Raw genomic sequence first — 71,251 nt, forward strand, 5'->3', positions numbered from 1 at the left:
CTTATCCACTCTCTTCTCCCACCAGCTCACATTCTTTTGTCCTCTCAAGATAACCTTTTCACCTCCCTCCCATCACCACCACCATCCTCTTTCTCTCTTGCTTGTGGCCCTTTCCCGCCATGTCCCACAGACCACAGCTCTCCCAGTATTCACAGCCTTTCTGTAATCACATCACCTCCAAGATGTCTCCCCTGATGAATTTTTATCTTCCCATCTTATTTCCCCAACTTCTATTTCAACCTTTTTGCTCCAACTAAGCACTTAATCATTCATTCATTTATTCAGTCATATTTATTGAGCCCTTACAGTGTGCAGAGCACTGTACTAAGCATTTGGGAGAGCAAAGTACAACAGAATTAGCAGATATGTTCCTTGCATATAATGAGTTTGCAGCTTTAAGTGCTCCCATGCATCCCCTTACCACTTATGTACACATCTTTTATAATCTATTACTTCTTTTCTGCAATTTATTTTAATGTCTATATCCCTCACTAGATTGCAAGCTCCTTCAGGGCAGGGATCATGTATATTAATTTGTTGTACTGACTCAGAATAGATACTCAATAAATCCTATTGATTGGAAGCAGTGTGGCTTAGTGGAAAGAGTATGGGCCTGGGAATCAGAGCACCTGGGTTCTAATCCCAGTTCCTCAACTTCTCTGTTGTGTGACCTCGGACAAGTCACTTAACTTCTTTGTGCCTCAGTTCCTTCCTCTGCAAAATGGGGATTAAATTTCTGTTCTCCCTCCTACTTAGACTCTGAGTCCCTTGTGGGACCTGATTATCTTATATCTTCCCCAGCACTTAGTACGGTGCTAGGCACATAGTAAATGCTTAATAAATACCACAGTTATTAAAAACTAAGCACCTAAGAGTGTTGGCAGAAAGCTCGTTTTACAGATGAGGAAACGGAGCCCCAGGGACGTTAAGGGACTTGCTCAAGATCTCGCAGCAGACAAGTGACAGAGGCAGGATTAGAACCCAGGTCCTCTGACTCCCAGGTCCATCGTGTCTCGTTGGAGTGAAGGTTGCTTGTCCTTGAACGTTCTTCTGGGCTATGCACCTGCCCCTACTAGTCTTGCCCCTGGTTTGGACGGCCTACTGCTCTGATTTATGAAAAGGCTTTTCAGTTCGATTCCTGCCTCCTGGGCTATTGGCAAGCCCACTCAATTCTCAAGTCCCTCATCCAAGCCCCTCATAAAAATGTGAAAGACTTCTGGTCCCCAGACTAACCATTCCTCACTGCCCCCTCTGTCACCCCCAAGCCTGTGCCCCGCCCCCCGACCCCGACGCTGATATTGAGACTTTAAGACTACCTTGGTGGACAGTGGAGAGGGAGTCTGGGGCTAACCCAGACCATGTGTCTTCCTGATTTATTGGTGAGAACATCTTCTGTTGTGGAAAAGTCCTCGCTGCTATCTGCAATTCTGGCTTCCCTTGTTTCCCCCTTGCCTCACAGGCCCATGACTGTGACCTAGAAGGAAATCCTACTGGCTTAAAGGGACTTCCTTTTTCCAAGTTGATTCCTCCTGGGACCTGGGTCTCTCGGTGTCCCACGCAGCCCCCCATGTCCTGGGAAGGAAAGGCCATGGCCTCCGCAACCACCAGCTCCCTGACTCACACCCCTCTCAGTTCGGAAGTTCTTTTTGAGGTATAATCTCCATCCCTCATGCTGGAGGACCAGCCCAGTGGTAGGTGCATTCTGTTCCTACCACTCAGGTTTGGTCGACTGTTTCACCTGGCTCACTGGGCTGGCCCGGTTAGCCCCACTGGCATCCATCTGACCCTCTTCCTGTTGCCCCATTTCAGGTCAGGACTCCAGCTCTCCCTTCCCAGCTTCCAGCATCCAGGTGGCCCCAAATAACCCCAGCAGGCACATCAAAACTTGTTGGGTGGAGTTGGGGGTGGGAGGAAGGAAGTGATGGAGAAACTCCCATTCCTCACCCTCTCAGGGCAGGGCCCCCAAGCTCCAAGCCTCAGGCCCCTTGGACATTCCTCTCATCCCAAGCCCTCTAGGCAAATGAGTGACTGTGGCAATTACCGCTAATGAGTGGCCACTGATTAAGCTCTAATCACTGCATTTCTCCAAAGGGCTAGGAAGTCTGGGATGCCCAGATGCAGCTGGCTCTGGGGTGGGGAAAAACAGATGTGCAGAAAACAGCCTGACTGTTATTGAGAAACAGTGTGGTCTAGTGGATAGAACACGGGCCTGGAAGTCCAAAGGACCTAGGTTCTAATCCTGTCTCCACCACTTGGCTGCTGGGTGACCTTGGACAAGTCACTTAACTTCTCTATGCCTCAGTTACTTCATCCATAAAATGGGAATTACTGTGAGGCCCGAGTGGGATATGGGCTGCCTCCAACCTGATTAGCTTGAATCTACCCCAGGGCTTAGTACAGTGCCTGGCACATAGTAAGTGCTTAAGAAATACCATTAAAAAAACAACAACCCACATCTCAAGTATTTACTGTGGCCAGGCTTTGAGCTAGAAAGAACAAGACAGAACAGATCTAGGTGCCTCTAAACACATACATGTAAATAATAATAATAATAATATTGGTATTTGTTAAGCGCTTACTATGTGCCAAGCACTGTTCTAAGCACTGTTTGGCGGGGGTGGGGGATACGACGTAATCAGGTTGTCCCACGTGGGGCTCACAGTCTTAATCCCCATTTTACAGATGAGGTAACTGAGGCACAGAGAAGTTAAATTACCTGCCCAAAGTCACACAGTTGACAAGTGGCAGAGCCGGGATTAGGACCCATGACCTCAGATTCCCAAATCAGAGCTCTTCCCCTAGGCCATGCTACTTCTCAAATAAGGGATCCCAGGGGCTGGGGAGGAGGAAGTGTAGCGGATAGAGCACAGGTCTGGGAGTGAGAAGGTCATGGGTTCTAATCCCAGTTCTGCCACTTGTCTGCTGTGTGACCTTGAGCAAGTCGCTTCACTTCTCTGGGCCTTAGTTACCTCATCTAGAAAATGGGGATTGAGACTGTGAGCCTCACATGGGACAGGGACTGGGTCCAACCCGATGTGCTTGTATCCACCCTAGCGCTTAATACAGTGGCTGGCACATAGTAAGCGCTTAACAAACACCATAATAATTATTATTAATTATTAAGAGATGGGGGACCATGTCCCAGGAATGATGTCTGCCAGCTCTGTTGCACTATACTTTCCCAAGCTCTTACCACAGTGCTCTGCACAAAGTAAGCGCTCAATAAATACCATCCGTGGCTCAGTGGAAAGAGCCCGGGCTTGGGAGTCAGAGGTCATGGGTTTGAATCCCGGCTCTGCCACTTGTCAGCTGTGTGACTTCACTTCTCTGTGCCTCAGTGACCTCCTCTGTAAAATGGGGATGAAGACTGTGAGCTTCAGGTGGGACAACCTGATGACCCTGGATCTCCCCCAGCGCTTAGAACAGTGCTCGGCACATAGTAAGCGCTTAACGAATACGAAGATTTTTATTTATTATTATGATGGGAAGCTGGCTGCGTGTTAGACCCTTCAAGTCCAGGCCGACGAAAGGAAGTTTATCAGTTCGGGGTTATTCCACTGGGTGACCAGCAGGGGGCGCAGAGTGTAGGGTCCCAGGAATAGCGCAACGATGAATCCCAAAAAAGGGGGAATTCCAGAAGGTGGGAAAGACCCGCTGGATTCTGAAGGTTCCCATTTTTATTTATTCATCGCCAAGCCCACAGGGCGATGCTGCCGGCTCTGGGGTGTGGACTGGGGGCTCAACTGAGTAGTAAAGCAGCGTGGCTCAGGGAAAGAGCCCGGGCTTGGGAGACAGAGGTCACAGGTTCCCCCATTAATAATAATGTTGGTATGTGTTAAGCGCTTACTATGTGCCGAGCACTGTTCTAAGCACTGGGGGAGATACAGGGTAATCAGGTTGTCCCACGTGAGGCTCACAGTCTTCATCCCCATTTTACAGATGAGGGACTGAGGCACCGAGAAGTGACGTGGCTTGCCCAAAGTCACACAGCTGACAAGTGGCGGAGCCGGAATTAGAACCCATGACCTCTGACTCGACTGTAAACCCGTCAATGGGCATGGATGGTCTCCATCTGTTGCCAAATTGTACATTCCAAGCACTTAGTACAGTCCTCTGCACATAGGAAGCGCTCAATAAATACTATTGAAAGTAATCCCCGCTCCGCCGCTTGTCAGCTGTGTAACTGTGGGCAAGTCACTTCACTTCTCTGGGCCTCAGTCACCTCCTCTGGAAAATGGGGATGAAGACTGTGAGCTCCACGTGGGACAATCTGATTTCCTTGTATCCCCCCCGGCGCTTAGAACAGTTCTCGGCACATAGGAAAGGGCTTAACAAATGCCATTATTATTATAGGAAGCAGCGTGGCTCAGTGGAAAGAGCACGGGCTTGGGAGTCAGAGGTCACGGGTTCTAATCCCGGCTCTGCCACTTGTCAGCTGTGTGACTGTGGGCAAGTCACTTCACTTCTCTGGGCCTCAGTTACCTCATCTGTAAAATGGGGATGAAGACTGTGCGCCTCATGTGGGACAATCTGGTTACCCTGCCCCAGTGCTTAGAACAGTGCTCTGCACATAGTAGGCACTTAACAAATAACAACATTATTATTATTATTAGTAGTACAGGGATGCTTGGCCAGCTGGGGGGTGGGGAGCACCAGGCAGCCAACTCAGGGGTGGAACAGCTGGCAAATACACACAGGGAAATGCACATTCCCTCCCTTCCACCTGAGCCTGGCTCTAGTCCACGGGTAATTCAAGCCAGCTGTTCCTGTGCCAGATGAGTGTAACTTGGAGATACAACTAGCAGGACTCTGTGTATGGGATGCATACACCATCAATCAATCAATCAGTCTTATTTTTTGAACTCTTTCTGTGTGCAGAGCACTGGAGTAAGCATTTGGGAGAATACAGTAAAACAGAGACGGTAGACACGAGGAAGACATTCATATACATAAATAAATTATGGATTTGTACCTAAGTGCTGTGGGGCTGAGGGAGGAGTGAACGACACACATACAAACACACACCTCTTTCCTATTCAGGTGCATCTGGCTGTGGAGTGAAACGGCAGTACAATAGAGGGATGTGGTGAGTGACTCATAGAGGGAACCGCACAGCCAGAAAATAACACGAGATTCAGCTGGCTCTGGGGTTTAGCACACGGCTGAGTAGAACACCAACATGCAGTTTTAGGGGGCATGATTGCATCTGAATAGGGCCCTGCTGTCTCTAGGGTGAATCACCCAGGCCGTGCGCCCCCGTCTCCGCCGGCAGACTTGGGCCCGGGGACCCACCCCGGTCAGGGCCAGGGTACTGGGGGAACTCTACTTTAGCCCCAGAGGTCGAAGCTGATGTCTGAGCTTGGCTCAGGACTCTTGAAACCTACTGCCATGCAGGTATGACTCAGGGAGAGGAAATGTCTACTCGGTGTTCGGCCACCCTATTCCGGCCTGGCCCATGATACGGAAAAAAATCGACTAATTACCGGATGATTAATTAGCCTCGATGAATTAATGATAACAACATGTTTTTTTGTTTCCTATTGGAAATGCGATCTCTGAGATATGGCCACTTCCGGGGTGGAACACCTGGACCTGGCCCAAGGGTTGTTCAATCCTCCCTGGGCTTATATAGAGCTGGGAGCGGATCCTGGTTGGCCATAGGGAAGCGACCCTGGGACAGCTGCTGCAGGTCCCCGGGGCCCCGTCCCTTCTGGTGTGGCCTGCTACGGAGCAGGTCAATGCAGGGCAGAGGCTGAAGGATGGAAGGCAAGGCTGGACAATTTACAATGGCCTGGGCATTCTTAGTCAGGAGTCCCAGAAGGCCTGGAATCAGGGGCCGGGAATGATTTGAGGAGAGGGCCCCTTTTTCCTTCCACGGTCCTGCTCTCCTACCCGGCTCCAAGGTGCTCTGAGCAAATCAGGAGCCACTCGGTGCCCCTTAGAGCGGTGGGTGGAAGTAAAGGGATTCCATGAGCTCCTCCATGCTGGTCGCAGATTGCCCACTCTTGTCCTTGGGGACACTGACCAAATAGGATTTTCTCAGCATCCCATGGGGCTGCTCTAACTTTGCTGGGAGCAGTTTCACACTGATCATCTGGGGTGGCAGATAATCATCCTCAGTCAATGACCCCATTTGCCAGTGTGCCTTAAAGTCTTACTGTCAGAAGGGGTGATGCCCCCTAGAGCAAGAAGCCTAAGAAATCCCCTGGGAGGGGCAAGGAGGAAGGAGCATTCATTCAATCATATTTATTGAGCACTTATTGTGTGCAGAGCACTGTACTAAGCACTTGGGAGAGTGCAATACATCAATAAACAGTCAATAAATAGAGACATTCCCTGCCCACAGTGAACTTACACTCTGGAGAAGAGGAGACAGACATCAATATAAATAAAATTACAGATATGTAAATAAGTGCTGGGGGGCTGGAATGGGGGAAGAGCAAAGGGAGCAATTCAGGGTGATGAAGAGGGGAGTGGGAGATGAGGAAAAGTGGGGCTTAGTCTGAAAAGGCCTCTCGGAGGAGGTGTGACTTCGGGGGAGAATGATTGACTGTCGGATTTGAGGAGGGAGGGTGTTCCAGGCCAGAGGCAGGATGTGGGCTAGGGGTAGGTGGTGAGCCAGGTGAGATCATGGCACTGTGAGAAGTTAGCACTAGAGGAGTGAAGTGTGCTGGCTGGATTGTAGAAGGAGAGAAGCAAAGTGAGGTAGTTTTTAGAGGAGTAGGGTGACATGTCCTGAACATTTTTGTAGTAAAATGATCCGGACAGCAGAGTGAATTATGGACTGGAGTGGGGAGAGACAGGAGGCTGGGAAGTCAGCAAGGAGGCTGCAGTAATCCAGGCAGGATAGGATGAGTGATTGTATTGAAGTGGCAGTAGTTTGGATGGAGAGGGAAGGGAGGATGTTAGCGATGTCGTGAAGGTGGGACCAGAGGATTTAGTGATGGATTGAATATGTGAGTTGAATGACAGGGAGGATTCAAGGATAATGCCAAGGTTATGGGTTTGTGAGACAGGAAGGATGGAGGTGCCGCCTATAATGATGGGAAAGTCAGGGGCAGGACAGGGTTTGGGTGGAAAGATAAGGAGTTCTGTTTTGGGCATGTTTTGGACCGTATGAGGTGAGGGGAGGACATCCAAGTAGAGATATCTCGAAGGCAGGAGGAGATACGAGACCGGAGAGAGGGAAAGAGAGATGGGGCAGAGGTCGGGGAGAAACAAGGAGACTACGAGTCCTGTGTGGGACAAGGACTGCATCTGATCTGCTTATATTGTATCAACTCCAGTGCTTGATGAATATTATGATTATTATTATATTATTAAATTACTAAAACACCACTTCAACTACCAATACCGCCATCACAAGCTATTTGCCCCAGCCTTTGACCTTGCATCTTCATAAGGAAGCTACTGATGGGTGAAAAGCCCTCAGTGTAACAGGCAATAGCAGCTCGCTCCAGGGAGGCAAGCAGAAGCTGAGATTAACAGGGAAGTACAGCTTTAGGAGAAGGGACACGGTTCTTTGATGAAACTGGGATGCAGCAGGCTCTGGGATGTGAAGAAGGAAGTAACATAGGGGAGGTACGCATATGCGACAGCTTTGCATCTTGCAATGGTGGTCAATTAGCCAGATTGGACTATTGCTTTCAAGAAAGTTGGCTCAACTGTCACGGTGTCCTGAGGAGAACAGGTTAGTATGCTCAAATGTGGGGACAGTTGGCTCTGGGACTTAACCATGCCCAGGCTGAAGCTAAATTTTTCAGGGAAGTTTGAGGGTACCCTGGTTTAATAATAATAATAATAATAATGTTGGTATTGTTAAAGCACTTACTATGTGCAGAGCACTGTTCTAAGCGCTGGGGTAGATACAGGATCATCAGGTTGTCCCACTTGAAGCTCACAGTTAATCCCCATTTTACAGTGTGGCTTAGTGGATAGAGCACAGGCCTGGGAGTCAGAAAGACCTGAGTTCTAATTCTGGCTCAATCACTTGTCTGCTATGTGACCTTGGTTGGGCAAGTCACTTAACTTCTCTGGGCCTCAGTTACCTCATCTGTAAAATGAGGATTAAGCTTGTGAGCCCCATGTGGGACAGGGACAATACCCTACCTGATTAACTTGTATCTACCGCAGCGCTTAGAACAGTATTTGGCACAGAGAAAGCACTTAGCAAGTACAGCGTGGCGCAGTGGAAAGAGCACGGGCTTTGGAGTCAGGGCTCATGAGTTCAAATCCCAGCTCTGCCACTTGTCAGCTGTGTGACTGTGGGCAAGTCACTTAACTTCTCTGTGCCTCAGTTCCCTCATCTGTAAAATGGGGATTAAGACTGTGAGCCCCACGTGGGACAACCTGATTCCCCTGTGTTTACCCCAGCGCTTAGAACAGTGCTCTGCACATAGTAAGCGCTTAACAAATACCAACATTATTATTATTATTATTAAGTACTGTAATTATTATTAATATAAGGGGGGGGCTTTCTGAACAGGAATGTGCTGAGGGTGGGGGCTGCTGGGAGCTTGGCTGCAGTCCCAGAGCCCTCCACTCCATTAGGAGGGGCAGAGGAAAGCAGAGAGATGATTGCTTCCTTCAGGTGCAGGGTCCTCCCTACACCCCGTAAATCACTCTGAATGGTCCATCGATCGATCGATTGACAACCACTCTCTTCTCCAAGTTGGAATCTTGGTCGGTCTGTTGGTCCATCAGCGCGGTGTACCTCTCTGGATTGTTCGGCCCACCTATCTAGGTGGCTTGGAGAAATCTGAGGCTGGCAGGCAACCCAGAGGCCAAGTTCATCCCCCTGCCTCCAGGTAGGGCAGTTCTAGCCAAAGGTGGGACCTGCACACTTGGCCCCACCCAATCCCGCCCTCCACCCGCGATGCCCCTCCCTCCAGTTCCCTGCCTCCTGCCTCAGAGCACCAGGGCTCAGAGAACGCTCAAGGCTCCTTGGAGAACGAACTCCAGGAAGCTCCAGAGACAGAAGAGAAGGGAAGAACAAGGCACCAGTCCAGGGAAAAGCCTGGAGAATTTGAATGAGGAGAAAAGGCAGAAGACACTGGGCGGACAACCTGGAGAAGTTTCTCTTTATTTGATAGTACTAAAATCCTGCTTTTAAAACAGTTCGTGCCAACAAAGGTACATTAAAAACTTTTACTCCCTTATATGTTTCCTACCTTTTTTTTCCATTTAACTACTGTCCTCTTCATTGCTTCAGTTCATCCTTGGGTCTGCTTTGGGTGACCTTGTGGAAAGAGCACGGGCCTGGGAGTCAGAGGACCTGGTTTCTAATCCTGGCTTCGCCACTTGCCTGCTGGGTGACCTTGGGCAAGTCACTTCATTTCTCTGTACCTCACTTTCCTTATCTGTCTAATTGGGATCCAATTCTTGTTCTTCCTCCCACTTAGATCGCTAGCCCCATGTAGGACGGGGGCTTGTGTCCGACCTATCACTTAACAAATGTCACAATTATTATTGAGTACATCTTCCTTCCAACATTAAGCCACTAAGCAAGGTTTAACTGCAATTCTCAATAGAGCCTGGAGAAGGGGAGAGTAATCAAAGCCTAGACACTGTCACTGAGCCTCAGAAGGATGAATAATCAGGGCATTCATTAAGCACTTAGTGTGCCGCAAGCGCTGGGGTAGATTTAAAATTATGGGATTGGACGCAGGGCTCACAATCTATTTTATCCCCATTTTACAGATGAGGAAGCTGAGGTTAAGTGATTTGCCCAAGGTCACACAGCAGGCCAGTGACAGACCTGGGGCCCAATCCACTAGGCTACAGAGTGTCATGCTCAAGACCTGCATGCCTCAATCCTCTCATTCATTCATTCATTCATTCATTCATTCATTCATTCATTCATTATTTATTGAGCGCTTACCATGTGCAGAGCACTGCACTAAGCATTTGGAATGTACAATTAGACAACAGAGACAATCCCTGCTCAATGACGGGCTCTCAGGAGTGGGGTGCTGGGGTAGTCCTTCGATCATGGAAGGGATCCCCGGGGGAGGGGGAGCAGGTGACCCAGAAAGGAAAGCTGAAATAGATTAGGCATCAGTAAGTTCAAATAGAAAACAACCCCTGTGGGTAGGGAATGTCTCTATCAACTCGGTGGTACAGTACTCTCCCAAGCGCTTAGCACAGTGCGCTACACACAGTAAGTGCTCAAGAAACAGATTGATTAAAAACCCTAAAGTGGCACAGCGGATATTGCCAGCAAACGGATTGACTCCTCCCTCCCTTAAGGAAGCAGCGTGGCTCAGTGGAAAGAGCCCGGGCTGGGGAGTCAGAGGTCATGGGTTCCAATCCCGGCTCTGCCACTTGTCAGCTGTGTGACTGTGGGCAAGTCACTTCACTTCTCTGGGCCTCAGTGACCTCATCTGTAAAATAGGGATTAAGACTGTGAGCCTCACGTGGGACAATATGATTACCCTGCCCCAGTTCTTGGAACAGTGCTCTGCATACAGTAAGCGCTTAACAAATACCAACATTATTATTATTATTAAGAAAACCAATATTCCAGGGGTTATGGATGGGTTTAGGCTGAAGACCCCCGGATGGGTTTGGAGGGAGACCCACAGTTTGAGAAACCAGAACTCTAGGAGAGTGGTCTCCTCGGGGCCCAGTCCAACCTTGCAGCAGAAAGGATGGAGGTCAGACCTCAGAAGGAACTTCCCAATTGCCCGGGTGAGGCATAAAGGCGGGAATGGACTCGTGAGAAGGAAGGGCGAAGAGGGGAAGGGACAGTAGTAGGAGGTGAGAGAGCGGGATGGGAAAGCGAGGAGGCGGAGTCCAGCCTAGGGGTTAGAGCGGGCTGAGCCCGGCCCCACCTGCCCCCACCTCCACCCCCACCCCCGACCCGGCCACCAGGGGGCGCTGCCTTCCCTTGGAGAGCGGACCCTGGCCTCAGGGAAGAGCGGGAAGAGCGGGAATTCCATTCCTTCAGTGGAAATAAGATCTGGACCCGGCTCTTGGGGTGCATCCTCATCGTGTCTGCCCAGGCCCCACGCCCCTCTCGGGCCCACGCAACCGAGGCCACCCACCCCCTCCATCCCAAGAATCTCGCTTCCCACGCTGCCTCGCAACCGTAAGCTCATAGTGGAGTTTACCCACTCTGTTTCGCTGTGCTCTCCCAAGCTCTTAGTACAGTGCCCTGCATTCAGTAAGCACTAAGTAAATATGATGGATTGATTAATTGATTGATTGATTCTTTCTCAAACCCCAGTCCCTCCTCAGAAGGGAACCCCAGGCATCTCCACCTCTTTATCCTGCTTTCGCTCCTCTTTCGGCCCCCCGCCTGACCCTTTCAGTTCTTCCAGAAGCAGCATGGCCCAGTGGCTAAGGCATGGGCCCGAGAGTCAGAAGGTTCTTATGGGTTCTTGTCCCGGCTCCACCATTTGACTGCTGTGTGACTTTGGGGAAGTCACTTCACTTCTCTGGACCTCAGTTACTTCATCTGTAAAATGGGGATTGAGACCGTGAGCCCCACATTGGATAGGGACCGTGTCCAACGTAATTTGCTTGTGTTCACCCCGGTACTTAGTACAGTGCTTGGCACATAGTAAGCGCTTAACGAATACTGTCATTATTATTATTATTATAAATCCCTGCTCAGAACCCGGGGGCTCTGAGCGGCCCTGCGAATCCCATTTATTGCACAGAACCGAGGCCCTCTGCTTCCCGGTCCACATTCTAGGACTCTGGTTGTTTCCAGAGCTGGGGTGACTGATTCCCTTCCCCCATCCCCCAGCCTCCAGCCTCCCCCCCAAGACTGAGTAGGGCAACAGATCCTGGGAGTAGGGGAGAAAGCAGGGGGTGGAAGAGGTTACCTGGGGTATATTTGTGTGGAGACAGCTAGGAGTGAGGTGGCTCTGGCACCTGGGTCCTAGTCGGGATCAAGGGCTGAGGGGACCCAAAGTGGGGAGGGAGGCAAGAAGGGGCCAGGGACTCAGAGAAGAGGAGTTGAGTTCTTCCCGTGAGCTGGGCCCCGGGGATTAGAGGAAGCAAAGGAGTCGCCTGCCCCAACCGGTGTCTCCCGTTCTGACGTCAATCTCATTCCCCAAATAACTTCCTCCCCGGAGCCAGCTGCTTCCTCCTGCTGCCCCTCATGTCCCTGGACTCTGATGGGGGGTGGCTTCCCACCTCCCTAGAGGAATGGTGAGCCGATGACCAAATTTTCCCAGTACCCGGCTGCCCCCCAACCTGGCCTTATTCTCTGCTCTCCCCTCCAAGACCCCGGCTCCTTCCAAGATCCATGCATCCTGTCTCCACCCCCAGCTCTGCTTCTCTCCCCCAGAACTCTGCTCCTTTCCCAGAAACCAGGTGTCCGGCCTTCCCAAAAGACAGTCAAGAGAAGATAGGTGAGATCCACTGCCCCTTTCACTAGGGAGGGACAGAGCTTCATGAGAGGGAGGGAAAGGGAGAGAGGGAGAGTCATGAGAGGGAAGGTGTCAGACTCCTTGGGATTATGGGGGCTTCGGTGGAGCATCTCGTTCCCCTATTCCTGAGTTCAGGGGGTTCGGGAGAGACGGGGTCATTGTGGTGTCAGCTCTGCTTTGGGAGATTCCAGTTCCTGAAGGAGAGGTAATGGGAGGGAACTGGGTGGACTGGTTTGGTGACATTTCCGAGCAGACAATCACCTCCTGGATATAACTCCCAGATCCATGGAGACGAGATCTCAGTGCTCCCCAAGCCCTGTCGGCCCCCCCACTCCTTCCCAGGACCAGGCGCCCCAACCCCTAGGGACCAGGTACCTGGAGCAATGAGCCCTCTCCGAGGTTTCACCATCTTCTTCCTCCTGCAGCTTGGTGAGTCCCTGGGGGTTGGGGACACCGGGGTTCTGGGTGAGGAGGAGCAGGAGTTGGGCGAGGAGGGGAAGGCTGGTGCCTGAGCTCGGGGGAAGAACTCTCAGTTCTAGTTTCCCTCCCTTTCCTTCCTCGTCCTTGATTGGCTTCTCTGCCTTTCTTTGTCTTTCCTTCCAATCCCCTTTTCCCTTCTCTCCCTCTCTCCCGGCCCCCCTCCCTCTGGCTCCCTTTCTCAGCCTCGTCTCTGTCTTGTTTCCTTTTCCCTCTCTTTCCCCCGACTCTCCTTTTCTCATCTGTTCCCTCTCCTTCTCCCTGACTCCTCTGCCCTCTCTCCCCGCCTTCGGCCCCCGCTTCTCGGCCCACCCCCCCGACCTCGGGATCTCCTCTGCAGGAGCTGGACTTCGGGAGGTGCCAGGGGGCCAGATGGGGTGTGGGAGCTGGAGGGACGCGTCTGACAGGTTCCACCCCAAGCCCAGGTGGATCTCTCTCGGTGCCAAACCAGGAAGGTTTCTGGGAGTTCCCGGAATACTGTGGGAATCTCAGACTGGAGAGCAGGATGCACGGGGGTCTGAGTGGAGAGTGAGATCCTGGCAGACCCGGGGCTGGCCTGGGGCCTCAGACCACCTCAGACAGGGAGGGGTGGGCAGGGGTCTCCGCCTCCTACTCCAGGCCCACTGGAAGACCTTTTTCCCTTCCACCTTCAGCCCGGTTTCTCATCCCTGGCCAGAGAACTGGGCTCTTGGGGCAGGGGGAAGGGCCAAACATTTGGATTGAGAGAAGGTGTACTGCACTCTCCCAAGCGCTTAGTACAGTGCTCTGCACACAGTAAGGCTCAGTAGATACTATTGATTGAGCGATAGGGTGAGTGAAGTCTGGAAGGCAGGCAGGGCTGTGGCAATGCGGGGCAATGTGAAGGTTGCCATGGGTGACCAGTCACTGGTGGTGGGAGTGGGGAGTGGGGAGCAGTGAAGGGGCCCCTGAGCCCTGCCCCTATGGGCAGTGGGTCGAGAGAAGGAAGAAGGTATGCAGGTGAGGAGCAGGGCACACAGGTGTCTACTATTGTCCAGCTTTTCCTAGCCTCCCTGAACCCCCTCACCGCTGCTTGCCGCACTCGGTTTGAGAAGGAAGCTTGGGTTATTGGGTCTGAGAGGAAGAGGGGGTGGGGGGGGGGAGAAGAAGGAAGAGGAAGAGAACCAGGAGGAGGAGGAGGAGGAGGAGGAGAAAGAGGAGGAGGAGAGAACTTGTTACTCCTGCAGCAAGCAGGGAATTTTGATCTTGCCTTTTTTCCGGACACAATCTGGAGACCAAGTCCAAGCCTGGACCTCTTGTGCCACAGCTTCCAGACACCAACTGGACCCAGCTAGAGCTTGTTGGGTTTGCTGTGGGGGTGGGGCCGGCCAACCAGGAACAGCCCCCCGGCGCCAGCTCAGAGCGCTTCCCTGGTCCAAAAGGAGCCCTGTGATCCGGGGAGGGGAGGGCTGGGACCAGCTCCAACCTGTGTCTTAATCTAGCTGGACACCAACCTGCATTGACCCCAGAAAGGGTCTGAAATCATCTCAGCCCAAGCCAGGAGCAGGAAGGAAATCCTGAAGCAGCTCCAGACCCAAGTGGGGTTCAAAGGGGTGGGGAGACCTTGACGGAAGGGGGTGAGTGATGGGGAGGGAAGAAGTCTGATCCCGGAGATGGGGTGCCGGGCCAAAGAAGGGCAGGGGCCTCTGGGTAAAGTGTGCAACCTCTGGGGAGAGCCCTTGGAGATGACATGCCAGGCAGAAGGAGGGCAGAGGCTTCTGGGTAAAGTGGGCAACCTCTGGGGAAAGCCCCTGGAGATGGGATGCCAGGCAGGAGGGCAGGGGCTTCTGGGAAAAGGATGCGACCTCTGGGGAAGGTCCCTGGGCTCCAGCTCAGGCTTCGTGGGAAGAGAAGGGAGGGAGGCCACAGGGTTGTAGAAAGATGGGTGGGGGCAGGGTGGGGAACTGTCCGCCCCCACTCTGCTGCTGAGCCCATTTCTCAACCCCAGGTTCAGAGGGGTCAGGGCGGGTTACCGGCTCCTGGCCGAGCCACCTCGTCAGAGCAGGTCACGGGGCAACTCAGGGGACTGGGGGAGGGGAAGCACTGGTCATGCTGGGAGGCAGGACTCCCAGGTCCTTGGCAGGTGGGAGGTTGGTAGACCACCAGGGAGCTGCCCCTCTCCCCAAGGATGCTTTCAACCTCAAAAATGTTTTTTCATTCTACTTGCCAAAGCACATTCCTCTTGAGAAGCAGCTGCACTTCCCTATCCCTATATCACCTGCTAGGCCCCATCCAGGTCATCTAGGGCTGTGGATCATGACGAGGGCTTCATTTCAACACTGGGTGATACCGGCAGGTGGAGGTGGGAAAGCGCCCCTTAGTGGAGATGCAAATTCTCTCTGGAATTTTCGTCGTGCCCTGTGGACCGGCTCCCGCCCAGAGCCTATCCTCACCATCCCCAGCCCCCGCCTCTTCCCACCTTCCTGAGCCCCCACCCCACTCCCGGAGCCTTAGCCTGCTGCCTCCCAGGCCTGACTCTCCCTGTGGCAGTCAACTGCTGTAAGGGTAATTGTTTTTCATTGAGATTAATAACTCCTTTCAAAATCATAATAATGATATGTAATTAGGTTTAATGACTCCAGGTATTGTTGTGTCATTATGGTTATTATTGATGCCAGTAAGAAATAGTGAAATCCCGTTCTTAAAACAAGAGGCCACGGGGGCTAGGAGAAAGAGCCTTGGGCAGGGGAGTCAGGACCTGTGAAATGCAACTTTCCCCCTCTGTTATTCTATTCGGTCTGCTTGTTTATCTGTCGGTCTGTCTGACTGTCTGTCTCTACCTCACTCTTAATCACCACATCTTGCTCCTCCTGTCTCACTCCAGTTGACCTTGTGCCTCTGACTGGAATGCCCTTCCTTTTCACATCCAGCAGACCACAGCTCTCCCCTTCATCAAAGCCCTTCTGAAATCACATCTCCTCCAGGAAGCTTTCCCTAATTCATCTCATAGGTCCCCAACCTATTTCCACCAGTAATTCCACATCAGCATTTCCTCATCAACCACTTGGGTTCTCATACTACCCCATTGCACTTATGTACATATCTTTATGCTCTATTGTTTCCTCCTATCCTTTTTTAAATGGTATTTGTTAAATTCTCATTATATGCCAGACACTCTACTAAACACTGGGGTGGATACAAGCTCATCAGGTGGACCCAGTCCACGTTCCACCTGAGCCTTAGAGTCTTAAACCTCATTTTACAGATGAGGGAACTGAGGCACAGAGAAGTTAAATGATTTGCCCAAGGTCATAGAGCAGTCAAATGGCGGAACTAGGATTAGAAACCAGGTTCTGTGACTCCCAGACCTGTGCTTTTTCCACGCGGCCATGCTGCTTCTTTAATCCTGAAATTTATTTTAGGGTTTTTCTCCCTCACTAAATTGTAAGCTCCTTAAGGGCAGGGATCCTGTCTACTAACTATATTGTACTCTTCCAAGTGCTTAGTACAGTGCTCAGGATGGAGTAAAACCAAATTCATACTATTTGATTCATTGTTTGGATCTTTCAGAGACTTAGTTTCCCCATATTTTGGGAACTTTTTTCTTATTTCAAAATCTCAGCTTGACAGGTGGAGGAACAGACCAGAGAAGCATTTTGAGCTGTTCGAAAGTACAGATTAATCTGTCAATCAAAAAACAGTATTTACAGAGCACCTGATCTGTGCAGAGTACTGACCAAAGCACTTAAGAGAGCACAGTAGAGTAGACATGATTTCTGCATTCATGGTTCTTACGATCTAGTAGGGGAGCCAAGCACTAAAACAAATTACAAATAGGAGGAAGAAGAAGTGGATGAGTGTGTGAGTTAGATGGAATGTTGTTCTTTTTTGTCCCTTCACGCATCCCCTGTTCTAACTGTCCCAGCCCCTCTCAAGGACATAATGGTTTAATTATTCGGACAAACAGTAATCAAACACTCGATCAGCTACTTCCTGATGCCCTGGTGAGTCTATTCAAACTGGGTGGCTATTGAAATTCCCATGACAGGCTCAAATCGGCCCAGAACCCTGGATTTGGGGGGAGTGATTTAACAACAACGAAGAACAACAATAATAAAAAAAAATGGTAGTTAGTGCTCAGTAAATATGCTGATGATAGAACCCTATTAGCAGAAAGTGAAGATTTGAAGGGCTTATTATTAAAAGTTAAGAAACAGAGCAAAAAGATAGGCCTATATTTGAATGTAAAGAAAACGAAGATCACGACAACTGGAAGTTTTAACACATTTGTAGTGGATGGAGAGAAGTTTGAAATAGTTGACAATTTTTCTCTCCTGGGATCGATAATAATAAAGGAACTAGTAGCCAAGAAATATGCCGAAGATTAATGTTAGGAAGACTTGCTGTGAAGAGCCCGGAAAAAGTCAAGAGATGTGCTGATGTAACAACTGTCACCAAAGTACAAACTGTCAACTCTATGGTGTTTCCAGTGACACCATATGGATCCAAAAGCTGGACAGTGAAAAAACAGGATAGAGTGAACATCGATTCTTTGGAAATGTGGTGTTGGAGAAGGCTTTTGCAAATACCATGGAGTGCCTGAAAAACAAATAGATTTTGGAGCAAATTAAAACAAAGTGGCCTTTGGAAGGTCAAATGACTCGACTTATATAAACATATTTTGGACAAATAATCAGGAAGACTAATTCTCTGAAGAAGACACTAATGCTAGAGAAGTCCAGGGAAAACTTGGAAGAGGCCTACCAGCTGCTAGATGGATAGAAATCATAACAGCGATAATGGAAGAACCATTAGACAGGTTGCGGATTATGGCAGAGGATAGGACGTTCTGGAGAAAGAATATCCGTGGAGTCGCTATGAATTGGAAACAACTTGATGGCAGTTAGTAATAATAATAAAAAAAAATGATTGATTGATTAAGAACTTACTATGCACCCAGCACTGTATTATGTGCTGAAGTAGATGTGAGAAAGCCAGGTCGCACATCTGGCCAGATCAGTCATCTGAGGAATCCTCAAACTGGGCTAATTGGGGCAGCTGAGCATTTTGCTCCAGCACAGGTTGTTAAATGCTGGAAGGGACTTGGAAGGAAGATGCTGGGTTCTTATTGAAGATAATAATAACAAAAACTGCAGTATTAAGCACTTATTATGTGCCAAGCACTGTACTAAGTGCTGGAGTGGATACAAGGAAATGGGGTTAGATACAGTCCCTATCCCAAATGGGGCTCCCCCATTTTACAGATGAGGTAACTGAGATCCAGGAAAGTGAAGCGATTTGCCCCAGGTCACACAGCAGTCTTGCTCTCGGCAGACTGACAGGAAGGGACCCTTTGCTCTGGGATGAGTAAGGAGGCCGGTTCTGGGCAAGAGGATGGCACAAGAGCTCTGGGGCTTCTTGGGATTCAGTCACAGAGGAAATGGAGCTGCCCATGTAGTGGGAGGGGTGGAAGTCAGACCTTGGGGGAAACTTTCCAACTGGGTCAAGTGAGAGGTGGAGGACTAGGAAAGCCAGGAGCACTGTGCACTCCCTCATCTCAGGATAGGAAAGTGACCCCTCCTGCCTGTGCTAGGGGAGAGACTCTCCTTCTCGGAGGCAGGGGGAGGGATGGAATGACCACTGGAGACACTTCCATGGCAGAGAGGTGAGGAATTTGCAGCTGGAGAGCTCTCTCCATGGGGTAGGTGAAAGGTCTCAAGAACAAGAGGATGCTTGCTTGTAGTTTTTAGTAAGCACTTACCAGATGTCAACTACTGTGCTAAGTGCTGATTGCTGGAGTGGATACAAAGAGACTCAGATACAACACAGCCCCTGCCCCACACTGGGTTCACAATTTAAAGGACAGGGTGAGCAGGTATCATATTCATTCATTCATTCGATCGTATTTATTAAGCACCTACTGCGTGCAAAGTACTGCACTAAGTGCTTGGGAGAGTAGTAATAATAATGATGATGGTATTTGTTAAACACTTACTATGGGCCAAGCACTCTTCTAAGCGCTGAGTATAGTATCCCCACTTTACAGATGAGGAAACCAAAGCACAGAGAGGTTTTTAAATTGTAAGCCCTGTTTTGGACAAGGGACTCTGTCTGATCTGATTAGCCTGTGTTTAGCACAGCAGGTCCTTGGCACAGAGTAAGTATTTAATAAATGCCATCATTAGGTTAAGTGACAGGCTCAAGGTCACCCAGCAGACCAATACAGAGCTGGGACTTGAATTTGGGGCCCTTGACTCCCCGGTTCTATGCGACACTGCCTGTCCCAGCTTGCCTATATGCTTAGGACCAGAAAGGAATTAGGGCGGACTCAAAGGGAATCAGTCAGCAGGCTTAAATGAAATAGACTATACTATACTCTTCCTCTCATCTAGTCTCTTTGACTTAGTTCTCAAGGGATTCTGGGAAACACTAGGATGCTTGTGGCAGACACAGGTAGGAGGGGAACTCTGGGGAGGGGAACGGAAGATAGGAATAACTCCAAGGATAGGAATAACTCCGAGGAGGGAGGTTTTGGCTAATGGAGGCAGGCCAGGGCAAGTCTTAGTGCCACGGGGATGTTCCCAGCCTGAAACTCTTGATCCAACTGGGTAGTTGTCTCAGCCCTCCTGTACTCATCCTCCCTGTCTGTCAGTTGCAGGGTTGCCGGAGGTGGAGCTGAACAGAGGTGAGTGTCCAGGGCCCTGTCCTGAGGTGGGGAGGAGATCTGATGGGCTTGGAAGTGGAAATGGAGGGTGATAAGGGAATGTGTGTGTGCGTGTGTGCTCACTCTTAAACCCCAGGGGAAGCTTCAGATTTTGGGGGACTCATGGCCCAGAGAAGCCCAGAAAATGGAGCAATTTTCTTTAAACCTGTGGCAGAATCTCTCACTGGGTGAGACAGATACCCTTATAGCTCAAGGGCCACCTCCCTAACTAAGAACGAGGGGGACCCCTTAACCACAGGGTGGATTTTTCCACAAGGTGGAAAGGCATTTGGAGTCCAGGGGAATCTCAAAACAGGGAATTGAGGTAGAGAGAAACAGAATCCCAAATGGAAAGGAGAAGCAGGTTAGAGGACTGAAATCCAGAAAGAGGAGGAAACAGCACCAGAGGGTGGGGAAGGAGAGATGAGACACTAAGAAAGAAAACCTCAGTCCCGAGAAAGAAAGGGAAGAAATGCCTGCCTGCAGGGGAATTAGAGGGGAGGGAGGAGATGCTCAGACACTAAGCAGAGAGGGCTCCAAACACTCTCACATCTATTATCTGATTTGTTACCGTGCCCATCCCTTTGAGGCAGGGAGGGACAGGGATTAGGTTACACGGTACAGATGGGAAAACTGAGGCCCAGAATGATTAAGCATCTTGCTTGCGGTCACACAGCGGGTCACCTGCAGAGGCAGGACTGGCACGCAGCCTCTTGGGTCTTCCTACCCTGGACCTCAAGGAAAGACCTGGTACTGGTAGCAGGGGATGCCTGAAGGGAAACTGGGTGGGGAGGAGGGGTGAACGATCCCTTCCTGTTGCCTCTCCACAGTATGCGGCCAGCCCCGGATGCTGAACCGCATGGTGGGTGGGGAAGATGCTGAGGAGCAGGAGTGGCCTTGGCAGGTGAGCATTCAACGGAACGGAAGCCACTTTTGCGGAGGCAGCCTGATCACCGAGCAGTGGGTCATGACGGCGGCACATTGCTTCTCCAAGTGAGTCCGAGACCCCCCGGCCCTCCCCTGCCCCGACCCTCCCTTCTCTCTCCCTGCCCATTTTCATCCTCCTTCCTAGATTAAGGCACCTCTTGACAGGGCTCTTATCTGGTTTCTTAGTCCTTCCCTCCTCCTTCTGCTCTGGGACTCGCCCCGGGCTCCCTGCTCCTTTTTGAGAAACAACGTAGACTAGTAGAAAGAATATGGGCCTTGGAGGCAGGAGACTTGTTTTTGTTTTTTCCTGGTATTTAAGTGTTTACTATGTTCCAGGCAGTATTCTAAGCACGGAGGTAACTAATCCTATCACTGCCACTTTCCTACTGGCTGAACTTGGACACTTTTTTATGGTACTTGTTAAGCATTTATGATGTGCCAGGCCCTGTACTAAGCACTGGGATAGATACAAACTAATCAGGTTGGACATAGTCCATGTCCTCCAAGGGGCTCGTAATCTCAATCCCCATTTTCTCAATCCCCATTTTACAGATGAAGTAACTGAGGCCAGAGAAGTGAAGTGACTTGCCCAAGGTCACGCGGCAGACAAGCAGAGGAGCCGGAATTAGAACCCACTTCTCAGTGTACTCTTCTCTGTGCCTGTTTCCTCATCTGTCAAAAGGGGATTCAGTACTTGGTCTCCCTTTCACTTACGCTGTGAACCCCACATGGGACAGAGACTGTGTCTGAGCTGATTACCTTGCATTTAACACAGCACCTGGCATGTAGTAAGTGCTGAAGAAATACCAAGATTATTATTACTGTTACTCCTACTCTACGTAAGCAGCATTTTCCAGTAAGTAGCCTGGCATAGTGGATAAAGCATAGGCCTGGGAGCCAGAAGGTCATGGGTTCTGACCCCGGCACTGCCACTTGTCTTCTGTGGCCTTGGGCAAGTTACTTCACTTCTCTGTGCCTCAGTTTACCTCATCTGTAAAACGGGCATTGAGACTGTGAGCCCCACATGGGACAGGGATTGTATCCAGCCCAGTTTGCTGGTATCCACCCCGGCGCTTACAGTGCCTGGTACACAATAAGCATTTAACAAATACCACAATTATTATTATTATTACCTACTTGCCTCATGCACCTGTCCCCATTCAAGACACCAAACAGCCCCCTGGCTGGGAGTTGGGGATGGGCTCTGTGCTCCTTGCCCTTCTTTCTTGGGTCGCCTTTGATGGCAGCCCCATTGAGAGCTGCGGTTCCCCTCCTTTCCCTCCTGTACCCCACCTCCCACTCTCATACTGCCCATCAAGAGCATTTATTGAGGACCTACTGTGTGCAGAATAGCATATGAAGCGATTGAACCATGACCTTTATTTTCGAGGAGTTTACAGTCTATCAGGGAAGACAGGCATGAAAATAAATTACAGATAGGAGGTAGTAAAGGAGTACATAAGATTACGTAAATACATTAAGGGCGCAGCATGACTTAGTGGAACGAGCTTGGGCCGGCGAGTCAGAGGACTTGGGTTCTAATCCAGAATCCACCATTTGTCTCTTGCATGACCTTGGGCTTAACTTTTCTGTGCCTCAGTTCTCTCATCTGCAAAATGGGGATTTTTAATGGTGTCTGTTAAGCCCTTGCTCTGTGCCAGAAACTATACGAAGTGTTTTGATAGATACAAGGTAATCAGGTTGAACATAGTCCACGTCTCACATGGAGCTCACAGTTTTAATCCCCATTTTACGGATGAGGCAGCTGAGGCACAGAGAAGAGTGAGCCTCATGCAAGACAGGAATTGTGTCCAACCTAATTAACTTGTATCTACCCCGGTGCTTAGAACTTATGGATGGAGTAAGTGCTTAACAAATACCGTTAAAAAATAGTTAAGTGACTTGCTCAAGGTCACACAATTCAATGCCTGTTCTCCCTCCTACTTAGATTGTGGGGCCCACATGGGTCCTGATTACTTTGTACCTACCCAGCACTTAGTACAGTGTTTGGCATATAGTAAGTGCTTAATATACCACAGTAAGATATGTACAATAAGTGCTCCAGGGAGAGAGGTGAGTATTTAAGTGCTTAGGTGGGGTGGAAGTTCTGAAGTAGGAGTTGTGGAGATATAAAGTTGGAGAGATAAGAAACTCTCCCTTGATCTCAGGGACCCTATTCTCCCCCCCACCTTCAGTTATCACCCTATCTCTGGCCTATCATTCCTCTCAAAACTCTTTGAGCAAGTTTTCTACACCCACTGTCTCTACTTCCTCTGCTCCAGTTTTCACCTTGTCCCTCTCCAATCTGGTTTCCACCCCCTTCACTTCAGGGAAACCACTCTCTCTAAGGTCACCAAAGATTTTCTTGTAAAATCCATCCAAAGGTCTCTATTCCATCCTAATCCTTCTCAACTCTCAGTGTCCTCCTTGAAATATTAACCAACCTTAGCTTCGCTGACACTGTCTTCTCCTGGTTCTCTTATTTCTCTGGCCGCTCTTTCGCACTCTTTTGCAGGCTCCTCTTCTGTCTTCCACCTTCTATTAGGGGGGGGTCTCTCAAGCCCCAGTTCTGAGTCCCCTTCTATTCTCCATCTACAAACACTCCCTTGGAGAATGCATTTGCTCTCGTGGCTTCACCTACCATCTTTATGTGGCTACCTTCCAAATCTACCTCTCCAATTCTGACCTCTCTCTTCTGCAGTCTCACATTTCTTCCACCCTTCAGGACATTTCTACTTAGATTTTCCTCCATTACCTCAAACTTCACATGATCAAAAGAGAACTCCTCACTTTCCCACCCAAACTCTGTCCTCCTCATACCTTTCTTATCACTCTAGACAACACTACCATCCTACCTATCTCAAAAACCCATAATCTTGACATTATCCTCCACTCTCCTGTCTCATTCAATCCACGTATTCAATCTGTCATCAAATAGGTTCAGTTCTCCCTTCATGACATTGCTAAAATCTGGCCTTTCCTCTCTATCCAAGCTGTACCATGCTAATCTAAGCATTTGCCATGTCCTGCCTTGGCTACTGCATCAGCCTCCACGCTAACCTCCCTGTTTTCTCTCTCTCCCCATTTCAGTCCATATTTTTAGCTCTGCTGCCTAGATCACTTTTCTAAAAAACATTCAGTCCACATTTCCCCACTCCTCTAGAATCTCAAGTGAAGTGGTTAGTGGTTAGTTTACCCATCTACCTCCACATCAAAAGAAACTCCTTTACCATCAGCTTTATCTTATCTCTATGATTTCCTACTCCAACCCAGCCCATACATTTTGCTCCTTTAATGTCAACCTATTCATGGTCCCTCGACCTCATCTATCTCATTGTCAAACCCTCACCCATGTTTTCCTTCTGGCCTGGAACTCCCTCCCCATCCATATTCACCAGATCACCACTCTCCCCACCTTCAAAGCTTCATTAAGATCACATCTCTATACGACACCATTCTCAATTAAGCCATCTTTTCCCCCAACTCCTTCTCCCTTCTGCATCACTTATACCCATGGATCTTCACTCCTTACACACTTGATATCCACCCCGCCCTCAGTCCCACAGCATTTATGCACATATCTGTAATTTATTTATTTATATTAAGTCTGTCTCCTTCTCTAGACTGTAAGCTCATTGAGAGTAGGGGATGTATCTATCAATTCTGCTGTACTGTACTCTCCCAAGCAGTTAGTATAGTACTCTGCATACAGTAAGCACTCAATAAATGCCATTGATTGATTGACTAATAGATGGCAGAAGAGGACTGAGTGCCTTAGAGTTTCTGTCGATTCGGACAGGAATGGGAAACCACTGGAGGTTTTTGAGAAGTGGGAAGGAAACAAAATGATCAAGGCAGTAGAGTGAAGTGTAAATTAGAGAGGGGAGAAATTGGAGGCAGGGAGGTCAGTGAGAAGTCCAACGCAGTAGTCAATCCAGGATATTACAAATTCATGAATCAGCATGGTGATTCTTCTTAGAGAAGAAGAGATAGAACTTAGAAATGTAGTGGAGGAAAAAAAGACTGAATTTGGGTGGGGGGTGAAAGAGCAAGAGGAATCAAGGATGCTGTGGGAAATATGAGGAGTCTGGACCTATTGAACCTGTGGTGCTGGTGAGGCATCAGTGTAAAAATGTGCTGGAGGCAGAAGGAAATGTGACATTGTGAAGGAGAGAGGCCAAAGGTAGATTTGGGCATCATTCACAGAGAGATAGTAGATGAAACCAAGAGAGTTGACAAGCTCCCTACTGAGAAGGGAAGGGGGCCAGAATAGAGTTTTGGGATACATCCCAAAATTCAGGCTTGATCTGTCAAAGAGAAAGAGGAGGATCGTCCAGAGAGGTAAAATGTTGGATTATGCTTCCAGGATTTGGGAGTGTCAAAGGTAGTTGAAAGGTCAAGGAAGATTACAACACCACAGAATCCATTAGATTTGGAAAAAGGACATTCTTACTAACTTTGGGGAGAGTGAGAGTCAGCAAGCAAGAGAGAAAGAGAGAGAGAGAGACCTCAGTAGTGTAAAGGGGGCATAAAGTTGATTTTAGAGGCCAAGAAGGGTACTGGAGGAGAGGAAGTGGAGGCGGTGTGGGTATCTATAACTCATGCAAAGAGTTTGGGCAGGAATAGGAAAAATGAAGTGGGGTAAGAGCTGGATGATGCAATGGTGTCTAGAGAAGCCCTTTATAGTTCTAAGAAGATTTGGGTGGATTTTAAGGCATAGGACAAAGAACTATCATCAGGTGAGTGAGGGAAGGGAGAGGGGAGGCATTGGTGGTTTCAAGAGGGAGTTACAAATCTGAAATGTTGGGAGGGAGAAGTAGGCATGGGGGTCAAAAGAAAGAAGTGCTGATGATCACGAGAGAGGGCACTAAGGATGAATTTGAAGTGGTTGAAGTTGGCCCAAGTCATCCTGTGGCATAATCACAGGAGTGGAGGGAGAGGACTGTGGAGGTGATTCGGGGTTTGGGGTTGGTGATGCGAGACTGATGGAGGATCAAGGCCCCAAAAGGCAGATTCTCCAGATTGAATTCATCCCCTCCCTCCTTTGGCCTCTGTGTAAATATCCCCTCCCTCCACACTTCACTCTTCTCTTTTTAAGCATTCTGACCCAGTCCCAACCTCCTACTTCCTTTTCCCAGCTCCCCCTGGGGCTCAGCCTCTTCCATTCCTGTCAGCTCGTGATACTCCTCTCCAGACCCAGAAGCCACTGGCCGATGCTCCCCCGTGCTCCTCCTAGCCACCCCCACCCCAACTTCCTCTGTCCTAGGTCAGCCCCGGGGACATCTCTCTTTAGCAGGTCCTTCCTCTCACCCCGGTTCTCCCTCTCTTCCGGACAGCACCTCGGACACATCCCAGTACCAGGTCTTGCTGGGGGCGAGGCAGCTGGTGAACCCAGGCCCCCACGCTCTGTACGCCAAGGTGATGAAAGTGGAGAGCAACCCGCAATACAGTGGCATGGCCTCGAGCGCTGACGTGGCCCTCGTCAAGCTGGATGCTCCCGTGAACTTCACTGACCACATCATGCCCGTGTGCGTGCCGGACCCTGGGGTCGACTTCCAGGCGGGGATGAAATGCTGGGTGACAGGCTGGGGCAGCCCCAGTGAGCAAGGTACTGGGTCCGAGGGGAGATGAGGGTCGGTTCTCAGGGAGATGGCCCTTGGGATGACCGTGGAGTGGGTAGCTAGCTTGAGAGCAGGGATCGTGACTAACTACTCTGTTGTACTGTAAATTTCCCCAGCATTTAGTGCAGTGTTCTGTACACACTAGGCCTTCAATAAATACGATTGCTTGATTGATTGGGTGTTGAAAGGGATGGATGTGGGAAGATGGAGAGATAGGGTGTGGAAAGCAGGTGAAATCCTTTCTTTAGGAAGGCAGCTGCATCTAGGGAAGAGCATCAGAACAGGGAGGAATGGGGAAGGGAGAAGGGAGGATCTGAGTGTAGCGATGAAAGACTGAAGTCTTGGAGAAGAAAGCCAGAAAATTTTTCCTGAGCACTCATCTCAGGGCTTTCCTTCATGCTCCCCCCAATCACCCCCTCCACCTATTTGTGTTGGGTCTGTCCTCCAATAAAGGAAGGGAGGCCTAGTGGAAAGAGCCCAGACCTGGCAGACAGAGGACCTGAGTTCTAAACCCAGCTCCACCACTTGCCTGCTGTGGGACTTTGAGCAAGTGACTTAACTTATCTGTGCCTCAGTTTCCTTATCTGTAAAATGGGGATTCAATACCTGTTCTCCTTCCTTCTTAGACTGTGAGCCCCATGTGGGACAGGGACCATGTTTGACATGATTAACTTGTATCTACCCCAGTGCTTAGAACAGTGCTTGACACATAGTAAGTGCTTAACTAATATCACAATTTGTATTATTAAGCCACTTTCCCCTACCTCAGAAAATCCCCCTTGCCCAACCCCTGCCTTTTCATCTTGTTTTCCAGCTCATCCCCTGTTGTCTTTCTCTCCTTGCTCTGTTGTGGAAGCAGCATGAATAGAGCACTGGCCTGAGAATCAGAAGGTCACAGGTTCATATCCCAGTTCTGCCACTTGCCTGGTGTGTGACCTTGGGCAAGTGACTTAACTTCTCTGGGCCTCAGTTACCTCATCTGTAAAAAATGGGGATTAAGAGTGTGAGCCTAATGTGGAACAGGGACTGTTTTCAACCTGATTAATTTGTATCTACCCCAGTGCTTAGAACAGTGCTCGGCACATAGTAAATTCTTAACAAGTACCATTATTATTATTCTGGGCTTCTTCTCCAAGTTCTCCCCTTCTCTCTGAAATGGGCAACTCTGGGATGCAGAACAGGGATTGGTCGGGGTCGAGGATAGAGAAGGTGTCTCACAGTTCCTACATGCCAAATAGGATCCGGTGCTGCATTTCCAGTCCTGATCAGCTTGTGGTCCACCCTAACACCCTACTCTTTTTCAGCTGATCTCTTGCAGAACTGGTCCTCCAGTGGCAAGGGGGCTGGAAAGCCACGGAGGGAGAGGGGGTTGTGGGGAAATCTGAATAGAGCAGCTCAGGGGCAACAGGAAGAAGTCAGGATGGGTAGGGTTGGGAATGGCTAAGCGATTCTCCCTCTCCACGGAGGACAGATGAGAAGAAATGGGTTGACCCTGCAGTAAGAGGGATGGAAGTTGGACTTTAGGAATTTGGAAAGTTTTCCAGCTGGAGGCAGGGGATCTGGGAAAGGGCCTCAGAGGGGAGAAAGGTGACCCTGGAGGGAATCTCAGTCGCCTCTATCTTCCTCTTCCCACCAGATCGTCTGCCCAACCCCCGCATCCTGCAGAAGCTGGAGGTTCCCATCATTGACACCCAGAAATGTAATGTCCTGTACAGCAAGGACCCAGAGAACGGGCTGCTCCCCAAGACCATCAAAGATGACATGCTGTGTGCTGGCTATGCTGAGGGCAAGAAGGATGCTTGCAAGGTGAAGGGGTGGGGGCTGGGCCTTGGTCTGGGTATGCGGGAACAGGTGCTGGTGGGACAAGTGGGGGTGGGGAGGGGGCTAGAGAGCCTGGCAGGAAGGACATCAGGGTTATAGGAGGGGCAGGGAGTGATGTTGGGAAGAGGTGGGGCTAGAACACCAGATTCCAGGGCAGGAATGGGCTTTGATGAGTACCCTAACCTGCCCCTCTCCCCCTTTAGGGTGATTCTGGGGGTCCCCTGGTCTGCAGATTTGGCCAGACCTGGCTGCAGGCCGGCGTGATTAGCTGGGGAGAAGGTTGTGCCCGCAAGAACCGTCCAGGAGTCTATATCCGGGTCACTGCCCACCACGCCTGGATCCATAGGATCATTCCGGAGCTGCAGTTCCGGTCGGGGTCTGGCCGGAAGAGAGACCCCAGGCAGTTCACCAGTCCCAACTTTGCCTCCTGTCTGGCAGCTCATACCCTCCTCCTCGGTCTCACCGCTATGCTCACCGTCCTCTGAGCCTGCCATGCCCACCTGACTGCCTATACCAACACCCTTCCCCTCCCGCTCCCCTCTTGCCCTCGGGGAGGTTAACCCATGCTGAAGGCATCCAGGGGGGGATGACCCTGGGCTCTCTGAAAACACCTCGTCCTCTCCTGCTGGAATGGATGGAGCCTACTGGGCGGGGCGGGGGGCACTGGGGAGCTGGAGCCAGCTGGGGCACTGAGGCTGGGGAAGGGAGACGTTGGCACTTCTGGGGGCTCACAGAGGGTCTTGATCCCCCGGCCCTGAGCCGGGAGGGCTGATGAGGGGAGTAGGCAGTTTGGCAGGCCACCTGCCCCAGGTCAGATGACACTGTACATTTGTAAATAGCTCGAGATTTGCCCTGTCTGCAAAAAGGCCCAGTTATTTTTATTATACTCACCAATCAATAAAGACTGTAACCTCTTCTCCTAGCTCTTTTCAAGTGGTTGGGAGCAGGGCCCTCAATCCCAGGAGGAGGAGGGAGAGGGAAGGGCTGTGTGTATGTGTGTATTCGTGTATGGTGCTTGTTGCCAGGGAGGGCAGGGGACTCCTGCTTTTGGATTTGGCCTGGGTGGGAGCCAGGGGACCTGGTCCTGTGGCGGTGACAGGTTCTGGAGAGGAGCGCGGGAGGGATTGGGGCAGGAGGAGGCAGGGAGCGTGTCTATCAACTCTGCTGTACTGTATTCTTCCAAGCACTTAGACCAGTGCTCTGCACATAATAAATGCTCAATAAATACCATTAATGATGATAAAGATGATGAGAGCAGTGGCCACTGAGAGCAAGAAGGTTGTGTCCCGAGAGGGAATTGTGGGTAAAAGAATCCTTCTGGGAGTCACATGTTTCCCCAGTTGGATCTGACTCATTGACGAGGTGTTGACACCTGTCACCCCAAGGATTCCTCCAGGGAGGAACCAGGAAGAGCTCTGTCTGGGCCCGGAAACGGGTAGGGGCTCAGTCCCTCCTGCGCTAGGTGGCCTTCGGGTGGGGCTGGGCAGGACTGGACTTTGGGCCATCGGCTTAGGAATGTCACCCCATGGCTCCCACTGGAGCTAAGGGTGACTCAGTGCTATTGGCAAAGCCCAGAGGAGAGGAGGATGGCAAGGTGAATCAGTCTATGTGGGGCAGACCCCGATTATGGAACTCAGGCTTCCTGTCTCTCAGCTCTCTGCTCCAGAGACCAGATCAGACCTTGAGACTAGAACCCCTCTCCCCACAGTCTCTCCAGTTGCTCCACATCAAGAAATATCCATCTCACGTGGTTCTCCTGAGATGCTTGCCATCCCAAACTCAAGCCCAGGGAGCAAGGGAGTCTCTCCTCTTCTGAGAGATCTCCAGGAAAGGCCAGTTCACAACCTCCTCCAATTTCCACTCCACTGTCCTCTTCTTTCCTACTAAGGAAGTTCTTTCTGAACTCTACCCTCCATCTGTCCTGCTGCAGCATCAGTGTGTTCACAAGGATGGCCCCTGGTGGCTCTCAGGAATCCAAGGAGAAATGTGCGATGTCTCTTGGGCTACACCAAGAACACGGGATAATGCGATGTCAGTAGAGCGCTTTTGCGGAAGTCCATCGATTTTGTGCAGTCATAGGGCATTTTCTGAGGTGAGGGGGGAGGGGGTGGTCCCCGAACCCCTGCAATTGTTCACAGCCCTTGGTCCGTATGACCTCTAAGATTGCACGATGAAACTCAGTATCAGGGACTTCAGGGTGGGATGCTTGGTGCTGTAAATTGAAAACAAAGTGACTATAAAGGCATTCGGCACCATAATGACACCAGGCACGGAACAGTCAACTTGCAAACCGGACCATCCGTTGTAAAACTAGATGACTGGACCCAGCTTTCAGAGGCCCCACACAGAACAGCATTCTGCGATTTATCGTTCTCCTGCCTTCCCTTCCTATTCTCCAGAATCAGGCAGTCTACCCATACGGAGACTTTGGGACGGGTTGGGCGTTGGCTCTCTCTCCCCTCTCCCTCCCAAGAAAAGCAATATGGCCTACTGAAAAGAGCATGGGGCTGGAAGTCAGAGGGCCTGAGTTCTAATCCTAGCTCTGCTATTTGCCTACTGTGTGGCTTTGGACAAATCACGTAACTTCTCTGTGCATCAGTTTCCTCATCTGTAAAAGACTGTGAGACCCATGTGGGACAGGGACTGGAGTCTACCTGCTCATACTGCAAACTATCCCAGAGTGGAGTACAATGCTTGGTCCATAGTAAGTGCTTATTAAATACCACAATTGTGAATTATTATTTGCCAACATTTCACCCTCCTCCACAGCTTGTATTCGGGGAGGGGTCTCCAGGGCTAAACCTCAGCTGCTTGACCTGGGGTCACCCAAGACACTCTCTCCCCTTACCTCAGCTGCCTCCTTCCCAAGTCACCTCAATCTAACCCAGGCCTGGCCCTTTCAAACGAGAGTGGCTTCATGTGACTGAAGAGAAGAGAATGTGTCGAAGAAGCTCAAGGGAAGCAGCGTGGCCCGGATAAAGCATGGGCCTGGGAGTCAGAAGGGCCTGAATTCTAATCTCGGCTCTGTCACGTGTCTGCTGTGTGACCTTGGGCAAGTCACTTAACTTCCTGTCCCTTACTTACTTCATCTGTAAAGTGAGGATTAAGACTGTGAGCCTGATGTGACACAGATTATTGTGTCCAACCTGATTAGCTTGTATCTAAGCCAATGCTTAGAACAGTGTTTGACATATAGTAAACACATTATCATTATTATTATTATTAATAATTATTATTAATAAATTTCCGAGAGGTGGGTAAAGGGAGCACCTCTCTCTTGTGGTAGAGAAGGGAACTACAGGTCTTGTCTAACCTAATAATGTTGGTATTTGTTAAGCGCTTACTATGTGCAGAGCACTGTTCTAAGCGCTGGGGTAGATACAGGATAATCAGCTTGTCCCACGTGAGGCTCACGGTTAATCCCCATTTTACAGATGAGGGAACTGAGGCACAGAGAAGTTAAGTGACTCACCCACAGTCACACAGCTGCCAAGTGGCAGAGCCGGGATTAGAACCCATGGACTCTGACTCCCAAGCCCGGACTCTTTCCACTGAGCCACGCTGCTTCTCCACTTGGAGCCCAAGGAAGTCGGAGTGTGGAAGGTGGGAGGCCGTGTTGGGGCGGGGACGGGGCAGTTAGCCAGCCCGTGGCTCAGAGGAGGGTCGGAGAGGGTCCCCACCCCATCTCTATGTCTCCCCCTGGATTACAAGGGTCCCTAGCTCAGGACAGAGAGGGGGAATGGGAGAACTAATCCTAGTCTTATGCTCCTTACTAGTTGACCCACAGAAAAATGCTCAGTAAATACGGCTGATTGATTGACAACTGAGAAAAAAAAGTGACCAGCAGAGAAAATCAGCTACAAAAAAAGTTTGCCTCCTCACCGATATCCATGTCGGGTGCTCCCCGCCTCACTTTGCTTTTTTAGGGTGTCTGTTTCTTGTTATATTGTACTCTCCCAAGCATTTAATGCAGTGCTTTTCACTCAGTAAGTACTCAATTATAATAATAATATTAATAATAGTCATATTGAGTACTTATTGTGCACAAAGTACTGTACTAAGCACTTTGGAGATTATGATATAATATCAAACATGTTCCCTCCCCACCATGAGCTCACAGTCTAGAGGGGGAGGCAGAAACTAATATAAATAAATAGATAAGTAAGTAAATTATAGATACACATATATATATGTGTGCTAATAAATATTAATGAATGAATACTTTGGTGCACACCAATCGCGACCCCACTGATGTTGGCAGAAGCATCCACAAGGCACCCATGAGCAGGCCGGGGACGCCCGGTTTAGTCCCGCTGTCTGAGACGTCACCCAGCTAAGGGTGACTTAAGCTACACCGAGCTGCAGCCTGTGGGGAGAATGAGTGACAGCAGGATAGAAAGTCCCACAGCTACGTGGGGGAAAGCTGAAAGCGGGAAACTGAGAGCCAGGATGGCAGAGGAAGAGTTCTAAGGAAAGGGTAAAAACACAGCCTCCCAGGGCCTCATCCCGGCTTAAATCTGGGAGTCAGACATCTCCAAGGACGGACCTGCGTGGTGCACTGCCATCAAGAAAGGAGCAGTTGTTGTAGAGGATCCACAGTAGAAACTACGCGGTCACGGAACTGGACAATTTCTGGAATCACAGGGTCAAACTTTGCGGCCACCTTGATCCCCTCTGGGGAAGAGATCCTGATCCCAGCCCTGTCTGTGCTGTTTCAAGGGGGAGGGAGGTGAAAGAAATAGAAAAGGAGAGAGAAAGAGTAGTAATATGGGTAACAGTGGTCTTGTCTTACGCTGTCGAGTTGTCTTCGACCCATAGCAACACCATGGACACATCTCTCCCAGAATGTCCCAGCTCCTTCTGCCATCGTTCTGGTAGTGGATCCATAGAGTTCTCTTGGTAAAAATACGGAAGTATTTCCGTGTAATAAAATTGAGTCTCCGCTCTCGACACTTTCCTACGTCGCTGCTGCCCAGCACAAGGGAGTCTTGGCTTGTATCAGTTTGCCTTCCACTCGTTAAGTACTGGCCAAGCTAGGACTGGAATGGGTAGGCCTCTGCTTGACTCTCCCTCTCATAGTCAAGACTGGTAGAGAGTCCTGGAAACTCTCCAGGTGTGATTCTGAGAGAGTAGTAATAGTAGTAGTAGGAGGAGTAATAATAATAGTATTTATTGAGTGCCTATTCGGTCCAGTGCTTGAGAAGTGTAGAATAAAGAAGTGACACTCCCTGCCCTAATTTATACTCTAATGAGAAAGATAAACATAAAAAGATTTATGAGGAGGGAGAGAAAGAGAGAAGAGAGAGTTGACCCATTTAAACTCAGTTCCTCTGAGGCTGTGTCTGCTGCCTCCCTGCTTCCACAGTCCTGTAGCTCAGGTCAGGGAATGGGGCAAAGGAGCTATCAAGGAGGGGTGGAGGGGCCCAGATAGCAACAGGATGAAGAAGGGAAGGTTTTTTTTTCTTTTAATTTACATAGCTGATGGATTTATGTTTCAAGGGTAAAAATGCTTCCTTTGAAATCTTTAGCCCATTCAACTATCACCTCAACTTTCTATCCCAACTCCTAGGACAGATTATGTACACCCGTGGCCTCTTCTTGAACTTCTCCCTCTCTCTGTTTTCCTCTCCATCTCTCTCTGTCTCTTTATCTCTCCCTCTCAAAGACAGAGAAGGGCTAAGCCTCTCTATTTTTCCTGAGCAGGCAGCAGCAGCCCATCTCGGCCCCAGCCCCGCTCTGAGTTCTCTTCTCCGTTTGGCTCCAATCCAGGTGTATCTCCAGGGAAACCCCACCCTGGCTTGTAGTGGGACAGTCTTCTCCCTTTCATTCCCCTTCCCCTCCACAGTGGGGACAATAGGCTCCCTCCTCCTGCTCTCCCACCCCCTAATCCCTGCAGCTCTCTGAAGTTTATGTTTCTCAATCTCTGAAGGGTGACTCTGGGCCCCTCCCAGCCCGTGAAATCAGAGCTCTCTGGACATATGTTGGAATAGTGATCTGGGGAAAACCCTATGCTTGACTCCATTACCCAGGAGTTTATAGTAAAGGCTCCTACCAGAATGTATCTATCAGACAATCTGCTGATGCTGGGAGACTGCTTCAATCAACTGTATTCCTTCTCCCTGGATCCCTGCCTGAACATCCTCACTACTCCACTGCTCCTGAGGACCCTGGGACCCCAATGTCTCCTCTGGTTCCTGAGGTCCCCCTGCTTCATGTGGCCTTCCCTCAGCTTCCAGACTCTTCCTGCCCAGTTCTCAACCATTTCTGCTTCCCTGAACTTGGCCTGGTCCCTTCAGCTCCTTGCCCCTATTCCCTTTTCCCTCCCCAGTTCCTGAGTTAACAGGCAGCTCTCCCAAGCAAAGGATAGTTTGGTAGTGGAATTAGAATTTAGGGAATTATGGGTTTGTCTCAGTGTCTTGAGGGGAGAGAAGTACTTAAGGGTTCCTGAGGTCCAATCCCAGGTCTTTTTTTTTTTTGTATTTGTTAAGCATATATTGAGTGCCAGGTACTGTACTAAATGCTGGGGCATAAGAAATCTCAATACGAGATTATGCCCCTCTCCCAGGATTACTTCCCCTCCTCCCTGCTCAGTGGGGACACCAATTCCATGGCAGTCCAGTGGAGAGGGTCATCCCCTACCTCCTGAAGGAAGATACCTCTCTCTGACTTCAGTTGCAGAGTCAAACGGGAGGAGGAGGGAAGACTGGGATCTGAAGATTGAGAATCAAAATCCCCCTCTGGACTCTGAACTGAGTTCTCCGCCTCCCAGGACTGGGGCTGCCCAGAGATGGGAAGCAGCCGAAAGACAGGAAATGGGCTCAGGGTTCTGGGAATTAATCGGGGAAAGCTCGCTGGAGGAGGAGCTGTGATCCTGTCTGTGGTAGGAGGGAGGGAAGCTCTATCTGGGGGAGCTGCATGGGCGAAGAGATGGAGGTGGGAGAGATGGGAGCAAGGTACAACAAGAATTAATCAATCAGTCATATTTATTGAACATTTACCATGAGTAGAACATAGTAGTAAGTGTTTGGGAGAGTACAGTATAAGAGTACATATCCACAAGGATTTTAGGATTGATTTTAATCAATTAAACAATTAATCTATCAGTGGTATTCAATGAGCATTTATCTGTGCAGATCACTGTATTAAGTGCTTGAGAGAGTACATTTCTACAGAGTTACTAGGCACATTCCCTGTTCACAAGGATCTTACAGTCTAGAGAAGGAAGCAGACTTTAAAATGAATTACGGATATGAAGATAAGTGCTGTATGAGGGTGGGGTGAATATCAAGTACGTAAGGGGTAGCCATCCAAATACATAGGCAATGCAGAAGGGGAGGGAATAGGGGATGTGAGGGCTTAGTCGGGGAAGATCTTTTGGAGGAGATGTGCTCCAAGACTTGGAAGGTGGGGAGAATCATCACCTGTCAGATATGAAGGCAGAGAGAGTTCCAGTCCAGAGGCCCTATATAGGTGAGGGGGCGATGAAGAGATAGATGAGATTGAGGTATTGTGAGCAGGCTGGCGCTAGAGGAGTGAAATGAGCCTTCTGGGTTGTAATAGGAAATCAGTGAGCTAAGCTAGGAGGGGGCAAGGTGATTGAGTTCTTTAGAACTGATGGTAAGTCGATGGGGCAATAACTGGAGGGAGCCATGGGTTCAAGGGATACACGTAACTTGTTGAAAGTAGTTAGGAAGAAGCCTTTGGAAAGTGAACAGTTGAAGATAGCATTGTGAGAGTGGAGAGGGGGCAAGTGCTTCGATTAGGTGTGAAGGGATGGGGTTGGAGGAGCAGGTAGAGAGGGCAGATTTCAAGAGGAGAAGGGAGTTTTCCTGAGTTCTTGTTTTATTCGCAAACTCTGCTGGGATCTTCCTGGGGGCAGTGGGCATGTCTCCCTTTGGGGCCCCTTTGTAGGGGAGAGGGACCAAAGGTCTCCTCTCTGGCAAGACGATTCCCTCTGCCTGCGCTGAGCCAGCTTTGCTGGGGCCGTGCAACAGAGCCAATGATATCATCCTTCAACAAAGCCAATGGCATCATCCTTCTAAGTGACAATAGCAGAGTGTATTAGCAGTGTAGAGTATCAGGGCAGGGTCTACTCCCACATTCCCTCCTCATTCCCTTCTGGAACTCAAGGGTCTTACCACTCCCAGGGCCCTCCAGGACACTTTTCAGGTCCCCGTCCATCTCTGTTTGCCTACACGATTCTTCTTTGGGTCCCACGTGTGAAACCCATGTGACAGGTCTACATCCTGTGTGGTTTCCGTTGTGATGTCCCTTCCCGTCTGGACCACTGGGGAGGAGCGTGAGCAGCAGTGAGGTGGGAGACAGAGAGGAAGCGGAGAGCACAGTCAACTCGAGGCATCCGCCCCCTTCCTACAACATCGGTTCCCGGCCCTATCCCCATTAGAACCCAGGCACCCAGCAACTCAACCCACTTTTCTCTATCCTCCAGATACTTCCCTGTCCTAACCTACTCATTCTTTTTCTTGGAGATGTTGTAACTGTTCACCTGACATTTCTCCTCCTAGGGAACTCTGTCTCTAGGGACCATGTAAATTTTGTTTATCCAGTGTCTGTGTCCTCAACCTGGTCAGCTATATTTATTCTTACACACAGAGATACATAATGAGGGTATTACATAGCAGCAAATTGCTTGTGTCTTTGTTAGCATTTGTAACGGGTCTCTTACCATTTTTGCCATTTGTGTTTGCTGTCTCTTTGAGGACCGTGACCCTGTTGATCACATCTGATGCATATTCCCAAGCAAGCAGAGTGATCTAGTGGATAGAACATTAGACCTTTCACCTCCCCTTACTCATTCTGGTGTGGGCAAGGGACACCTATCAATCCATCAATCAATTAATGATATTTATTCAGCATTTACTGTGTTCGGAGCATTTACTAGGTGCTTGAGAAAGTACAAAACAATAGAATTGGTAGACACGATCCCTGCCCGCAAAGACCTTACAGTCTACAGGGGAAGACAGTCATTACAATAAACTACAGAAAGGGGAAATAGTAGAGTATAAGAACATCCCGCCGTCGACCCCTGGGCCACATCGTCCCCCTGTCCTGGAATGCCTTCCCTCCTCACCTCCACCAAACTCATTCTCTTCCTGTCTTCAAAGCCCTACTTAGAGCTCACCTCCTCCAAGAGGCCTTCCCACACTGAGCTTCCCCCTTTCCCTCTACTCCCTCTGCTCCCCTTCTACCACCCCTTCACCTCCCCGCAGCTAAGCCCTCTTTTCCCCCCTTCCCCTCTGCTCCTCCCCCTCTCCCTTCTCCTCCCCTCAGCACTGTGCTTGTCTGCTCAATTGTATATATTTTTATTACCCTATTTATTTTATTAATGATATGTACATCACCTTGATTCTATTTATTGCTTTTGTTTTAATAAGATGTTCATCCTTTTGATTCTATTTATTGCTGTTGTTTTTGTCTGTCTCCCCCGATTAGACTGTAAGCCCATCAATGGGCAGGGACTGTCTCTGTTGCCGATTTGTACATTCCAATCGCTTAGTACAGTGCTCTGCACATAGTAAGCACTCAATAAATACTACTGAATGAATGAATATTTACCCAAATGCTGTGGGACTGAGTGGGGGAGTCTCAAAGTGCTTAAAGGATACATAGACAAATACATGGTGGACTAAGGGCGGGGGGGGTGGTGGTGAATGAGAGGGGTATGATCCTTCCTGGTGGTCTCCTCTGAAGCTCCCAAGGTTTTCCTTGAGGTTGATCCTTTCAGGTCCTCTGACTCTTTGGGGGTCTTTTCCTGGTCTACCCCCGGAAGGAAATCTGGTACCAGGCCTCCTTCCTTGTTTTGGGTCTCAGAGAAGTGACGAAGCTCAGTCTCCCTCCCCAGATTGTAAGCTCTTTGTGGGGAGGGAAAGTGTCTACCAACCCTTGTACTAATTACACTCTCTCAAGCCCCTAGTATAGTGCTCTGCACACAGTAAGCACTTAGTGATACCAGTGACTGACTAAGCCAGACCACTGGGACTAGGGTCTTACTTCACCAGGGATCAAGACTGGCACGATTAACTTGTGTCTACCCCAGCACGTAGAGCAGTGCTTGACACGTAGTAAATGCTTAACAAAAGCCACAATTATTATTATTCATGCGTTCATTCATATTTATCAAGCGCTTACTGCGTGCAGAGCGCTGTATTAAGCACTTAGAAAGTGCAGTTCGGGAACAGATAGAGACATTCATTCATTCATTCATTCATTCATTCATTCAATAGTATTTATTGAGTGCTTACTATGTGCAGAGCACTGTACTAAGCTCTTGGAGTGTACAAATTGGCAACAGATAGACAGTCCCTGCCCATTGACGGGCTTACAGTCTAATCGGGGGAGACAGACAAAAACAATAGCAATAAATAGAATCAAGATAGCAATAAATCCCTACCCAACAAGGGGCTCACAGTCTAAGAAGGGGGAGACAGACAACAAAACAAGTAGACAGGCATCAATGCTATTATTATTATTATTATTATACATAATAACCAGGACGAACACAGTACCTGTCCCACATGGGGATCATGGTCTAAGTGAGATGGAGAACAGGTATTGAATCCCCCCTTTACAACTGAGGAAACCAAGGCCCAGAGAAGTTAAGTGACTTGCCAAAGGTTACACAGCAACCAGTGGCAGAGGCAAGTTTGGAACCCACGTCATTCATTCATTCATTCATTAATTCAATAGTATTTATTGAGCGCTTACTAGGTGCAGAGCACTTTACTACTACTACTAATAATAATGTTGGTATTTAAGTGCTTACTATGTGCAGAGCACTGTTCTAAGCGCTAGGGTAGACACAGGGGAATCAGATTGTCCCACGTGGGGCTCACAGTCTTAGTCCTCATTTTACAGATGAGGGAACTGAGGCCCAGAGAAGTGAAGTGACTTGCCCACAGTCACACAGCTGACAAGTGGCAGAGCCGGGATTCGAACCCATAACCCCTGACTCCAAAGCCCCTGCTCTTCCCACTGCGCCACGCTGCTTCTCATAAGCGCTTGGAATGTACAAATTGGTAACAGAGACAGTCCCGCCCTTTGATGGGCTTACAGTCTAATTGGGGGAGACGGACAGACAAGAACAATAGCAATAAATAGGTCGGTGCTCTTTCCAATAGGTCGTGAGGCTTCCCAATTCTGTTGCCCAATTACCACGCTCCCAAATTCTGCCTGAGCTCCCTTTTCAAATCTCTGTCCCTTTCGCTCCCGGTTATGCATCCTTGGAATATCCCCCCCCCCCCAGCCCCTTGCTCCCATGTAGCCATGTCTGGTATCGCACCTCCCGGCCTCTAAGGGCTTCTCACTGCACTTTCGCGAACTGAAAAGCCGCAGACCACGAGCTCACTGGCTGAATAACTGAACTGCTCCCAACCACGTGCTGGGGGTCAGAGGTCCTGCAAAATATCCATTTAGGATCTAAGCGGCGCTTAGCATTTAGCAAACGAGTTATCAAGGAAAGCACCATATACTGGTAAAAGAGCATCTTAGATTAGATTGAGGAATAAACATTTTAATAATAATAATAATAATAATAATGTTGGTATTTGTAAAGCGCTAACTATGTGCTGAGCACTGTTCTAAGCGCTGGGGTAGACACAGGGGAATCTGTTTGTCCCACGTGGGGCTCACAGTCTTAATCCCCATTTTACAGATGAGGTAACTGAGGCACCGAGAAGTTAAGTGACTTGCCCAAAGTCACACAGCTGACAAGTGGTTGAGCCGGGATTCGAACCCATGACCTCTGACTCCAAAGCCCGTGCTCTTTCCACTGAGCCACGCTGCTTGTTCCTAATAAAAAGCAGGAGTAGACACTCTCTCCCCTCCTCCCAAGCCACCATACACTCCCCTGGCAACAATTCAGGGGACCCACCACCCAGCCACTGGTCTTCCCTGGCAAGTCACCCTGCTGATGCCTCAGCCTTCTCCATAGACACCAGCTTCCTTCTTTCTTCCCTCTTGGAAACGGGGCATAGACTTCTCCTCAATTTCTGGCTCCTTGGACGCCTCACAACAAGAGTTTCTAAAATAGCCCCTCCCCACTTTGTTAGTCCCCGCCTCGTTTACCAAATCCTCCCCTGCAATTTGCTATGCTCCAACTGACGTCTCCAGGTGAACAGAGGACACCTTATGCAAATGAGCTTTCCTTACCTGGGAACTACCCTGGCTATGTCTGAATCATCAATCGATCAATCAATCATGTTTATTGAGAGCTTTCTGTGTGTAGAACACTGAACTAAGCGCTTGGGAGAGTACAAAATAACAGAGTTGGTAGACACATTCCCTGCCCACAACAAGCTTACAGTCTAGTTGGGGAGACTGAAATTAATATAAATAAATGAATTGTGGAAATGCTATGGGGCTTGAGGGAGGGGAGCTTACAGTCTAGAGGGGGAGGTAGACGTTAATAGAAATCAATAAATTATGGATATATAAATCAGTGCTGTGGAGCTGAGGGTGAATAAAAGGGGCAAATCCAAGTGTAAGGGTGATGCAGAAGGGAGAGGGAGTAGAGGAAATGAGGGCTTAGTCAGGGAAGACCTCTTGGAGGAGATGTGACTTTTATAAGGCTTTGAAGATGGGGAGAACGATCACCTGTCGGACATCAAGCAGGAGGGCATTCCAGGCCAGAGGCAGGATGCGGGAAAGGAGCCGGCAGTGAGATAGACACCTCTCTGACTCACAGATACCAAGAGCACTTAAGGTACTTATTGGTCTACATATTCTACTCTTTATTCACTCATATCTTTCCACTCTCTTGTTATAATTGATCAAACCTCATGAAGCAGCATGGCCTAATGAAAAGAGCCGGGGAGTCAGAGACCTGAGTTCTATTCGCGGCTCTGCCACTTGTTTGCTGTGTGACCTTGGGCAAATCACTTAACTTCTCCAGACCTCGGTTCCCTCATCTGTAAAGTGGCGATTAAGACTCGGAGCCCCATATGGGACATAGATTGGGTCCAGTCCGATTAGCTTCTATCTACACCAGCACTTAGAACAGTGTACTGATTATAAATACTTTGGTGCTGCCTGTGTCCTCCCCTTCCCCATTATAATGACAACTCCTTGAGGACAGAGATCATGTCGCCTTTTTGCAGACACTTTTAAAAATGATATTTGTTAAGTGCTTACTACGTGCCAGGCACTGTACAAAGTACTGGAGTAGATACAAGGTAATCAGTTTGGGCAGAACCCACATCCCACATGGGGTTTGCAGGATTAAACACATTTTTACAGATGAGATAACTGAGAAACAGAGAAGTTAAGTGATATGCCAAAAGTCACACAGCAGACAAGTGGCAGAGCTGAGATTAGAACCCAGGTCCTTCAAACTCTTGGGCCTCTGCTCTATACACTAGGCCACACTGCATCTCATGCAGCAGCTGCTCTGCCAGTAGTGATTTGTCATTAAGTTCTATTGATTGATTTAATGTAGACTGAACTCTGAACTTAAAGCTCTTTGTGGCCAGGGAAGGCACCGAGGAAGGACTCAATACAGACCGTTGAATGAACGAGGATGGATGGAGGGGAAAGGAAACCTTGAGACTAGGAAAGGAAAGGGGGTGTGAGGGTAGTGGGATATCGACAGTCACGGAAGCTGAACTCATCCCGGTCAGGGCTGGGGGGCATGATTATGGTCAGTTTGGACAGGATCTCCCTCAGTCCTCCCCGTTCATCAGGCAGATGGTCAGAGGAGCCAAATTTTCCCCTTTGTAGTTAGGACCAGGAGAGAAGAAGGGGCGCACGGGGCCGGAAAAAGTGCAGCCGGAGAAGGTGAAGATGTGGGACTCGTCAGTGATGTTGAAGAACAATACATTTCCTGCCTCATAATCTAGGAAGACCCCTATCTTCTGAGGAGGCACCGCTGGGGAGAGACAGGTAGTGGGAGACGTGCAAGCCTGGTATTTGTTGGCATTTCTCAGGATCATGGCCCAGAATCCAGTATGAGGACAAAGAGTCACCATCCCCTTCCTGCCCACCGAGTCCCTGCAAACCCCCACGTCCCAGTGGGTCTTCCCGGCCACAGACACCTCCCAGTAATGCTTCCCTTTGGTGAAGTGTTGCGCACCCAAGATGTTGAAAGAGTTATCAAATCTCTCGATGGTGTCAGGGAGGTTCTGTGGAGTGTCTGCATGACTCACGCTTCTCTGATTGTCTTTCAGGAAGAGGGTGGGATGGGCCGTGTTTGGGTCCAGAGTCACATCCGCTGCGGAGAGAGACATGGGGTCAGTGCTGGGGTCAAGGGTCAGGAGGTACCAGGGGAGCCTGGGACAGTGTGGGTCTAGGAGAAGCAGAATGATGTAGCGGAGAGAAGTTCTGAATTCTAATCCCGACACCGCTGTACGTCTGCTGTGTGACCTCGGGCGAGTCACTTCACTTCTCTGTGCCTCAGTTACCTCATCTGTAAAATGGGAATGAAGACTGTGAGCCCCAAATGGGACAGGGACTGTGTCCAACCTGATTTGCTGGTATCCAAGCCAGTGCTTAGTACAGTGCCTATAGTAAGAGTTTAACAAATACTATTATTATTATTAGGAGAGATTGGGATGAGGTCAGGAGGGGGAGATAGTGCAGACCAGAAGCTCACAGAGTCACTACCAGTCCAGACATCCTCTCTAAACCCACAGTCCCACTCCCACTCCCACCCTGACAGAGCCTAGCCATCTTGTCCTTCTCATGCACACCATCTGTTCCTGCCTTCACGCTCGGCAGCAGTGTTTCCCTTTGATTCCAACACTTACCTAGGGCTGGAACAGCAGGGGCTTGAATTCTCTGAATCTCTGATACGGCCTGTGCCGCCTGTGCACAACGCTACCACAACTATGAATATTACCACTACTACTATTGCTATAATAATAATTACGGTATTTGTTAGTCATTTGCGTCAGGCACTGTACTAACAAATGGGGTGAATACAAGCAAATTAAGTTGGACACTCTCCCTGTCCCAGATGGGGCTCACAGTCTCAATTCCCATTTTACAGATCAGGTAACTGAGGCACAGAGAAGTGAAGTGACTTGTCCAAGGTCACACAGCGGACTAGTGGCGGAGCTGGGATTAGAACCCATGACCTTCTGACTCTGTGTTCTACCCACTACACCGTGCTGCACTACTATTACTACTGATAATGACTGTGGTATTTGTTAGGCTCTTGTTATGTGCCAAGGATTGTATTAATCACTGGGGCCGATACAAGTTAGTTAGGTATTCAATTACCATTGTACAGTTGAGGAAACTGAGGCACAGAGAATTTAGGGACTTGCACAAGAACACTCAGCAGGCAAATGGCAGAGGGGGGATTGGAATCTATGTCCTCTGACTCTTTCTGGTAGGCCACCTTGTGTTGCCCTCCCCTCTCCCCTGGCTTTCTTGCCTCGTGTTGTAGTGCTGGTGTGTGTCTCCGTCACCAACTGTACTGTTTGGGTACTGGAGGGATGGGGAGCAGAGGCGTTGGTGTGGAGAGGGAGCTTCGGAGGGTCCATCGATGCCTAGGGGCAGTCCAACAGGTTACCTGAACAAGTCCTCAGTATCGCCTTCAAACCCGGTATTGGGTGGCTGCTCTTCAGCTTCATGGGGATGGTTTCTGGTTGTGGCAGGATTCGACCGTCCCTGGAGAGAGTGCAGGTCCAATGACCCTTCCCATAGGATGGGACCCTTTGGCCTGGATCCAACCGGATCAGCTTCACCCATATCCCCTCTTCTCCCTCTCTCCCACCCTCCATTGCAAACAGTGGGAGATGCTGAATGAGACTTCCTCTAGACTGAAAGCTCTCTAATAATAATGATGATGATGGTTTTTGTTAAGTGCTTACTCTGTGTCAAGCACTATTCTGACTGCTGGGGTAGGTATAAGCTAATCAGGTTGGACACAGTCCCTTTCCCACATGGAGCTCATCGTCTTAATCTCCATTTTACAGAAGAGGTAACTGAGGCACAGAGAAGTTAAGTAGCTTGCCCAAGGTCACACAGCAGACAAGTGGGGTAGACAGGAGTAGAACTCAGGTCCTTCAGACTCCCAGGTCCGTGATCTATCCACTAGGCCACACTCTCTACACTGTAAGCTCACTGTGGGCAAAGAACGTGTCTATCAACTCTGTTGAACTGTCCTCTCCCAAGTGTTTAATACAGTGCATTGTACATAGTAAGTGCACAATAAATACCATTGCTCAGTTGATCGATTGATTGACACGTACCTGCCCCGGGTGTTCCTCACATCCTAGGGAGAAAAGAAAATCAATCCAGATGAGTCTCTATTAGTCCCAGGATCCCTTCCCTTTGGCCACTCGATGCCCCGCCCCACCATCACCAAACACCCCATGAGGAATCAAGGAAAGTGAAAGTCTTCAGCAGAGGCCTCAGTAAGTATGTTCTCTGACCCTTAGGGCTGGGCAACCTCCAATTCTGGTTTCTCCCTGGGGTAAATCTAGTTCACTGCTGGGGTAAGGCTGGGGTCAAGGTCTGGGAAGGAAGAGGAGTTTTCAGCTCTCTGAGGCTGCACGAGACTGGGGATTCCTGGGACATCAGGTTTGGGCCAGGCTGGGATTCTCTGCTCCTCTCTGGTTTTATATGTCTGTCTGGAGAAACAGGGGGAGGTGGGGGGGGAGAGTGTACTATCTTGGCCACACTGCTCCCACTGAGTAACCACCTCTACCCTGTCTCATCACTCATGGCTGGAGATGTCCACAGTCTGGACTGTTTTTCGTGGTCCTGGAGAGAAGCTTGGAGCTCCTTACAGTCCACTGGTAGGGTAACGAGCAGCACCTGGGAATTCAAAATGTGGATCCAACACAGATCAGCCCCTACAGCATCCAGAACACAGAGTGTGATGGGCTCCCAAGGAACATACTGAAGATGTTGAGGCACTGCCCTTGGCCTCCAGGAACTCATAGAATAATGGGGAACACATAAATCATATATTGGCGAATACAACATAGTGAAGAAATAGAGACAAAGAAGAGTCTGAGGCAAATGCATGTTTATTCATTCAGTTGCATTTATTGAGTGCTTACTGTGTGCAGAACACTATACTAAGCTCTTGAGGGAGTACAATACAACAATAAACCGACGAATAATGAATGAATAAGCACATAAATGCCTACAGGCTTGAGGCTGATTGGATGGCAAACTGGGGAAGCAAAAGTACAATCGGGGATTGGCTGACCCAATTTTTGCTGTAGGGACACAGAAAACTAATTGTTGTCTGTGACAAAGGTTTGGGAAAGCCAACTTTGTTTTCCCATTAACACCAGTGGTCGTGGCACAGAGAGCAGAAATAATTTGGTTGGGGGGGCATGGAGGAGACCCCCACAATTACATGCTCCATTGGTTCATCCGGGGGGCAGTTTAGGGTTGCTGATGAAAGAGCTCCTGTCTTTTACTGCATTTTTGTCCAACCAGTTTCTAGAACAGAGCTCTAATAATCTCAAAAGAGCACACATATGTTGAGAAACAAGCTTGAGCTTAAGCAGAAACCACTCTAAAAGATCTGAGGGTCCAGATCTGGGGGAAATGGAGATAACTAAGGAGGCAGTTGCCAGAATGTTTGGGAGAGAACTAGGAAAGTGTCGTACTTTCCCAAGTACTTAGCACAGAGCTCTGTGCACACTAAGTGCTCAATAAATACCATTTATTTATTTATTTATTGATTGATAGAGTGAGCTTCGGAGCTGAGGCCAGAGTGACTGGTAAGGGAAGGGAGGCTGGAGTGGATGAAAGGATGAGAGTTCAGAGGGGCCATAGGCTCTGACCAGGAGAAGTCACCAGCAGCCCCATCCTGACAGGAAAGGGGCATTCTTCCTAGCCCCTTGAAAGACCTTACCTCCTCCCCCGAGGTGACCCACCTTGTATGTCTCGGTTGCTTCCTCGATGGGGTCGGCGTGGTGACCGTTGCGCTCCCAATACCGATGACAAGCTGCACAGACGGCCTTTCCATCCTTCTCACAGAACAATCTGAGATCCTTGACCACCGGCTTGAGGCTCTCCACCAGGTTTCCCAGCTGCCTATTGGGCCGGATGTCCTCTTGCTGGAAGCTGGCCCGGCACTCAGGGCAAGAGCTGTGCCCTTCTCTCCACAGCTTAGAGATGCATCTGTGGCAGAAACTGTGCCCACACTTGATGCTCATGGGCTCCCCTGAGAACTCCAGGCAGATGGGACATGTCATTTCCTTTCCAATCCTTTCAACCTGCATTTCTGAGGCCATGGCCACTGCTCTCCGGTCCCCTTGACTGGGCTGTCTGCTCCACAGCTCTTTTACAGTGTCTTCTACCCTGACTGAAGTTCACAGCAAAAGAGGGCGTGGGCTGGGAGCAGCCAAGTAGGAAGATCGGAGAATGGAGAGATGCAAAGATCAGCTGGGGAGAGGGAGGAGAGAAGAAAAAGGAGAGGACAAGGAAGAGGAAGTTGTAGTAGTATTTGTATCCTCTACTTATTTCTCTCATCCTGTACTCATCTCTCTCATTCAACCCACCCATTCAATCTGTCACCAACACTGCAACATTTGCAGCATTGCTAAAACCCACCTTTTCCTCTGCATCCAAACAGATCCAAGCACTTATCCTATCCTACCTTGACTACTGTATCTGCTTCCTGTTGACCTCTCTGCCACCTGTCTCTTTCACTCCATTCTATACTTCACCCTGCTGCCCAGAGCATTTTTCTAAACCAAATTCAGTTCACATCTTCCCACTCTTCAAGAACCTCCAGGGGTTGACCACCTAACTATATATCAAATGAAAGCTCCTTAGCATTTGCTTTAAAGCCCTCAATCAGCTTGCCCCCATACCTTACTTTGCTGATCTTTTACAGCCCAGCCTGCATACTTTGCTTCTCTAGCACCAGCTTACTCACTGTGCCATGATCTCATCTATCGCACCGCCACCCACTTTCTCTCATCATCACCCCAGCCTGGAACTCCCTCCCCATTTGTGTACAACCAGACCACCACTCTCCCCAGCTTCAAAGCCTTATTAAGGTCACATCTCCTCCAAGGGGACTTCCCTGATTAAGTCCTCTTATGGCTGGCTCACTCTCCCTTTTGTGTCATCTATGCACTTGGATCTGTGACCTTTGGTCATCTGATATCTGCTCCACCCTCAACCCCAAACCCTTTATGTACATTTCTTTCAATTATATATTATAAATTCCCTATTTATTTATATGAATGTCTGTATCCCCCTCTAGACTGTAAGCTCGTTACGGGTAGGGAAAGTGCCTACTAATTCTCTAGTATTATACATTCCCAAGCGCTTAGAACAGTGCTGTACACATAGTAAGCACTCAATAAATACCACTGATTGGTTGATTCATATATTACAGGCCACCACTCTCTCCACCTTCAAAGCCTATTAAGTTTTCATCTCCTCCAAGAGGTCTTCCCTGATGAAGCTCTTTTCCTTCCAGTTCCCTCTCTCTTCTGCATTGCCTAAACACTTGGATCTGTAACCTTTGGGCACTTAGCATTTACCCCACACTCAGCCTCACAGCACTCATGTGCATTCCGATCATTTATTTATTTGCATTAATGTCTGCCTCCCCTGCTAGACTGTAAGGCTCACTGAGAACAGAGAACGCGTGTGCCAACTCTGTTATACTGTACTCTCCCAAACACTTAGTACAGTGCTCTGCCCACAGTAATCCCTCCATAAGTACCAAATTGATCATTAATAGTAATAGTATTTATTAAATGCTTATTGTGGGCAGAGCACTGTACTAAGCACTGGGAAAGTATATGCATGTGAGCTCAATAAATTGAATGAATGCATTAGGCTACAGTCCCTGGCCCTCGGGGGGCTCAAAAATCTGAAAATAAAAAGGGTGCAGACACACAAGGAGAGATGAAGGAAAACACAAAGACCATATAAAGATGAGGACATGTCAACAAAATAAAAACAAAGATCAATAGGGTGTTGTGCCTACAATAGCAGAATTTCAGACTCCCAACTACTCCACAGTCACAGTGCCGCCCCGGTGATTGCTCCGGCAGCAACCACCACAGTCTTCTCGAGGTCAGTAGCAGTATCCTTCGTGACTATTGTTCTTTTAGACTGTAAACTCATTATGGGCAGGGAAGGTGTCTACCGACTCTTATATTGTACTCTTCCAAGTGCTTCTGTCATGGTAAGTGCTCAATAAATACCATTGATTGGTTGATTGTTATTTCTCCTTCCAGGTCCCAATCATTTACCCAACCTACTCAGATTAGGTCGGAGAGTATCAGATGCTCCCATCCACAGTCTTCAGAAAGGAAAACTGAGGCCCAAGAGAGGAAGGGGCTTGTAAGTATTATCATAACTCGAGTACCCACCCTTTCCGCTTCATTGAATGAGGCCTCAGGCTTTCTGGTGTTTTTCTCTTGTCTTGTCCCCTTAGAACTGTTCCGATAGTCAGGTGTGAAATAACAGTAACAGCTTGTGTTTGTTTGGCACTTACTAGGTGCCAAACATTATTATAAGCACTGGGATAGTTATAAGATAATTTGGTTAGGCCCAGCCCCTGTCCCACATAGGGGTCACAGGCTAAGAAGGTTACAGAACATCTATTATCCCTCTTCCCCTGAGATAATCTTCTCAGCAGGTTCCCTACCTCAACTTCATCTGCCTCCTGCAAAGTAATCCATTAGAGCTGACTTTTTTACTCAGAGGCCCCAGCGAGAGGACAGCATTAGAGGACAGTGAGAGGACAATAATTTAGGACCTTTCTGGTGCAATTCAATTATGACTCAGATAACTCTTGGAGTGTCAGGATGAACCTGTAGGTCTCCCTTGCCCATGGCTACCTAGGCCCAGAGTTTGGCAGGGACCCTGAAAATAGAAGCAGGTTATTGGGTTAGACTCTAGACTGTAAGCTCCTTATGGGCAGGGAACAATGCCTACTGACAGTGGTCTGCTAACCCAGGAAGTGCTCAATAAATACCCTTGATTAGTGGATTGGTTTATTAGGTTGGAATTAAGGTGTACATTAGAAAGAATAAAACTGGGTTGAACTCTATGCTTTAGACCTGACCTTACAAAATTGATTTCTGGGCAGATTTTATTCTCTTGGCCGGCTGCTCAAAACCTTGAATAGAAGGCACAACTGGGGAGAATTTACTGAAGGAGGCTTTTTTTTTATTAGGGAGAGGGAAGGAGAAGGGGAAGGAGGTGTGACTGTGACTAAGTCAGAGGGTAAAAGGAAGAGACAGGAGCTGGAGGAAAATGTTTGACTAGGGAGGAGAAGGAAAGTTGATGGCTTTTGTGATCTGCAGTGTCGGAGAGTGGTGATATCAGCCTTTTTTATGGTATCTGTTAAGCAGTTACTATGTGCCAGGCACTGTACTAAGTGCTGGGGTAGATACGAGCTAATCAGGTTGGACAAAGTCCATGTCCCATATGGGTCTCTGAGTTTTCAACTTAGGCATAGAGAAGTTAAGTGACTTGCCCAAGGTCACACTGCAGACAAGTGGTAGAGCTGGGATTAGTACATGATTTCTTCTGACTCCCAGGCCAGTGCTCTATTCACTCGACCAAGCTGCTCCTCAATCTGTCTCCTCAGTCTATGACCAAAATAGTTTCCATGTGCATGCTATTGGGATGTTCTTTACTCAGGGATTTATAACTGTTCCGTAGTTAAGGATCGGACTTTGAAATTACCCTTTAAATGATAATATAGATATAGCTCATGGGCATTTGCGAACAGTACTCTTCCTCCTGCCCCGTCTTTGCCTTGACCAAATTGTTAGTGAAGTCCCTTGTCTCAGTGGACACTGGTCCAGATCTCTGTCTTGGAGACTTTTGTTTGTTGACAAAAATTTTAGAAGGATGTGATTGGTAGGTAAAATACCTCCCTACCTATTGGTGGGGTCAAGTGGGTATGACTGCCAGACCCCTGAGAAGTCCACCCTCGGAGTTGATCCAAAATCCACCCACTAGCGACCCTTGGATTCTCAGGAAAACAAACAAGAAAGTCTAGTTCCTAAATTCCACCCCCTCCCCCGCCCCCAACAGGATCCCCACCAGGGCCTCATTTAATAATCATAACTGTGGTATTTGTAAAGTGCTTACTTTGTATTCTACTAAGCACTGGGGTGGATGTAAAATAATCAGGTGAGGCACAGTCCCTGTCCCACATGGGGTTCACAGACTAAGTAGAAGAGAGAACTGGTATTATTATGATAAAAATAATGATGGTATTTGTTAAATTATGGTTATGTGCCAAGCACTGTTCTAAGCGCTGGGGTAAATGCAAGATTATCAGGTTGTCCCACGTGGGGCTCACAGTCTTAATCTCCATTTTACAGATGAGTAACTGAGGCACAGAGAAGTTAAATGACTTGTTCAAAGTCACACAGCTGACAAGTGGCAGATCCGGGATTCGAACCAATGATCTCTGACTCCCAAGCCCAGGCTCTTTCCTCTGAGCTACATATAAATAAGGAAACTCTTTTTCCCCCAATCTCCAGATCACAAACGGAACAAATCTCCCTAGATTGTCACTCCTGGCTTTGCTTTTCTGGATGAGGCTGGGAACTGGAGTGGAATTTGCCCTCGGCTGGTCCCCGGGGCTGAACTTTGGGATTCTGGAAAAGGGCACGGTTCCTGGATTCACTGCCACTTTCTCTTTCAGAGTCCAATGGTTCCGGGCTCTAGACTCTGGACTCCAGCAAAGGGGCTGGAACCAAGCTGGATCGTGAGTCAGGGCTATGTCAGTAGCAGGTCAGACCGGAGTGCTCCTGAGCACCCCGCTAGCTACTGGTAACGACAGGTGTGGCATTTGCTAAGCACTCACTATGTGCCAAGTATTGTACTAAGCACTGGGGTAGGTACAAGTCAATCAGGTTGGACACAGTCTCTGTGGCGCACAGAGCTCATAATCTAACGGGAAGTGAGAACAGTCTCTTCTTTTCTCCTTTCACTACGGATCTCAGCCTCTCCCTCCCCCTCCCCTTGCCTCCCAGGGTCTTTCAGTCATCTGTCTTCCCCCTCCCTCCCTCCCTTCCCCCCACACTCCCCATAGCCCTAGACAGGGTCTTGAGGGGTGGCTGCCATTTCTTAGGAGAAAAGTGACTGGCAGTACTCATGATCTTCTCAGTGGGCTGGCTCAGGGCTTGTTGGCAATGGATGTTGAAATGGGTATACAACAGGGGAGTTAATAATAAACTGGGGAAAAGTAAAAATGATGAGTCTCAGCAGTTTAAAAAAGTGATTTTATGAGAATCTAAAGGGGAAAATGCAATCAGTGGGGTGGAGAGGGGTTAGTCCCTTAATGTCTGAGGGTAATCCTGTAATGGCTGGATCCCAGAACTCTGACCCTGATATAAACTCCCCAATGGAGAGCAAATGTTGGCCAACTTCCTACTTTATTGCTATTGTTTTAATGAGATGTCCATCCTGTTGATTCTATTCATTGCTATTGTTTTGTCTGTCTCCCCCGTCAATGGGCAGGGACTCTCTATCTGTTGCCGATTTGTATATTCCAAGCGCTTAGTACAGTGCTCTGCACATAGTAAGCACTCAATAAATACTACTGAATGAATGAATGAATGGTATCACTAAATTGTCTAACACTTTCTGCTTGTGAATGAATTGTGTGTAATTCCCAGGGCAAGAGCTTCCCATCCTTTGGCCTCTCATCTATATTTGTCTTTAGCAACTTATATATCAAATGTCTGGCACGGAATGACTATTGAATATGTTCCTCTCAATCAGTTCTCTTCCTTAGCCTCACTCAGTGAGCTTGAAAGCAGTTTTGTGTTGAAGTGATTGATGGTAATTTTCACTGTGCCCTTCTTGCCATGAAGCGGGGACTATGCCTAAACCTGAAGACTGAAATACTGCCAATGTATCACAGAAGCAATGGTCACAGAATTCTGCTCCCCAGGCAGAATGCTGAAAGATAGGGAAATAGAAAAGCATTTCAAGAAGACATCCTTTGGAAGACTGTCAAACAGAGTGTGGTGATAGTATATCTGGCTCCAGACCCAACTAAAAGTCTACAGATCTGCAGTGCTATCCCACCTTATCTATAGCTTCAAGACTTGGTCTTCACACAGGAACTGCATCAGACTCCTTGAGCAGTTTCACCAACATCACTTATGGGCCAGAGAAAATATCAAATGGCAAGACAAGATCTCAACAATGAAGTTCTGGACCACAGTCAGCCTCCTAACCTTGAATCTCTGCTCATTGTTACAAAGCCACACTGGATGGGACACATGAAGATGGATATGAACAATACAGAGCAGTGGTGTCATCTTTTAATATGAATATTAGAGAAGCAGTGTGACCTAATGGAAAGAGCATGGGCCTGGGAGGCAGAGGACTGGGGTCTAATCCTGTCTCCTCATTTGCTGGCCATGTAACCTTAGGCAAGTCATTTAACAATAGCCTCCTTGCTAATCTCTTTGCCTCTTATCTCTCCACACTCCAGTTCATATTTCACTCTGCTACCAGGATCATTTTTCTATGGAAACATTCAGGCCATGTTTTCCTACTTCTCGGTAACCTCCAGTGATTACCCTTCATCCTCTGCATCTAACAGAAACTCCTTATCATTGGCTTTAAAGCACTCAATCACCTTGCCCCCTCCTACCTCACCTTGCTACTCTCCTAGTGCAATCCAGCCCACAGACTTCACTCCTCTGATGCTAATCTTTTCACTCTACCTTGATCTCTTCTATCTCATCACTGACCTCTGGCCCACATCCTGACTCTGGCCTGGAAAGGCCCTCCCTATTCATATCTGACAATTACTCTCCCCACCTTCAAAACCTTATGGAAGAAAGATCTCCTTCTGGAAGCCTTCCCTGACTAAGCCCTCCTTTCCTCTTCTCCTACTCCTTTCTGCGTTACCCTGACTTTCTCCCTTTATTCATCCCCACTTCCAGCCCCACAGCACTTATGTACATATCTGTAATTTTATTATTATTATGTTATATTAATAATAACCATTCAAATAATGATGGTATTTGTAAAGCACTTACTATATGCCAGGCACTGTACTAAGCGCTGGGGTGGATACAAGGAAATGGAGTTGGACACAGTCCCTATCCCACGGGAATTTCACAGTTTCAATCTCCATTTTACAGATGAGATAATTGAGGCATAGAGAAGTGAAGTGACTTGCCCAAGGTCACCCAGCAGACAGCAGACAAGTGGCAGAGCTGGGATTAGAACCCATGACCTTCTGACTCTCAGGCCCATGCTCTATCCCCTATGCTACATTGCTTCTTTTATTTATTTATATTAATGTCTGTCTCTCCATCTAGACTGTGAGCTCGTTGTGGGCAGGGAATGTATCTGTTATATTGTACTCTCCCAAGCACTTAGTGCTGGGCACACAGTAAGTGTTCAATAAATACGATGGCTCAGTTTCTTCATCTCTAAAATGGGTATTAAATACATATATATTCCCACCTACTAAGACTGTGAGTTACATTAGGTTCAGGGACTATGTTTGACTGGATTAATCTATATCTCCCCAATGCTTAGAACAGTGCTTGGCACATAGTAAGTACTTAACAAATACCATTAATAATAATAATTATATTTGTAGGTGGCATGAAACTGATGAAGTAGGAGCTGAGGGGATTTAGGAAGGTGGCAAGATGACAAATGGATCAGGAAAGGGGAAGGGGAACTTTGCTATTGGAAAAAGCAGTGGGCTGACAGACGTGAAGGATTGGGCATTTCCATGGCAGGAGAAAGGGGCTGAGCAACGTGTTGATAGCAGAGAGAATGAGAATGAGGCACATTGGCTAGGATAGCTTGAAAGGAACGAAGAGCATGTCCTGGGCTGTAGTGGGAGAAGAGAGTGAATAAGTAGGAAGGAGGGCAGCAGTGTGGCCCAGTGGATAAAGCACAGGCCTGGAAGCCAGAGGACCTACGTTCTAATGCTGACTCAGCACCTTGCCTGATATGTGACCTTGGGCAAGTCACTTAACTTCTCTGTGCTTCAGTTTCCTCACCTGCAAAATGGGGGTTCAGTACCTGTACTTCCTCCTGCTTAGACTGTGAGTCCCATATGGGACAGAGACTATATCCAGCCTGATTAACTTCTATCTACCCCAGCACTTAGAACAGGGCTTGACACATAATAAGTGCTTAACAAATACCACTGAAAAAGGGAGAGCAAAGTGAGTGACTTAAAACTAATGGTCAGGATTTTCTGCTTGATGCAGAGAGGAATGGGCAGCCAGTGGGGATTTTTAAGGAGTGGAGAGATGTGTGCAAAATAGTATTTTAGAAAAATGATCCAGGGAGCAGAGTGGAATATGGACTGGAAAAGGGGGAGACTAGAGGTAGCGAGGTGAGAAGGCAGATGCACAGGCCAAGCCGGGATCTGACTCGGTGTCTGAACCAGCACAGTGACATAATCATCACCCCAGCTCTGCCCCTTGTCAGCTGTGTGACTGTGGGCAAGTCACTAAACTTTTCTGTGCCTCAGTTACCTCATCTGTAAAATGGGGATTGACTGTGAGCCCCACGAGGGACAAACTGATTACCCTGTATCTACCCCAGTGCTTAGAACAGTGCTCTGCACATAGTAAGCATTTAACAAATACCAACGTTATTATTATAAGCCCAACAACAGCTTCAGTAGGGGCAGAATAGAGATTAGACATAGTTCCTGTGCTCAGGTATTCAGGTATAGAGAAGCAGCGTGGCTCACTGGAAAGAGCACGGGCTTTGGAGTCAGAGGTCATGGGTTCGAACCCCGGCTCTACCACTTGTCAGCTGTGTGACTTTGGGCAAGTCACTTAACTTCTCGGTGCCTCAGTTACCTCATCTGTAAAATGGGGATTAAGACTGTGAGCCCCACGTGGGACAACCTGATTCCCCTGTGTCTACCCCAGCGCTTAGAACAGTGCTCGGCACATAGTAAGCGCTTAACAAATACCAACATTATTATTATTAGGTATTCCCAGGCTTGTAGAGCAGCCCTTCCCCTATAACAAAGCCTCTTCCCCTGGACCCTGCCCCTTTAAGACTCCAGAGGGTTCTGGGCACCTTCCTGCACTATATAAGACTCCAGAACGTGAGTTAAGCTAGTTTTCCTGTGAGAGAAGACAGTGTGGTGCCTGCTTAAGACTTCAGTGAGTGGAGACAAGTCACTGATTGAGCTTGAAGATGGGGGAGTTGGGATGGGGTTTACTTTGGATTCTGAGTCAAGAAAGAATGAGACTCCAGGTGATTCAAGGGATAAAAAATTTATTATTATGGTAAGTACTAATCTAAGTAGGTAAATGATCAGCTAAGCACCTCAATTGTGTTCCTTATAGTTAGCATTTAGTCAGGTAAATATAGCTTCAAGTACCTATATCTGTTCCTTGGCATACCTCTGGGCAGGTGGAGTACAGTAATTAGATTTTTCTAGCTCTGATGGCTACTGACACCTGGAGTGTTCTATCCTAGCTAATGCTGGTTATGGTGTGAATGTCCCCTGCTGAGGCAGGTAGATGTGCCAGGCCCAGACAGGTTGATGTCCTCTGTGAAGTGTCTCCAAAGGCTGCAGATTGGTAAGAGTTCTTACACTGCTTTGTCAGATGTGGAAATGCTGGCACTATGCTACCAAATCTTCAACTTGTGATGGTTTACCTGCTGGGGTGGCCTGTAACACTTGCCCTTTGTCAGGTGTACCATGCTACCTCACCAGTAGAGCAAACCAAGCATTTGCACTTCTGGCCCAAACTCCTGAATTACTTTGTTTGGGACCCCTAAGGGTTTAGGGTAGATAGTCACAGGGAGTTATGGCTGATCCAGCTACCTTTTTTTTTTTTAAAAAAAAATAAATACTGAAGTTGATTCAGCTGAGGCTTATTGATGATGATATGTGATCTATGGGGCTGGTTGAGGATTGGGTAAAGTAGAGGTAGGAGGGGCAATATGAGGAAGTGCTTTAAAGCCAGTGGTGATGAGTTTTTGCTTGAGGTGGAGGGGCAACCAGTGGACTTTCTTGAGAAATGGGTAAGCATGGTCTGAATGTCCTTGAAGGAAAACGATTTGGGTAACAGAATGGAGTATAGACTGAAAGGGTGAAAGACAGGAGGTAGGGAGGTTGGTGGCTGAGAAAATAGTCAAGGCAGGATAGGATAACTGCTTGCATTAATGTGGTGGCAGTTTGGGTGGAGAGGAAGGGGTGGATTTTGGCGATGTGAAGATAGAACTGACAGAATTTAGCGTTGGCTTGAATATATGAGTGGAAAGAGAGGAGTCAAAGATAATAAAAATAAAAATAAATGGGGGTATTTAAGTGCTTACTATGTGCAAAGCACTGTTCTAAGCGCTGGGGAATACAAGGTGATCAGGTGATCAAGGCAAGAGCATGGGGTTGGGAGTTAGAAGTCATGGGTTCTAATCCCAGCTCTGCCAATTATCAGGTTTGTGACTTTGGGTGAGTCACTTAACTTCTCTGGGACTCAGTTACCTCATCTGTAAAATGGGGATTAAGAGTATGAGCCCCACATGGGACAACCTGATGACCTTATATCTACCCCATTGCTTAGAACAGTGCTTGGCACATAGTAAGCGCTCAGCAAATACCATTATCATTATTATTACATGCCTCAATTCACCCTTCCCCTTGGGTTGCAGTGCTGGGGACCCCAATGGCAGCAGCCTGGCATAGTGGATGGAGCATGGGTCTAGGAGTCAGAAGGTCATGGGTTCTAATTCTGGCTCTGCCACTTGTCTGCTCTGTGACCTTGCACAAGTCACAACTTCTCTGGACCTCATTTACCTCATCTGTAAAATGGGGATTGAGACTGAGTTCCACGTGGGACAAGGGACTACATCTATCTGATTTGCTTGTATCTGCCCCAGTGCTTAGTACAGTGGCTGGAACATAGTAAGCGCTAAACAAATACCATAACTAATGAATACGACAATTCTCTCGAGCTAGCTACTTTGCTGAAGGTGTTCTAGAGTTCATGTTCCTCTGGCCCTTTCCCTCTTGTCTCAGGGAAACCCAGGTTCCAGACTCATCTTCCTTGAGTCCTTTGGACATCAGGGCAGATCTGTGCCATTTCTCCCCTTCAGGAGATCTAAACTTCTTGAGTACCCTAACCCCTCTGGGATCCCATCAACTACCCTTCTGTCCCTGTGACCTCCCCAGATCACAGGGCAAACTCTTCTCTGGTCCTGATCTTTCAGGATCACATCTCTGAGCCTTTTGCCTCTAAAATGGTTGAGGGATTCTACACCCAGATGCTTGGCCCCCACCTCCTCTGACTTTCCCTTTGGGTGGGCTCCAAACCCACACCATAGAAAGTGTTAGTAATGGCTCTAGTTAACCTTCCCTCAGGGAAGAGCGCCTGCCGCCCACCCTGTCCACCTCCCTTTCTGAGAGGTGGGTAGTTGAAGTGACTGTCACTGGGATGAGTACAACAGGTGGGTGAGGGAAACTCATTCATCAGCATCGGCAAAGACTCCCAGGTGACCTATATAAGTTCAAGTATAAGGAGTCTCACCTGGCAGTGTGTAAGTTCAAGAGCTGGCTCTGTGTGTTAACCAACTATCTGTTTCTTTGATCTTTAAACTACTTTTCAGTTTACAGTCTTTATCTTCTACTTTTAAACTAATGTTTATACTCAAGATCTAAAACTGGAGCATTAATAATGAAAAACTTTCTAAAAAATGGCTAAAACCAAAGTTTTCAATAACATGACACAGGAAGCATTTTCATTATCCATATTGAATATCTACAGTTTAACATTTCTTAAAGCATCAGTAGATATTCCTAAAGCAGATGAGTGGGCTGGTGCTAATGTGTTGTCATGAGATGAAAACTGTAAACTCACTATGGGTAGGGATCCCAACTCTTATACTTTTCTCTGTCAAGCATTTGGTACACTGCTCTTCATTCAATAAATAGAATTGACCCCCAAATCAGAAAGATTGATGTCTTACTACTTAAGTTGAGAAAACTAGTTCTGTTATTGTCAAGATCCATTATCTGTGTGGAAATAAAGGTTGAGGTGGAGGGGAAAAATATCTCAGAACTTTTAGTAGGATTCTACAATGCAGCAAAAATAGATTGTCTTGTAGAAAAAGTCCTTCCACTGGGCTAGATTTACTGAGAATGGATTTAGATGGCAGTGCTGGCTGTGTAGCCATAGAGAGCAGGCAAGAGATACTGATGCTGTCTCAAGAAACCTAGAGTCCCTGCCAGGCTTTGGTTTTTATTTTTTTTTCCCCTATCATTATACTTTTAATGGTGTTTAAGCCCTTACTGTGTACCAGGTGTCACTGCTCCTGTTTTGAGGGCCCTTTAATCAAGGCTTAGCATCTTCCCACTCTCCACGGCGAGGTGGATAGAGCGTGGGCCTGGGAGTTGGAATGTAATGGGTTCTAATCCCGGCTCCACCACTTACTGTGTGATTTTGGGCAAGTCACTTCACTTCTGTGTTTCCCAGTTACCTCAGCTGGAAAATGATTAAGGCTGTTGAGCCCCACTTGGGCTCACAACCTGACTACCTTGTATCTTGCTGTGCTTAGAACACTGCTTGCACAGTCTAAGTACTTAAATACCATAATAATAAATCACTATTAAATACAGACTAATTCCTCATCCACAAAAGCACTGGTCTCAGCTTGATTCTAGACTTTATCAAAAATGTCTTTAATAAATGTAAAGTATTTAGATTGAGCCCCATTTAGCTCATTCCTATTCAGGCTGTGATGTCTCCCCTAAGTACAGATACACACTTTCCTGATGAGACTCCCTGACAAGTACTGAATAGGGCTCCTTGTTGAGAAGATGTGAAGCTTAAAGAAATTTATATTTTTTGCCTTACCATACCAATCACCACATGGTTCACTGAGGGGATTGTTCTCTCAAAGGCCAAAGTCCTGGGGTCTTTGGACATGGACTGTAGCCTTGAGAAGCAGTATGGCCTAATGGCTAGAGCATGAACCTGGGAGGAGTCATAAGGACATAGGTTCTAATCCTGGTTCTGCTACCTGTCTTATGTCACTTTGGACAAGTCACTTTACTTCTCAGTGTCTGTTACCTCATCTATTAATTGGGAATTAAGACCATGAGCCCATTGTGGGACAGGGACTGGGTTCAATCCAATTACCTTGTATTCATTCATTCATTCATAATGATTCAATGCTTACTGGTATCTACCCCAGCTCTTAGTGCCTGGCACATAATAAGCATTTAACAAATACCACAAGTATTATTATGGAGGTGGTGCCAGAGCAGTCTGGGGGTGCTGGCAGGGCTAAGGGGATGAGGAACCCCCCAGTATCAGTTCTTATGTGTCCATCTAGTATTGCTGGAGACCTTAACAGAAACTTGTGGTAAATGAGGTTGAGCACAACCTGCTTTGCATCCTGATCTGGGTCCAGACTGCAGTTGTTCCCTGGGCTATACAATTAAAGCAATCACCTTATGAAGAAAGGGGAGCAATAAGGAGACTATAGGGATCAAATACATTGAGAGCATATTGTGTGCAGAGCACTGTACTAAAAGCTTGGGAGAGTACAGCATAAGTGGGTAGACACATTACCTGCCCATATGACATTTACAACATAGAGACAATAATAATTAGAGTACTAGTTAATTGCTTATTGTGTGCCAAGCACTGTTTAAATATCTTCCCCAGCACAAGTTAATCAGGTCATTTACAGTTCCTGTCCAATGTGGGGCTCACAGGCAAAGAGGGAGAACAGTTATAAAATTCCCATTTTACAGATGAGGAAACTGAGATGCAGACAGTTATAATTGTGTTAAGTGTTTACTATGTTTCAAGCACTATCCTAAGCACTGGGGTAAATACAAGATAACCAGGTCCCCCATGGGGCTCAGTCTAAGTAGGAGGAAGAACAGGCACTGAGTCCTCACTTTACAGATGAGGTAACTGAGTCCTAGAGAAGTTTGTCCAAGGTCACACAGCAGGTACATGGTGGAACTGGGATTAGAACTCAGATCTCCTGACTCCTAGACCCAGGGTATTTCCCCTAGGCCATGCTGCTTCCTCTGCCCCAGCAGTTTTTACTCTCCACCTGATAGAACCAGCTCAGAAAGCAACATGGCTTAGTGGATAGAGCACAGGCCTGGGATTCAGAAGGACCTGGGTTCTAATGCCTGTTCTGCCACTTGTCTGCTGGGTGACCGTGGGCAAGTCATGACCTTGGGCAAGTGACTTCACTTCTCTATGCTTCAGTTATCTCATCTGTAAAATGGGAATTATGACAATGAGCCTAGTATGGGACATGGACTGTGTTCAACCTGATCAGCTTGTATCTACCCCAGCACTTAGTACAGTAATAATAATAATGTTGGTATTTGTTAAGCACTTACTATGTGCAGAGCACTGTTCTAAGTGCTGGGGTAGATACAGGGTAATCAGGTTGTCCCATGTGAGGCTCACATTTAATCCCCCTTTTACAGATGAGGTAACAGAGGCACCGAGAAGCTAAGTGAGTTGCCCACAGTCACACAGCTAAGTGGCAGAGCCAGGATTCAAACCCATGACCTCTGACTCCCAAGCCTGGGCTCTTGCCACTGAGCCATGCTGCTTCTTTGTACAGTACCTGGCATATATTAAGTGCTTAACAAATATCATTAAAAAAAGAGCAGTCCATCCCTTCTTAGATTCAGAACCCAATGTACAGTGGTACCTCAAGTAGGGTTGCTCTCCTCCAGGGGAGACTTTAGGGAAAAATTGAGCGGCCGAGAGGACGTAGTGAAAATGGTGTCCAGGCACAGGAGCTGGAATAAAACACCGCAGCGAGTAAAACACCATCAGTGTGAATTGGAGAGTTGTCAAGTTTAGGGGTTTCTCAGCCACGCCTGTATACATTAATAGGATCCCACTGATAACTATATATGCTTATCTAATTGATCTCTGTATTTACCATACTTTTAACCCTTTACTTCTGACCTATGTGGTTCCTAAAACAATGTGAGCGGAAACCTCTCGAACACCTACCTTAAAGTTTCTAATATCTTCCTCCTTAAAGAGATCCCCTTTAAGAGAAGCAGTATAGTCTCATGTCAGGAAATCTGGTCTCTCGTCCAGGTTCCACCAGTTTTTTGTTTTTTTTTTTGGTGCGGTATTTAAGTGTTATGTGTCAAGCGCTGTTCTAAGCACTGGGGTAGATGTGAATTAATCAGGTTGGACACAGTCCATGCCTCACTTGGGATGCTCAGGCTTAATTTTACAGATGAAATAACTGTGGCACAGAGAAGTTAAGTGACCTGCCCAAGGTCACACAGCAGACAAGTGGCAGAGCCAGGATTAGAACCCAGGTCCTCTTACTCCCAGGCCCTTGCGATATTGTCTAGGCCATGCTGCTTCTCTTGCCTGCTGGGTGACTTTTCAAGGCTCCAGTTTCCTCATCTGTAAAATGGGGATTAGAAACCTTTTCTCTTTCCCACTTGGAGGGAGAACCATGAGGGACAGGGACTGTCTGATCTCGTAACAATGTTTGGCCTATTGTAAGCACTTCTCTCCTAATAGTAATATTTATCTCAAAGGTAGCTGTGGCTAGGTCTGATTGGAGCCACAATGATCTCAAAGGAAAAGTGAAGCTGTCTGGGAAAAATTTAAAGAGCCATGACCCATCCTGAGTCACCTAGCGGATGATGGGTCACCCACACTAATGAGAGACCTGTTAACCCAAATGGCTAAGTGGGAGAACAGGCACCCTTGGACTTAATGCCTGGCCCCTGCTAGGGACACATGAGGGTTTGGACTCAAGGAGTATATCCGAACTCATGACCTTCTGACTCCCAAGCCCATGCTCTATCCACTACGCTATGCTGTTTCTCATAGGTAGATACAAGATAATAAGGTTAAACACAGTCCCAGTCCTACAAGGGGCTCACAGTCTAAGTGAAAAGGAGAACAGGTATTGAGTCCCCATTTTACAGGTGAGGAAACTGAGGCACAGAGAACTTAAATGACTTGCCCAAAGTCACACCCTAGGCAAGTGGTAGAGCCAGTATTAGAATCTTGGTCCTCTGAGTCCCAGGTGGATGTTCTTTCCAGCAAGGCCACACTGCTTCTCATGGCATGGTGGTGACATGATGACAGGTGGCCATTCCCAGAACACTCATGAAGTCCACAGTTCTTGGTGTTGCCATCTTTGGCTTAATTTTGCATGCCCAAGCATGTTCCTAAACTTGGCCTGGTGTGCCTGTTACCTCCCCCAACCCAGTTAAAGAAACTAGCTAATGTCTGGTGTGTTCCAACACCTGTAAAACTGCTTGCTGTGAATTTCACCTCTTCTCCAAAAACCCTAAAGCCAGTTAAAACGCATCTCATCCCCTCTCAGGGAACTGGACAGGTATAATTCTATCCCAGCATATAAATGAAGGGGGAGGAAAAGAGAGGGAAGGAGAACTAAGATAGAAAGTGGTCCTAAGGTGAGACCAGTGGGGGAACAAAACCCAAGTATTGACACCCAATGATCCTGCTCTCAGAGAGTGACGGAGCCACCGCTTGAGTGGCTCCACGCTTGGCCTGTGGTCTTATGTCCAGACTAGAGTATGCCTCACCACACTACTGAATGAGGAGAGGAGGGAGACAGCAGATGCTTGGTGCATTGTGTTCTCATTCAGGGCCTTCTAACACATGCTTGAGTCGTGCCTTCTAGGCTTCAAGGCTCTACATCACCTTGCTCCTTCCTACCTCTCCTCCCTTCTCTTTCTACCACCCACCCCGCACGCTCCGCTCCTCCGCCGCCCACCTCCTCACCGACCCTCGGTCTCGCCTATCCCACCGTCGACCCCTGGGCCACGTCCTCCCGCGGTCCTGGAACGCCCTCCCTCCTCACCTCCGCCAAACTGATTCTCTTCCCCTCTTCAAAACCCTACTTAAAACTCACCTCCTCCGAGAGGCCTTCCCAGACTGAGCTCCTCTTCTCCCTCTACTCCCTCTGCCACCCCCCCTTTACCTCTCCGCAGCTAAACCCTCTTTTCCCCCTTTCCCTCTGCTCCTCCACCTCTCCCTTCCCATCCCCACAGCACTGTACTCGTCCGCTCAACTGTATATATTTCCATTACCCTATTTATTTTGTTAATGAATTGTACATTGCCTTGATTCTATTTCGTTGCCATTGTTTTTATGAGATGTTCTTCCCCTTGACTCTATTTATTGCCATTGTTCTTGTCTGTCCGTCTCCCCCGATTAGACTGTAAGCCCGTCAAACGGCAGGGACTGTCTCTATCTGTTGCCGACTTGTTCATTCCAAGCGCTTAGTACAGTGCTCTGCACATAGTAAGCGCTCAATAAATACTATTGAATAAATAAATACTATTGAATTCTACTGATTCAATTTGCAGGGACTTGGAATGCATTGGTCACTGGCCCCGGCTGGGGAAGCCACAGGGACCAAGCAGCAATCTATTTGGGTGAAGGGAGAGAGGTTGGATGAGGAAGGACAGAACTGGTGCTGGGTTAGAAGGAACTCTGCTGGTCTGCACTTTCCACTAGGCAACTGGGTTGGATAAGGAAGAGTGGGAGCAGCTGGAGAAGTAGCTGGCGAACTAGGAGAGTGGGAATCTTGGTTCCTTTTTCAAGGAGATGGGCTTCTCTGTTACCCCTGAACTTGGCTTCTCCTGGAGCCTGAGAGGACTGGCATCAGACAGCAAGCAATTGCCTTGGGGCAGAAGTCCAGAGAGGGTTGGCAACTGCAGCAACACAGGGTAAACAGCAGAGAGGGCTGGGGAAAGTCACTGATGCCTTTTGAGGACACTCAGGGTGTGGCAAGTTGAACATTCCCATGTGTGCACATCTTTGGGAAAGTTAAATTAAGGGGCTCGCCACAGTCTTGCCCTGCTCCTCTCTTCATCCTGCCTTGCTGCTCCTTAGGCAAAGCAAGTCCCTGGGAGAATTGACAGGAGGTGATTGAGGAATCATTTCTGCTGGGACTTGTCACCCAGCTCCTCTTAAATATCTGCAAAGGAAAATGGTGCTCCTGCTGACTGGTGGCCAAACTGTGAGTCACAGCTGTCAAGAGGTGCATTCAGGGATTGGGGCAGAACCGGGAGTCCCTGCTAACCTGGCTGGATTGAGAGGTCCATGAGGATCCTGATCACTCCAGGGATGGGGCAGGATCACCCCATTCTCAGATGCTTAATGGAAAGACTTGGGTTCTAATCCCAGCTCTGCCACTTGTCTGCTGTGTGACCTTGATTAAGTCACTTTACTTCTGGGCCTGTTACCTCATCTCTAAAAGGAGGATTAATATGAGCCCCATGTGTGACATGGACTGTGTCCAACCTGATTACCCCTGTGCTGAGTACAGTGCCTGGCAGAGACCATAAGAAAATTTCAGGAGGGACCCAGGGAGCATGTGGATAAGGAAGCTGATGTTTCATGTCCCAGTTCTGGAGAGATTGTTGCTGCTTCTTAAAATATCCCAGAAACTCAGGCACCTTCCACCTATTTCCTCTCATCAGGAGCAGAGATGGTCAGGGCTGGGGGCAGGTCACCCAGCCCCCTCCTCACTGGCCCCAACCCTTTCCCTCCTTGTCCTTATTTTATGTCTTATTTCTCCTCTTTGGGTTGGATGAGGGGTTGTTGTTCCTCCCATTTCTCTTTGATCCACAAACTCTGCTGGGAGCTTCTTGGGGGAGGGGCATGATCCTGAGAGGCTAGGTTCCAGGTATCTGCACCCCAAGCCAGCCCCAAGGATTGACTCATGGACACACTGAAGCCAGTCACAGTTGCCAATGACCCTGTCATTTTGCCTGGCTGAGTGGAACCTCAGGCCTGTGAAGGTGGAAGCAATCCACTAATCCTTCCCCATCCCCCCCCACCTCCCCAGAGCACCAGGGCTCTTTACCATAACTCCCAGACCCCCCGAAACAGCTCCTGTGGCCCATTCACCTGCTGGAGTCTCTTAAGGGCTCAAGGGGGATTGCCATATCCCCTCACTACATCCTGTGTGGTTATTTTCGTGGTGACCTGCCTCCTGGGAAGGAGAATGCGAATAGGTAACACAAGCATCAAGTGGACAAAGTCACAGTAAGGGGTCCCCAGGCCTCCTTCCCTCTGATCCCAATCCCTCCTTTTTCCTCTCAGAACCAAATTTCTTTTCCCCAACCCCATCTCCACTTTGCTGCTTCAACCCAGGTGTCCTGCAGCCCTGGCTCCCAGCCCCTCTGATTCACTAGACCCCTTCCTATCCAGATGCAGGTAATCCTACTTTCCCAAACCCTTTCTCTACTCTTCAGTCATTTCCTAGTCTTGCTCATTCCTGCCTCAGTTGATGCTGTCCCTACTGCTCCTGGAAAGCTCACCTTAGGACCAGGGTGAGTTCTGAAATCATGCAGAGCTGCATCTCTAGTTTCATCCAGCCTCTCTCTGAGATTCTGGCTTGACCTGATCAGACCCAGATTTAAAGAGGCAGAATGTCATGCCAGAAGAATTGCCTTTTTGCTCAATTTCATGCCTCTAAGAAGTTATTGAGTGCTTTCTATTTGCTAAACACAGCTCTAAGCACTGGAGTAGATGCAAGTTAATCATGGTAGGACAGAGTCCCTGTTCCACAAAGTGCTCACCGTCTAAATAGGAGGGAATAGGATTAACCCTCTTTTTACATTTGAGGTAACTAAAGCACAATTAAGTGATTTACCTGAGATCACGGAGCAGACACGTGGCAGAGCAGAGATGAGAACCCAGGTCCCTGACTCCCAGGCCCAGACTCTTCCCACTAAGTCACCCTGCTTCCTCTCCTCATGGCAACACCTTCCATGGCAGCTCTGCCCTGTCTCCCCAGTTTTTCTCTTTTTCCTTTTTTCCTGCCCTGGGGACAGGGCCAGCCTCAGATGCCTGAGGCATGGCAAAAAGTTGCCACTACCTATGACAACACTGTTCAGCTGCAGGTGCCCACAATTAACCTATGGTACAAGGATGATTTAGTCCACCAATCAAAAGGGATGTAGCCAGTGAAAACTGAACAGATTTCCAGTAAGGCCCAAATCAATTTTACTTTTTCATCACTGAAAAAGCATTGTGTGTATGTATGTTAGTTTTCTGTCCACTTTCAAAGGTGATGCATTTTGAGAGTCTAACCAGATCTCATTACTCATATTCTCTGCTCAGTAATGTTTGATGTTGCAAATGGTTTATACGGAAGAAACTGCTCTACAAGCAGGGTGTGCCTTCCCCTGTAAATCCATCTCTCACCACCAGAAAGGTGGCTCAACACCAACAGGTGGTTAGTACAGACCTCTAGGCTTTTATGACCATACCCTCTTTTGCATTCTGTAAAAATCCCCACGGTCATGTTATATTCTGTTTTTGTTCTTTGTCAGCCTGTGCCTCATTGGACTGTGTACTGCTAAATAGCAGAATTCAGAAACTGCTTTTAGCTTGTCTTTTTTCTTGTTCATCCTGAAGATCTACCCCTTCCATTTATGCTTTTGACTGCTTCCCTTCTCACTTTCTGAACACTTCCTCCTTCCTTGACCACCATCTTCAACTATTCACTCTAGCTTCCCCAATTAATTACCAGTATTAAAAGTCATTAACAAGCCAAGTCACCTCTTTCATTAAATTGTATTGGAGTGCTTACTGTGTGCAGAGCACTGTACTAAGCACTAACAAACACATTCCCTACCCACGATGAGCTTACAGTCTAGAGGGAAAGACAGACTATAAATTTACAGTACTCACATTTCATGCAGAGAAGCAGCAGGGCTCTCTCATGCAGAGAAGCAGCATGGCTCAGTGGTAAGAGCCTGGGCTTGGGAGTCAGAGGTCATGGGCTCGAATCCCAGCTCCGCCACTTGTCAGCTGACAGTGGGCAAGTCACTTCACTTCTCTGTGCCTCAGTTCCCTCATCTGTAAAATGGGGATGAAGACTGTGAGCCTCACGAAGGACAACCTGATTCCCCTTTATCTTCCCCAGTGCTTAGAACAGTGCTCTGCACATAGTAAGCACTTAACAAATACCATTATTATTATTTCACCCAACCACTATACTTATGCATGTAGATTCTGGTGCACATTTTATTTTTTACTCCATCCTGCATAGTCTACACAGTCATAGTTATTGATCTTTATTTCTACTGTTGTTATATTTCACCATTTTAATGTTTATCTCCATGTTAGACACTAAGCAGTTTCTCTAGTACTTAGTAAACTTGGTGAAATAGACGTTCAGTAAATAACTCCCAGTCCACAAGTGCTCAATTTCCTGGCTGGAGCAGGAGAATGGGCACAGCTGTTTGCCTCTCTCACTCGATTCACAAATCTGCTTTGACTGATCTTTTGAGAGGCTGAAGAGATGAATTCTTATGAGATCAGGTTCAAATGTTAAAAGTGGGGCAATAGATTGGAGTTGGCCCTTCCGTAAAACCTTGGCCCTGGGGCAACAGATCCTTATGTAGATAGCTATAATTTATTTGTATCGATGTCTGTCTCTACCCGTCTAGACTGTAAGCTCACTGTGGACAGGGAATATGTCTGTTTATTGTTCGTTAATTCACTCAATTATATTAAGCACTTACTGTGTGCAGAGCACTGTACTAAGCACTTTGGGAAAGTATAATACAATATTGTGAACAGACACATAGTTCAGTGCTCTGCAAGAAGTAAGGGCTCAATAGATGCAATTGAATTGAATGACCCTTCACAGAGGTCTTGAGCTTGAGGCCACACTCCGGCCTACCTGCTCCTCAGAGACAAGTTTTCTGAGATGCCAAGGACAAGTGGATTGACCAGTTAATCCAGAGCTGAGAAAATGTGATCAGAGGGTCCCGTGGAAAACTTCTGGACTAGTGGCCCCCAGACAGAGAGTACTGGACCAGTCAGTGTCTTTTCCCTCCTTTAGCCAGCTCCAGCCTTTGGACTGCATGGTGTAATGGATAGAGCATGGGCTTGGGAGTCAGAAGGTCATGGGTTCTATTGCTGGCTCCGATGCTTGTCTTCTGTGTGACCTTGGGCAAGTCACTTTATTTCTCTGTGCCTCTGTTCCCTCATCTATAAAATGGGGATTAATGATGATGGCATTTAAGTGCTTACTATGTGCAAAGCACTGCTCTAAGGCAGGTGAGGATACAAGGTGATCAGTTTGTCCCATGTAGGGCTCACAGTCTTAATGTCCATTTTACAAATGAGGTAACTGAGGCACAGAGAAGTTAAGTGACTTGCCCAAGGCCACACAGCTGACAAGCAGCAGAGTCAGGATTTGAACCCATGACCTATGACTCCCCAGCCTGTGCTCTTTCTACTGAGCCACACTGCTTCTCTCTGTGAGCTCTATGTAGGACAGGGACTGTGTCTAACCCAATTAGCTTGTATATCCCAGTGCTTAGAGCAGTGCCTGGTATGTAATAAGTGCTTAACAAATATCATTATTATTACTTTTGTATAGATTTTCACTAATGGATTGGTGAAGGAAAGAGCCAGTTCAAAGCAGTTCACTCCAAGGTTGGGGCTCTGGTTTGAGGGAGAATGGGGCTGGAGGGGATGTCCTCATCCTTAAATCAAGCAGCGGGAACATGGAGCCTAGAACAAGAGAGCATGGAGTTCCCCAAGTCAGAGGCAGCGAGGACTCTAAACATTGTGTGATGCTACCATAGGTTAAATAAGCCAATCATCTGAAGATTCGCATACCAGGGTTCTGGAGGGTGGGAGTGAAGTGGGGTTGTAATAGTGCAAGAGCCACTTGGGAAGAGTTTTGGCCTCAGACTAGGGCAATGCCACCGTTTTACCTCAGGGCTTCCTCCAACTTTTCTTTCAGTTTCAAATGACTTCTGGAAGCTTCAAGACTCCTCCAATTCCTCCTTCATCACTTTCTGATCCTGCCGTGACCTCAACTCCATGCAAGTTCTTAATCAATGGTACTTATTTCAGTCAATCAAAGACATTTGTTAATGATGTTGGTATTTGTTAAGCACTTACTATGTGCAGAGCACTGTTCTAAGCGCCGGGGGATACAAGGTGATCAGGTTGTCACACGTGGGGCTCACAGTTTTCATCTCCATTTTACAGATAAGGTCACTGAGGCACAGAGAAGTTAAGTGACTTGCCCAAAGTCACACAGCTGGCAAGCGGCGGAGCCGGGATTCGAACCCATGAACTCTGACTCCCAAGCCCAGGCTCTTTCCACTGTGCCACGATTGAGCACTTACTATCTGTAGAGCATTCCACTAAGTGTTCAGGAGAGTAGTATACCACAGAATTAGACATGTTGACTGCTCATAAAAGGCATAGTCTAGAGGGGGAGATAGACATTAATATGAATAGGTAATTTATAATATATAATATATTTATTCATGGAGTGGAAAGAGCCCCCTTTAGATGTGTAAACATCAGGTTTTTTGAAGTGGGACAGAGGTGATGAAGAGAGTCAGCCTTGGATGGTAATCTAAAGCCAATATTGTTTGTCACTTATTTTAAGCATGAGGACTGTTTCCAAATAGTCAAAGTACAAATACTACTATTCAAACAAGCTCTTCATTCTCAGGGCTCTGTCACTTGTACGCTTGATACTGTGACATTCATGGAAGGGATTTGATGAGTTTGGTGATGTTTTGGGAAAAGGATGGTGAGTTGGGTTTGAACAGCCCAGGGGGAGATAAATACAGTTAAGCAGAATTTCACACATTGACTTACAAACAGATGTGCAAGGATGTTGTGGCTCATGTTCTCAGTGACCTCTGACCAACACAGGTCTGGAAACAAACATTTACTGAATGTGATTCCCCAAAACAGGGTTCCAAATTTGAAAATTGTGTGATCATAACTGACTTAGTAACATATCAAGAATGTAAGGATATTATGTTAGCCATCATTCCCCTAACCTCTGGGGGCCCAAGAGAAGCTGCCCCACCCCCCATGCCTTGGGGACTCCCAGAAGCCCCAGCTCCAACCCCATAAGGAGGCAGATACCAGTAGTAGAAAGGCTTCTACACTTCTAGAATTTTGGAAAAAGCCAACGGTGTAACTGCAGCTATAACGGTCTGAGTCATGAGGAAACCGAAATCCTTTTTCTCCTTTCTCTCTCTCCAATATATACACACACACACACGTGTATATAGACACACATATGTGTGTCTATATATATTTATATATCATCATCCTTGTCATTTTATTTTATTTTTTGTTGTTTCTCCTTGTGGGTCTCTCACCAACCCACTCCCACCTTATTCTTAGGGAGCGAGCCTTTTAAAGAGCTCAGGAACTACATCTCATCCATATATTTCCTTCACAGTATTTAATACAGTAGTGTCATAAATAATATTACTGCTACTGTAAAGAGTTTTCTGACTTTAGGAAGAATAGAATAGTCAATCTGGTATTGACTATTGGACTGTGCATCCAATTTACATGACTGATTCTGCCTCAGAATCCCAATCACTACTTACTCCTGTTTCCTCTGGTCTCTTATAATATAGGAATTGTGTTCAGGCAAAACCACACTCTAGAGAGAGCTAATGTCTTGATTTCACACGTCCTCGGGCCATCTCCTACCACAATGCAGTGGGCCAAGTGCAATCAATCCCAGTGTTGTCAAACTTTCCCTGATTCCCTAATTACCAACTCATCAGAATGCATAGTGAAAACACATTCTAGCACAGCTATGAGTATTTATATTCTCTCTCGAGAAGGATGAAAGCCCCGGGGCCTCCAACTCGGAGTTGATTGTCTTCTGGGCAGACTTCTGGCTTTCCAAGCAGAGAGGAGACACAGTTGGCTCTGACAATTGCCCCTCAGAATGCTGTTATAGAAGTGCAGTTCTAACTCTGGATCTATCCTCATGTGAATGCTTTGGGTGTTGGAAGGATCCAAAATGCAGCATTAGCAGAAGTTTCAGCTCCTGGAAGAGTCTCTCTTCCCAGGAAGGTTGGGAGAAAGCAGACAAGGCCCCACCGGGATGTTGGTGGGGTCAAATAAAATTAGGCCCTTAAACACTGGTACTTGAGGTAGATACTATGGTCACTTTATATCCATAGTTGCAGTATAATAATAATTGCATTTAAATGCTTACTATGTGCTGGACTCTGGAGTTAAATACAAGAGAGTTAAGTTGGACACAGTCCCTGATGCATGTGGGAGCTGACAATCTAAGTAGGAGGGAGGCTAGGTATAAAACCCCCATTTTATAGATGAGAAAACTGAGACACAGTGAAATGACTTGCCCAAGGTCACACAGCAGACAAATGGCAGAGCCGGGATTAAAACCTAGGTCTCAACTCCCAGGCTCAAGCTCTGTCCACTAGACCATTCTGCTTCTGCCATTTGTCATTTGGGTGTAATACACATAATGTCAAATGCCTTTAGAAAGCCTTGTTTTGCCCATAATAATGACACTATAAAATCCTATAAAACAACAATCAAACTTCCCATTTGTTACCATCGAGTCAAGTGTTCTGTTAATAATTGTGGTATTTGTCAAACGCTTAC

The 71,251-nt window shown here is 48.0% G+C and overlaps 2 protein-coding genes across 2 annotated transcripts; one reads left to right on the top strand and one right to left on the bottom strand.

Annotated features, from left to right (window-relative positions):
* The first annotated feature begins 12,763 nt into the window (after window positions 1–12,763).
* Window positions 12,764–28,591, top strand: PRSS27 (serine protease 27). Its single transcript, XM_029075645.2, has 6 exons — window positions 12,764–12,809; window positions 19,468–19,500; window positions 20,349–20,511; window positions 25,782–26,053; window positions 27,703–27,872; window positions 28,091–28,591. Exons 1-6 carry the CDS (start codon window positions 12,764–12,766, stop codon window positions 28,370–28,372), a joined length of 966 nt encoding a protein of 321 aa, XP_028931478.1. The 3' UTR covers window positions 28,373–28,591.
* A 12,972-nt stretch (window positions 28,592–41,563) lies between these two features.
* On the bottom strand, window positions 41,564–46,198 carry LOC100087616 (E3 ubiquitin-protein ligase TRIM21). The gene is made up of 4 exons (XM_001517457.3): window positions 45,746–46,198; window positions 44,099–44,121; window positions 43,417–43,514; window positions 41,564–42,111 (listed from the first exon to the last, which is right to left on the bottom strand). Exons 1-4 carry the CDS (start codon window positions 46,103–46,105, stop codon window positions 41,564–41,566), a joined length of 1,029 nt encoding a protein of 342 aa, XP_001517507.2. The 5' UTR covers window positions 46,106–46,198.
* Between the last annotated feature and the right edge of the window lie 25,053 nt (window positions 46,199–71,251).

The sequence above is a fragment of the Ornithorhynchus anatinus genome, chromosome 11 (assembly GCF_004115215.2).
Source record: "Ornithorhynchus anatinus isolate Pmale09 chromosome 11, mOrnAna1.pri.v4, whole genome shotgun sequence".
Lineage (NCBI taxonomy): Eukaryota > Metazoa > Chordata > Mammalia > Monotremata > Ornithorhynchidae > Ornithorhynchus > Ornithorhynchus anatinus.

Coding starts and splice junctions, on each gene's coding strand:
- PRSS27 (XM_029075645.2), top strand. CDS start 12,764: ATGAGCCCTCTCCGAGGTTTCACCATCTTCTTCCTCCTGCAGCTTG. Junction 20,512..25,781: donor GCGGCACATTGCTTCTCCAA/GTGAGTCCGAGA, acceptor TCTTCCGGACAG/CACCTCGGACACATCCCAGT. Junction 27,873..28,090: donor GCAAGAAGGATGCTTGCAAG/GTGAAGGGGTGG, acceptor CTCCCCCTTTAG/GGTGATTCTGGGGGTCCCCT.
- LOC100087616 (XM_001517457.3), bottom strand. CDS start 46,105: ATGGCCTCAGAAATGCAGGTTGAAAGGATTGGAAAGGAAATGACATGT. Junction 43,515..44,098: donor GTGAGGAACACCCGGGGCAG/GTACGTGTCAAT, acceptor CACTCTCTCCAG/GGACGGTCGAATCCTGCCAC. Junction 42,112..43,416: donor GATACTGAGGACTTGTTCAG/GTAACCTGTTGG, acceptor CTCTCTCCGCAG/CGGATGTGACTCTGGACCCA.